This window comes from Rhinoderma darwinii, chromosome 3 (genome assembly GCF_050947455.1).
Source record: "Rhinoderma darwinii isolate aRhiDar2 chromosome 3, aRhiDar2.hap1, whole genome shotgun sequence".
Lineage (NCBI taxonomy): Eukaryota > Metazoa > Chordata > Amphibia > Anura > Rhinodermatidae > Rhinoderma > Rhinoderma darwinii.
Window position 1 is genome coordinate 177,852,900 of NC_134689.1, and position 72,089 is coordinate 177,924,988.

The 72,089-nt window shown below is 41.7% G+C and overlaps 1 protein-coding gene across 2 annotated transcripts; it reads left to right on the forward strand.

Annotated features, from left to right (window-relative positions):
• The first annotated feature begins 14,648 nt into the window (after positions 1-14,648).
• On the forward strand, positions 14,649-53,283 carry IFRD1 (interferon related developmental regulator 1). 2 transcript variants are annotated; one of them, XM_075857089.1, is made up of 12 exons: positions 14,649-14,957; positions 33,645-33,749; positions 33,825-33,909; positions 36,220-36,344; positions 36,449-36,606; positions 41,013-41,063; positions 41,169-41,332; positions 42,084-42,192; positions 43,614-43,748; positions 43,832-43,960; positions 50,463-50,558; positions 51,681-53,283. In XM_075857089.1, exons 1-12 carry the CDS (start codon positions 14,921-14,923, stop codon positions 51,768-51,770), a joined length of 1,284 nt encoding a protein of 427 aa, XP_075713204.1. In that variant the 5' UTR covers positions 14,649-14,920; the 3' UTR covers positions 51,771-53,283. The 2 variants fall into 2 exon arrangements, with proteins under 2 accessions (XP_075713204.1, XP_075713203.1); XM_075857088.1 differs by lacking the exon at positions 14,649-14,957 and adding an exon at positions 33,540-33,559.
• The last annotated feature ends 18,806 nt before the right edge of the window (positions 53,284-72,089 follow it).

The following is a 72,089-nucleotide window of genomic DNA, read 5'->3' on the forward strand; positions in this document are numbered from 1 at the left end:
CCTGCCTGTGGCATCTAGGGAGCACTGGTCACTAGTGAATTTCTTTCCTTGCCTTACAAAAAAGTTTCTATGTATGATAACAAAAGTAAAAAATAAAAAATCTATTATTGTTTCTCTATCCCTGACGACTCACTGAGGAAAATCTCCAGTGACTCTAATTTTTTCCTTCAAGTCATTTTGTGTTTTTTTTACCATTAACCCCTTCCTGACATTTGACATATACTTACGTCATAGATGAGAAGGGGAAGATTGAGCAGGCTCACGGGCTGAGCCTGCTTCATACTATGCAGTTGTTAGCTGTATGATACAGCCGACACCAGTGTAACGAGCAGGATCCTGCTCATTTACCCCTTAGTTACTGAGGTCAATAGCTATCTAAGCTATTGCAAAGAGGGGCTGCCTCTGACAGCCCATCTCCACGACACGATTGTGGAGCGCCGATGGTTGTCATGGCAGCCTGGGTGCCTAATGAAGGCCCCCAGGTTTGCCATCTTTGTGCTCCTTTTAAGGCTATATTCATACGACAGTAAAAAACAGTGATGTTGTGTGGGTGTATTCACATGGCCGTTTTTTTAACGGCCCGTATACACTGGCCATCAAAAAATAGAACATGTTCTACCTCGTTTTCAAAGACCGACGGCCCCCATATAAGTCCATAGATCATTTTTTAATGGCTGCTTTTCAGAAATCAATCTTTGTGACGGACGTTAAAAACTGATCCTGGCCCTCACAAGAGAACTTCCCAGGCACAACGCTATTTTAAGCGCTGAGCCCGGAAAAATCCCCTGATGGCACTTTATATATGGACAATGATGTCAGGGCTTTTAATTATGGAATCCCCGGCCTGAAGATCGCAAGGTCTCTGACCGGGGACTCATGTATTCGGAAAGCCCTTGATGTCACTATCCATGTATGGAGAGTGACGTTAGGTGCATTGTAGTACGAGAATCCCTGGTCAGAGCGGCGGCAATGCTCTGGCCGTGAATTCTGCTTCTTGTGGGAGCCCCTGACGTCACGATCTATATATGGACAGTGATGTCAGGGTCTCCTCCAGAAGCACATTCCTCCGACAGAGCATAAGCAGGCCAGAGATTCCGATCCTGGAGGGAGACCCTGATGTCACTGTCCACATATGGACAGTGACGTTAGGAGCTTTGAGATTACGGAATCCCCAGCAAGAGCATCGGCAACGCTCTGGCCATAAATTTCTGCTCCTGGGGGAACCTCTGACATTACTGTCCATATATAAACAGTGACACTAAGGGCTTTGAGATTACGGAATCCCCAGCAAGAGCATCGGCAACGCTTTGGCCATAGATTCTGCTCCTGTAGGGAGCCCCAGACATCACTGTTCATGTATGGACAGTGACGTCAGGGCTCTTACAGGAGCGGAATTTCAGTCAGTGGAGGGGAGTGTGCGGCGCTATCTACAAGAGGGGTGTGGCACTATCTACAGAGGACACTGTTAGGCTATCTACATGGGCAATGTGTGTGGCACTACCTGTAGATGCTAAACAGGAGAGGAGAAAAAACAACACAAAGCGCACATAGTGCATCAAATGATATAGTAAAAAAGCCACAGATAGTGTAAAGGATCTGCCAGACACAGCTTCTGTGTCAACGCCTATAGGTAATCAGTCTGCACCTGCTTCTATGTCTGTGAGACTGACTCCATCTTCCACCACTCAGGATGGCAGGCTTAGGAGTGGGAGAGCCTATCACAGCCTGGCCAGATGGAGCTAGCTCCTGCCCTCTGTCTATTTATACCTGCCTTTCCTGTTCCTCCTTTGCTTGTGATTCTTCTATGCTGGTTTCCTGGCCCTGCTGCAGCTTCTTGAACTACTACCCTCTGCTTGTTATTGACCTTGGCTTTACTGACCACTCCTCTGCTCTGCGTTTTTGTACCTCGCTCATCTCCTGGTTTGACTCGGCTCGTTCACCTTGCTTGTTGCTCACGGTGTTCCCGTGGGCAACTTCCCCATTTCCCCGGCTTCTTTGTACCCTTGTCTGTTTGTCTGTCGTGCACCTATTGAGTGTAGGGACCGTCGCCCAGTTGTACCCCGTCGCCTAGGGCGGGTCGTTGCAAGTAGGCAGGGACTGAGTGGCGGGTAGATTAGGGCTCACCTGTCTGTCTCCCTACCCCGACATTACAGATAGGTGATCAGTTCTGCTGACCTGGTTAGTTGTGCTAGGAGCACAACATCCTTGAAAGCATGTTTTAAAATATTGCTGCAGCCTGGGTTCCAATCCGGATCCAAAGGGACCAGTGGTAAATGATAATTTGAGAAAAAAAAAAACGGATTTTCCCTGGCGCTGCTAACTGGTTAAACCCTTATTGAGTAATGAGGATTTAAAACAAGCAAATGTATTATCAGATGTTGTTTTAATTCCTACGTGTTTCAAGGGCGGACCGGCCTCTACATCAGGTAAAATACAAATGCTATACATTCCCCTTGAAAAGGTGAAATATATAGCAAAGACAAAGTTTTAAAAAATGTGTGAAAAAGTGCCAAGTAACATGGATGAGTCATGCAGTGGTGTTTGGATGAGTCATGGATGAGTCATGCAGAGGTGTTTGGATGAGTCATGGATGAGACATGCAAATGTGTTTGGCAGGTTAAAGATTACTTGGTTTGAAAAGGTCATTGAAGTCTGATAAGACAGACTGTCAAAGTAAAAACAAACATCTGCAGTATAGATAAGAAAGGTAGGAGACACACCTATTTCACCTATCACAGTGGCATTTACGTGTTAAAGAGGCTCTGTCACCAGATTTTGAAACCCCTATCTGCTATTGCAGCAGATCGGCGCTGCAATGTAGATAACAGTAACGTGTTTTTTTTTTTCAAAAACTAGCATTTTTGGCCAAGTTATGACCATTTTTATATTTATGCAAACGAGCCTTTCTTAAAGAGGCTCTGTCACCAGATTTTGAAATCCCTATCTCCTATTGCAGCAGATCGGCGCTGCAATGTAGATAACAGTAACGTGTTTTTTTTTTTCAAAAACGAGCATTTTTGGCCAAGTTATGACCATTTTTATATTTATGCAAATGAGCCTTTCTTAAAGAGGCTCTGTCACCAGATTTTGCAGCCCCTATCTGCTATTGCAGCAGATAGGCGCTGCAATATAGATTACAGTAACGTTTTTATTTAAAAAAAACGAGCATTTTTGGCCAAGTTATGACCATTTTTGTATTTATGCAAATGAGGCTTGCAAAAGTACAACTGGGCGTGTTGAAAAGTAAAAGTACAACTGGGCGTGTATTATGTGCGTACATCGGGGCGTTTTTACTTCTTTTACTAGCTGGGCGTTCTGACGAGAAGTATCATCCACTTCTCTTCAGAACGCCCAGCTTCTGGCAGTGCAGACAGCGTGTTCTCGAGAGATCACGCTGTGACGTCACTCACAGGTCCTGCATCGTGTCAGACGAGCGAGGACACATCGGCACCAGAGGCTACAGTTGATTCTGCAGCACCATCAGCGTTTGCAGGTAAGTAGCTACATCGACTTACCTGCAAACGCCGATGCTGCTGCAGAATCATCTGTAGCCTCTGGTGCCGATGTGTCCTCGCTCGTCTGACACGATGCAGGACCTGTGAGTGACATCACAGCGTGATCTCTCGAGAACACGGCTGTGTCTGCACTGCCAGAAGCTGGGCGTTCTGAAGAGAAGTGGATGATACTTCTCGTCAGAACGCCCAGCTAGTAAAAGTAGTAAAAACGCCCCGATGTACGCACATAATACACGCCCAGTTGTGCTTTTACTTTTCAACACGCCCAGTTGTACTTTTGCAAGCCTCATTTGCATAAATACAAAAATGGTCATAACTTGGCCAAAAATGCTCGTTTTTTAAAAATAAAAACGTTACTGTAATCTACATTGCAGCGCCTATCTGCTGCAATAGCAGCTGGGGTTGCAAAATCTGGTGACAGAGCCTCTTTAAGTACAATTGGGCATGTTTAAAGTTAAGTCCAACTGGGCGTGTGTGGTGTGTGTACATCTGGGTGTGTTTACTTGCTTTACTAGCTGGGCGTTGTGAATGGAAGTGGATGATGCTGACGAATCAGCATCATCCACTTCTCTTCGTTAACACCCAGCTTCTGGTAGTGCACAGACACACAGCGTCCGACGCGATGAAGTTCCTGTGGGAGGAAGTGAGTGACGTCACAGCGTGATCTCGCGAGGACACGCTGTGTGTCTGTGCACTGCCAGAAGCTGGGTGGTAACGAAGAGAAGTGGATGATGCTGATTCGTCAGCATCATCCACTTCCATTCACAACGCCCAGCTAGTAAAGCAAGTAAACACACCCAGATGTACACACGCAATACACGCCCACTTGGACTTAACTTTAACCACGCCCAGTTGTACTTAAGAAAGGCTCATTTGCATAAATATAAAAATGGTCATAACTTGGCCAAAAATGCTCGTTTTTGAAAAAAAAAAAAACGTTACTGTTATCTACATTGCAGCGCCGATCTGCTGCAATAGGAGATAGGGGTTTGAAAATCTGGTGACAGAGCCTCTTTAAAGAGGCTCTGTCACCAGATTCTCAAATCCCTATCTCCTATTGCATGTGATCGGCGCTGCAATGTAGATAACAGTAACATTTTGTTTTTTAAAAAACGTTCATTTTTTGGCCAAGTTATGAGCAATTTTATATATATGCAAATGAGCTTTGAAATGGACAACTGGGCGTGTATTGTGTTTTTAACTGGGCATGTTTACGTGTATGACGCTGACCAATCAGTGACCAGTCAGCATCATACACTCCTCTCCATTCATTTACACAGCACATAGTGTTCTTACTAGAACGATGTGCAGCCACATACACAAGTGTCCTGATAATGAATACACATGACCTCCAGCCTGGACGTCATGTGTATTCAGAATCCTGACACTTCTGAATCTTTTCTGTGAGATTCCAGCAAGCCACGCGTAATCTCGCGAGATTACGAGGTAAACAAGATTTCGTTTTCCCTTGCTGGAAATCTCACAGAAAAGATTCAGAAGTGTCAGGATTCTGAATACACATGACGACCAGGCTGGAGCTCATGTGTATTCATTTTCAGGACACTTGTGTATGTGGCTGCACATCGTTCTAGTAAGAACACTGTGTGCTGTGTAAATGAATGGAGAGGAGTGTATGACGCTGACTGGTCACTGATTGGTCAGCGTCATACACGTAAACACGGGCAGTTAAAAACACAATACACGCCCATTTGGACATACGAAAAAAAAAACACGCCCAGTTGTCCATTTCAAAGCTCATTTGCATATATATAAAATAGCTCATAACTTGGCCAAAAAATGAACGTTTAAAAAAAACAAAAAACTTTACTGTTCTCTACATTGCAGCGCCGATCACATGCAATAGGAGATAGGGATTTGAGAATCTGGTGGCAGAGCCTCTTTAATAAAATTATTATATAGGCAGAGTCGATAACGGGCGCATTGTAGCACATTTTTTTTAAAATCATACCTGTGTATAAAATGAAGAAACTGGCCTGCTGCAGTCTGCATGATCGTGCCACTGGATATGGTAGTGGTCTGTAGCCCGGGAGTTGGAGGCTATGGTGGAGTTATGGAGGGTTAGTGAGTGCTCTATAAAGAGAGCTACTATAATGAAATGTAGTCCCATTTTGTAACTAAGGTAACCTGACGCTTGCTGAGACTGTGGAAGCTCAATGGAGTCAATAGGGAAAAACTAAGAAACAGAGGTAAGTTTATGTGGTGCTAATTGCTATTCATTCTGGGTGGGTAGCCGTTCTGTGGGGGAATTCAATGATAAACCTTAGATTGGTAAGTGCACCTATTGGGGTCACGGGGCCCAGATCAAGAAGGGAACTATTGTATGTGCTGCATATATATCAATGTGAGGCAGACATAAGAAAGGAGGGTAAGGGACCCGTTCATAGGGAAACTGCTGGATACGCTAGATGATAGTTTCAGTCAATTTGTTTAAACCATGGGGCACCAAGGTATCTAATTTTCAGATCCAATAGACCTCTCTTTTGCACAAAGAGTTAAAACTGTTGGGAAGGTGGGCATCTATTTGGTCAATTGGGGTTATTTTAAAACACCCAAAATCCCCTTTATGCTTAAGGGTATGTGCACACACACTAATTATGTCCGTAATTGACGGACGTATTTCGGCCGCAAGTACCGGACCGAACACAGTGCAGGGAGCCGGGCTCCTAGCATCATACTTATGTAAGATGCTAGGAGTCCCTGCCTCGCTGCCGGACAACTGTCCCGTACTGTAATCATGTTTACAGTACGGGACAGTTGTCCGGCAGCGAGGCAGGGACTCCTAGCATCGTACATAAGTATGATGCTAGGAGCCCGGCTCCCTGCACTGTGTTCGGTCCGGTACTTGCGGCCGAAATACGTCCGTCAATTACGGACGTAATTAGTGTGTGTGCACATACCCTAAATGTGCAATGTTTTGAGACACTGTGCATGAGGAATTTTTTGTTACAGTTTGGGTATGTGCACACGACAACGCCAAATACGTCTGAAATTACGGAGGTGTTTTCAGGAGAAAACAGCTCCAGAATGTCAGACGTTTTTACAAGTGCACGCGTTTTTCACGGCGTCTTTTACGGACGTAATTGGAGCTGGTTTTTATTGGAGTCAATGAAAAACGGCTCTTATTACGTCCCAAGAAGTGTCCTGCACTTCTTTGACACAGCCGTAATTTTACGCGCCGTCTTTTGATAGCGATGCGTAAAATGACAGCTCGTCTGCAGAGAACATCGTAAAACCCATTGCAGGCAATGGGCAAATGCTTGCCGACGTATTGGAGCCGTCTTTTCAGGCGTAATTCGAGGCGTAAAACGCCTTCATTACGTCTGAAAATAGGTCGTGTGCACATACCCTTAGACCTACAGTATGTTTATTAAGTCTACAGTGAAGGGGTTGAATAGTTCTCTACATGGGCATTGTGGTGTTTTCAGGGGTTTAGGACCAAAAAAAAACAGACGAATGAAATTCAGCCGTTTTTTTAACGCCCATAAAAAACAGATGACAAACGGCCATTAAAAATGGTCAGACAGCATGGAAATGGATGACATTTTAGAAACATATTGATACAAAATCGCCATGAAAAACTGACATTTGATCCAATTTTAACGGCCGTTTTTTCACTGTCGTGTGTAAATAGCCTGAGCCCTGCCACAAGGTTCAGTAAAAGCCTGTAAAAATTACTATATACTGCAATACATCATTAATACAGTATATCGTGCAAGTGATCCAAAAATAGCTGGTTCAAGCCCCTTGGGACTAATAAAAAGAAAGTAAAACAACAGTTAGATAAGGTTTTTTTTCTAGGTACAAAAAATATATTAAAAGTTAAAAAAAAAACGGAACAGAAAGTGATCCAAAAATCTCATGTACCCTAAAATTATCCTAATAAAAAACTACATCAAGCAAAAAATAAGCCCTCACATCACTCAATCGACAAAAAAATTAAAAAAAGTTATGGCTCTCAGAATATAGTGATACAAAATATATTTTTTTAACAATTAGTTTTTCCCTTGTAAAACTAGTAAAACATAAAAAAAAAATATATCAATTTGGTATCACCGTAATCGTATTGACCCACAGAATAAAGATAGAATATCGTTTTTATTGCATTCTGGTAGTTTAGTGGCTCCAAACCTACTGACAGGTTCCCTTTAACCTCTTCCCGCACCTTGGCGTACATGCACGTTCAGGTGAGCAGTAACTTCGATCACCTGGGTATGCAGTTACGTCCGCGCTTTAACAGTTAACCACGGCGCGGCGCTACACCGCAGCGGCGGTTAACTGTGCAGGGTGTCTGCCCTGCTCTCCCTATTGCCGATCAGCGGCCTGTCTCCGCTGAAATCAGCAATTAACCCCTTCGATGCGGTGGTCGATTGCGATCACCGCATTGAAGAGGTTTAGAGCAGATCGGCAGCCCCCCCACATGCATTTGCGGGGGGCTGGCGATCCTTATCACGGCAACCAGAGGCCAGAAAATGGCCTCCGTGCTGCCATGTATGGAAGCCTCTCACGTCACAATGACAGTTAGAACACATTGCACTACGTAGTGTAATGTGTTCTAGCAGCGATCAGAGCTGCAAGTCTAAGTGTCCCCTAGTGGGACAAGTAAAAAAAGTAAAAAAAAGATAATAAAAATGTTTTTAAAAACTGTTAAAATAAAAGTTATAAGTGACATAAACAAAAAATGCTTTTTTTCCTATAAGTCTTTTATTATAGGAAAAAAATTAACACGTTAAAAAAAGTACACATATTTGTTATCACTGCAACGACCCCATCGTAACGACCCCAACTATAAAACTGTAATATTATTTTTCCCGCATGGTGAACACCACGAAAAAAATAAACGAAAAAAAGTGCCTGAATCACAATTTTTTTGGTTACCACCCCTCCCAAAATATACAATAAAATGTGATTAAAAAGTCGCATGTACGCCAAAATGGTACCAATACAAACTACAACCCGTCCCGCAAAAAACAAGCCCTTACACTGCTTTTTTGACTGAAAAATAAAAACGTTATGGCTCTCAGAATATGGTGACACAAAAAATTATTTATTTTATAAATAAGTGATTTTATTGCACAAACGCTGCAAAACATAAAAAAAATTATATACATATGGTATCGCCGTAATCGTATCGACCTGCAGAATAAAGTAAAATGGTCATTTATAGCCCAGGGTGAACACCATAAAAAAAAGAATAAGAAACATTGGCAGATTTGATGATTTTTGGTCACCTTGCTTGCCAAAAAATTGAATAAAACGTGATCCAAAAAATTTCTGGTACCCCAAAATGGTACCAATGAAAACTAGAGATTGTCCCGCAAAGAATAAACCCTCACACAGCTCCGGTGGAGAAAAAATAAAAAAGTTCTGGCTCTCATAATATGACGATGCAAAATGTGCAGAGTGTCCAAAAACGGATAAGATTGGGCGCCATTTATCAGTGCGACACCGTCCACATATCTATGAATTATTATTTATTTACTGCATTATTATACCCTCTTATTATACCCTGATGTACTCTGCACAGATAACATATGCCCCCACATTATAAACTGAAACACCAGTAAAACCCCAAACAGAACTACTACCCAGCCACATCTGCGCCCCAAAAGCCAAATGGCGCTCCCTCCCTTCTGAGCCCTGCAGCATGCCTAAACACCAGTTTACGTCCACAGATATGGCATCGCCATACCCGGGAGAACCCGGTTAATGTTTTATGACGTATTTGTGGCACAAACTGGGCATAACATATAGTGCACTAAAATGGCATATGAGTGGAAAATTTTAATTTTCACTCTGCACCATCCGCTGCACATTAACCCCTTCACCCACCATGACGTAATAGCATGTCGTAGTGTGGGGGGCGATGTATGGAGCGTCTCACGTGAAAAATAAAAAATGTAAAAAGGCAAAATCGTTGTTTTTTGGTCACCTTGGCTCTACCAAAAAATGTAATAAAAAGTGCTCAAAAAGTTGTATGTACCAAAAAATGGTACCAATAAAAACGACCGCTCGTCCCTCAATAAATAAGCCCTCATATCGCTCTATTGACGGAAAAATAAAAAAGTTATGGCTCTTGGAAAGCGGGGAGGAAAAAACTAAAAAGGAAAATAAAAAAATGGATCAGTCCGGAAAGGGTTAATTACTTTCTAATGAAAAACCATTTATGACCACACGTGGGGTATAGCCGTACTCGGGAGAAATTGCTTTACAAATGTTGGGCGGCTTTTTCTCCTTTATCCTTTGTGAAATTGAAAAAAATTCAACATTTTAGTGGAAGAAATGTTGATATTCATTTTCACGGCCTAATTCTACTAAATCCTGCAAAAGACTTGTGGGGTCTAAATGCCCACTATATGCCTAGATAGATTCTTTAAGTGGTGTAATTTCCAAAATGGGGGTCACGTTTGGGGGGTTTCCACTGTATTGGCCTCTCAGGGGCTTTGCAAATGCGACATGGCACCCAAAAATCATTTCAGCTAAATTTGAGCTCCAAAAGCCAAATAGTGCTCCTTACTGTTAAGGATCTGCCAGGCACAGCTTCTGTATCCACGCCCATAGGTAATCAGTCTGCACCTGCTTCTATGTCTGTGAGACTGACTCCATCTACCACCACTCAGGATGGCAGGCTTAGGAGTGGGAGAGCCTATCACAGCCTGGCCAGACGGAGCTAGCTCCCGCCCTCTGTCTATTTATAGAGTGGCGGGTATAAATAGACAGAGGGCGGGAGCAAGCTCCGTCTGGCCAGGCTGTGATAGGCTCTCCCACTCCTAAGCCTGCCATCCTGAGTGGTGGAAGATGGAGTCAGTCTCACAGACATAGAAGCAGGTGCAGACCGATTACCTATGGGCGTGGATACAGAAGCTGTGCCTGGCAGATCCTTAACACTTACCTTCTAAGCCCTGCTGTGGGTCCAAACAGCAGTTTATTACCACATATGGCATATTTCCATAATCGGGAGAAATTGTTTTACAAATGTTGGGGTGCTTTTTCTCCTTTATTCCTTGTAAAAATAAAAAATGGCTACCTTTTTTCAGAAAAAAAGTAGATTTTTACCTTTACAGAATAATTCCAATGAATTCAGCAAAACAACTGTGGGGTCAAAATGCTAACTTTACCCCTAGAAAAATTCCTTGATGAGTGTAGTTTCCAAAATGGGGTCACTTTCCGGGGGCCTCCACTATTTTGTTCCCTCCAGTGCATTGCAAACGCGACACGGCACTGAAAACTATTCCAGCAAAATCAGAATTTCAAAATCCAAATGGTGCTCCTTCCCTTCTGAGTCCTGCTGTGGGACCAAACAGCAGTTTATTACCACATATGGGGTATTGCTATAATCGGGAGAAATTGCTTTACATATGTTGGGGTGTTTTTCTCTTTTATTCCTTGGAAAAATTAAAAATGTCTATGTTTTTTCAGAAAAAAAGTAGATTTTCATCTTCACATACTAATTCAAATAAATTTAGCAAAAAAACTGTAAGTTCAAAATGCTAACTATACCCCTAGATACATTCCCTGAGGGGTGTAGTTTCCAAAATGAGGTCACTTTTGGGGGTCTTTTTTGTTTTAGCCCCACAAGACCTCTTCAAACCTGACATGGTACCTAAAATATATGCTAAAAAAAAGGAGGCCCCAAAATCCACCAGGTCCTCCTTTGATTCTGAGGCCTGTATTTCAGTAAATTAGCGCACTGGAGCCACATGTGGGATATTTCTAAAAACTGCAGAATCTGGGCAATAAATAATAAGTTACATTTCTCGGGTAAAACTTTCTGTGGTATAGAAAAAAATGTATTACAAATGAATTTTGTAAAAAAATAATGAAATTTGTAAATTTCACCTCTACTTTGCTTTAATTCCTGTGAAACGCCTAAAGGGTTAAAACACTTTCTGAATGCTGTTTTGTATACTTTGAGGGGTGCAGTTTTCAAAATGGGATGATTTATGGGATGTTTCTAATATATAAGGCCCTCAAAGCCACTTCAGAACTGAACTGGTCCTTGTAAAAATCGACCTTTTGAAATTTTCTTGAAAATATAAGAAATCGCTGCTAAAGTTCTAAGCCTTGTAACGTCCTAGAAAAGTAAAATAATGTTCAAAAAATGATGCAAACATAAAGTAGACATATGGGATATGTTTACTAGTAACTATTTTGTGTGGTATTACCATCTCTTTTACAAGAAGATACATTTAAATTTAGAAAAATGCAAATTTTTGCACATTTTCTCCAAATCTTGTTTTTTTTTCTACAAATAAATATTGAATTTATCAACCAAATTTTTTCACTAACATAAAGTACAATATGTCACGAGAAAACAGTCTCAGAATCACTTGGATAGGTAAAAGCATTCCGGAGTTATTACCACATAAAGTGACATATGTCAGATTTGAAAAATCGGCTTCATCCTGAAGGCCAAAACAGGCTCAGTCCTGAAGGGGTTAAAGGCTATGTACACGTTTGAGGACTTTTTTTTCAATTAGTTTTTCTTTTGGAGATACAGCTGATCTGTATTCTCTATACACAGCAGCTGTATCGTTCGCTATTCACTCAATCCGTCACTCCCGCAGACCTGACGGGTTCAGTGTTGGTGGGTTCTGCGTGTCTCTGACACGCAGGATCCATCTGTAATCTATAACATCTAAGTTATGAACTGCAAGGCAGCTCCATTCAAGTGAATGAGAGAATAACTGAGAAGGGGACACAGGGCTAAATCAAATCACGAGAGCCATAACTTCCAGTCGATGTAACTGTATTATGGCTTTTTTTCCTGCAGAACCAGTTGTTGTATTGATTGACTCCATTTTAGGGCACATATAATTTATTGATTCAATTTTATTCTTTTTTTTTTGGGGGAGGACAGCCATTTAAGAATTGTTTTTGTTATATTATTATGTATTTTGGGAGGGATGCTATAAAAACCCTATTCCGCAACGCCCTGTGCACTATAAATAACAAATTAAATGTATTGCATGTGATGTTATAAGGTGGGCATGGGTGGGACAAGATAGTGGAGACGGATGGTGTCACGGAAAAACAGGAAATGAAGCAGGAAGTTAGAGTGCCAACATAACTTTGCATTTAAAAATATGTACAGTTCCTTTGCCGGCGCTAATGGTGCACGCGGCCATGAAAATTATATACATTCTTCCCACTCTATGAGACACTGGAAGTAATTACCATATATAGTATGTCCAGTCTACTTCCGGCTGAGAGACACTGATCAGGCAGGCAAGATGGCCTTCCTCTTCTAATGTGACCGGAAGCCACTCTTTTAACTGGTTCCCGACTGCTGACTGTATTTTTACGGCCAGCGGTCAGGGACGGGTCCTTAAAATCATAGACTTTTTACGGCTCGAGTTTTACCTTGCTGCCCGCGCAATCGGGCAGCTGAATGTCGGGTCTCCGGCTGTCAGTGACTGCCGGGGACCCTGAGGAGAAGATAGAAGCAGCTTTCGCTGCTTCTGCCTTCTCCGATGTCTTTTTACGCAGCGCTCAATGAACGCTGTGTATAGGAATAGAGACAACAGCAGCGGCGCTGCCTCCATTCCTCCCGGTGATCATGTGACTGGTCACATGATCGCCGGGTGCCGTTACTAACAGACTGCTGCTGGGTCTTACTAGACCCAGCACAGCCCTATTAGTGACAATCGTCACTATGAGAGGGCTGATTTCCCCTGTAACTGGGGCTGCTGTGCAGCTCCAGTTACAGTGGAAAAGATGGTGTAAAAGAAAGAAAAAAAATATATAAAGTTCCCCAAAGGTTTTTTTTGACCTTTGAGGGACAGACCATAGTAATAAAAAAATAATAAAGTCAAGTGCAAAAAAAAATGTAAATAATAAATACACATAAAATACCCACCCCAAAAAAAACGTTCCCCCCCGCCAATCATTGTTGTAACGCTAGCGCTGACCCAATTACCCTAATATAGACATGTAATATATTAAAATTTACGGTAGACAATGACGATCACAAATAAAAGGTCTATTTTAGGGTAAAACTATGTTATTACCCAAAAAAAATAGCTGAAACGTAAAAAAGCTTATTTTTTTACTATTATTTTCAAACTTTATGAATAAAAATTCTAAAATAGCAAAAAGGTGTGTAGAAAAACGATAAAAACTGAAACCTGCATTGTCTACGGAAAAAACGTCGCAAAAATCACGTCGTTAGCCCAACAAATAAAAAAGTTATAGCCATTTAACTAACACGTGCTAAAAATGGCTAAACGGTGTCTGGTCCTGAAGGCGCAAAATAGCCCGGTCCTGAACTGGTTAATAAGCAGCTCCCACTGCACTCACACTTTTGCCCAAGCAAATCAGTAATGTCCTTTTTCTCTTGCCCAAGCAAAGTTCGGGATAATTAGTAAGGTGGGTTAAAGGGTTTTTCTGACCTTTCGGAAAACTCGCGTATAAGCTGGGTATGGCTAAAAATAACAAATGACTACATTCTGCGGATCTGTGGTGACTTGCCTAGATGGTTACAGCACAAAAACACCATGTGTGCATAGAGCCTAATGCACATTGTACATGGGGACATGCAGCAGTACACAGACCCGCACATTTAACTATAAAAATGAAGAACACCACAATTGTTGATTTTTCTTCACCTCGCCTCCAACAAAAATGGATTAAAAAGTAATCAGTCTAATGTACCGCAAAATGGTACCAATAGAAATCACAGCTCGTCCCGCAAAAAACATGTCCTTACGGCGCTCAATTCTTGGAAAAGTAAAATTGTGATGGGTCTCAGAATATGGCGACAAACAATTTTTTGTTAACAATTATTTTTTTCTTCGTAAAAGTGGTCAATCTTCAGTATCGCCAGAATCATAATGACCACAGAATAAAATTAACATATTTTTACCACATGGAGAACGCTGTAAAAACAAAAGTAGAAAAATTCGACCTGACAGATTTTTTTTTTCGTTTCCCAATACATTATAATTCCCACACAGACTGCTTATCCTTTAGCAAAGCTAAAAGGGAGTCTTTCCCACACACAATATGGCGGCAGTGGTTGAATGCTGGAAAGCGTTTCCATGCCGCCGGATTGGTCAATAGTAAAGGTCAGCCTCTCCGACGTCACGGGCCGCACTTATAAAAGGCTGAGCAGCGGCGCGCAGAGCTCCATCCCGAGGTGTTCAGAGGTAAAATGTATCGTCTTCATTCACAGGCATTCACCGGAGTTTCATTCAATTCTTCTTTCAAACATTTCTCACATTTTCCGATAGAGGATTCAAATCTTATTCCTGAGAGACGTTTTAGTAAAAAGAGCTCTTCCATCGGCTGATTTTTACTTAATTCCACAACTCACACCGAGGAGCCGGAAGAAACGCACGACGCGGTGAGCTAAAGCGGGAACAAGGATTCGGAACCGCTCCAAAGACATGCCTAAATCTAAGAAGAGGAGCAGTCGGCCCGCAGGTAAGCCCAGGTTATTTGGGAGGCCTGGTGTTCGAGCTGAAGTGCGCTGTGCATGCCGGATGTTGTGGTCCGTAAAACAAGACTCCAGACTTCGTCACGTAGAGCATTCATTGGGCGTGGACTACAATCCCAGCCTACGTTGCGAATAGTGAAGCCGGTATCTACCGGGTTTAGTGGGCGCTCCCTGATCTGCTAAAACTGTGTTACGTGACCAGTTGACCTGCTTGCGTCAGTGGTTTCCAGTCATGGCGTGTACCCGGTCACTGCCCATATGTGGTATTGACGTCAGAGCTTTCAGCATGCGGCTCTCGTGGGCTATATAGCTCCGTGAACATGGCGGCTAAGGCCACGATTTTAATTCAATTCCCAAATGTAATGTATTAATGTTGATACATGTGGAAAATGTGGTGCGTACAAATACAGATGAGCTGCTCCTTCAGCTAGTAGTAGACGACTCTTCAACAGTCCTGTTCCAAGCAGCTGTATTGAGGTGGCCAGTATGCAACAAGTCAGCCACCGAAATGCTGCAGGTGGTGACTCTCTATCTCCAATCCAGAATTTGTTTAAACGTTTGCCCAATGCCACAAAAATAACTATTTGGAAGCTTATCAGGTCATCTGCTGCATGCCCATGAAGCCAGGGCAGTGCAGGCATATGTGCCAGAGGTCAGACTTGGGCTGGCCTCCACACGGTATAATGCCCCCATAGCTGGCCCCACGGCTGCCCTCCGCGCTGTAGAATGCTTCACGGCTGCCCTCCGCGCTGTAGAATGCCCTGCATAACCTGTAGAATGCCCTGCATAACTGCTCCTTTACAGCATAGTGCCCCATCATAGGTGCCCACACGCTGTATAATGTCCCACAGCTGCCTTGTGCCTACTAAAAAAAAAATGAAATACATACTCCTCTAACGCTGTTCCTACGACTAGTGGGGTAGATCTCTATGCTGCTCCGGTCTGTGTGGCTTGGCGCAGGTGCGATTACATCACTGCCTCGCGCCTGTCTGCTCCTAGCTATGAACGTCCGGCAATACATGGTGAATGGTAGAGTAGGGACCTCTCGGCCCGTGTTCTACCGTTGGATTCAACTATTATCTGAGCCTTGAATTTGGGTTTAGTCTTTTTTTTTTTTTGTTCGATTAGCTTCCCAGCCATAGGTCGGACGATGTATTTTCCAGCAGCGTATGTCCTCGTTCACATCACTGTGTTGGAAGCTCAGTTAGGGGCTTCGTCGTGGATCTGGCCCTGATTACTGGAGACAATTGTGCAGCATGCAGGTAAAAGCTCTGACGCACCGACTGAACTTATTAAAGTCAATGGGTTCTGTTGGCTGCCGGTGGTGTCTGTTGTGTAACGGAACCGTTATTTTCGTTCCCTTGTTCTCCATCTGAACACACTGACGCTTGTGTGATCACCTCAAAATACGCTTAGCATTTTTGAGGACTACTTTTAGCCAAGGAGAAGTATGTAATATACAGTAATTCAAATTAATGGTGCAGTGAAATAGTGACCAATCGGCATCATGCACTCCTCTCCATTCATTTACACAGCACATAGTGTTCTTACTAGAACGATGTTCAGCCAGATACACAAGTGTCCTGATAATGAATACACATGAAATCCAGTCTGGACGTCATGTGTATTCAGAATCCTGACACTTCTGAATATTTTCTGTGAGATTCCAGCAAGCCACGCGTAATCTCGCAAGATTACGAGGTAAACAAGATTTCGTTTCCCTTGCTGGAATCTCGCAGAAAAGAGTCAGTCAGAAGTGTCAGGATTCTGAATACACATGACGTCCAGGCTGGAGGTCATGTGTATTCATTATCAGGACACTTGTGTATGTGGCTGCACATCGTTCTAGTAAGAACACTGTGCTGTGTAACTGAATGGAGAGGAGTGCATGATGCTGATTGGTCACTGATTCGTCAGCATCATACACTTCTCTCCATAACGCCCAGTTAGTAAAACAAGTAAACACGCCCAGTTAAAAACACAATACACGCCCAGTTGGACGTACGAAAAAAAACACGCCCAGTTGTCCATTTAAAACATTTGTGTATATATATAAAATAGCTCATTACTTGGCCAAAAATTAACGGTTTTAAAAAAAAACAACCTTTACTGTTCTCTACATTGCAGCGCCGATCACATGCAATAGGAGATAGGGATTTGAGAATCTGGTGACAGAGCCTCTTTAAATGAATGTATTTAGTGTTATTCAACTTTCAAAATCACTTTCATTAAATCTTTAGTTTTTTACAGTTTTAAGATGGCTTCTACGTATCCTGAGCTTCCGTTTGCATCAATGGTGACGGAAAAATTGCTAATGGTTTCAGTTTGTCACTGTTCCGGCAGGTTTCCGGTTTTTCAACGGAATCCATAGCGCAGTCGACTGCACAGCCGAGGCCCCGCTCTAACGGCGGAAATCGGAGAAACCCCTTATCTCCGCTGCTATTCCCCTGAATGCTGCGATCAAAGCTGGGGGATGCTTTTTGGATCGCATCACAGGGAATTCCTGTGACACTATTGAGGGACATAGCATATATAGGCAGACAGCCCAAGGTCCATTGAAGGACCCCAGGGCTGTCTGACATATTTCCAGTTAAGGCATACTTGGGTATGTCCCAACACCTGCCTGTGTGCGATTAGTATAGAATAGTATTAGAATATAGATGTATGCCAGTACATTTTAGTTTAAAAGTAAAAAAATAAATGTTGGAAAAAGTGAAAATTTTTTTTTTTTTAAATAAGTCTTAAAATTAGTCTCAATACATAAAATATACACATTTGGTATCGTGACCGAAATAACACATTTAAAGCATCGTTTATGATGTTTACGCTGTTCTAAAATAAAAGCTGGTTATTTTCACTTATGTGAGATAGTATGGATTTTAAACCTCCATGTGCCAGATGTTAATGGTAATTAACCCCATCATGTACCTTACACATTAACCCAATGTTGTCCATTATGACTGAGGAACATGATGGGATTAATTACTATTGTGAGGCACATGGAGGTTCAAGATTCATCACATCATGTGCCTCACGTCAGAATGGAAGAACTGGTATCTAGTATTGCAATACTACCCGAAGTATCGACATCGAAGTCCAAATTCTGGTATCGTGACAACGTGTGTTTTTGACTTAGTGATGTTTTTCAGGCATTTTACAGCATTAAGGCTGTGTTCATATCAGTCTCTTTCCGCTGAGGGGTTCCATCTGAGGTTTCCGTCGGATTAACCCCTCGGCGGAAAGGCAAACGGAAACTTCAGTTTCGGAAACCTAGCTAATGGTTTCCGTCTATCACTGTCGTGACGGGGTTCTGTTCTTGAAGGAACCAATAGCTCCGTCGACTGAGCCCTATCACAGTAGTGATAGACTGAAACTGTTAGCTAGGTTTCGATTACCATTGAGTTCAATGGTGAGGGAAACGGAAGCTGAGGTTTCCGTTTGCCTTTCTGTTGAGGGGTTAAAGAGGCTCTGTCACCAGATTTTCAAACCCCTATCTCCTATTGCAGCAGATCGGCGCTGCAATGTAGATAACGGTACCGTTTTTTGTTTGTTTTCAAAAACGAGCATTTTTAGCCAAGTTATGACCATTTTTACATTTATGCAAATGAGCCTTTCTTATGTACAACTGGGCATGTTTAAAGTTATGTCCAACTGGGCGTGTATTGTGCGTACATCTGGGCATTTTTACTTCTTTTACTAGCTGGGCGTTAGGAATGGGAGTGTATGATGCTGACGAACCAGCATCATCCACTTCTCTTCGTTACCACCCAGCTTCTGGCAGTGCACAGACACACAGCGTGTCCTCGCGAGATCACGCTGTGACGTCACTCACTTCCTCCCACAGGAACTTCATCGCGTGTGTCTGTGAACTGCCAGAAGCTGGGTGGTAACGATGAGAAGTGGATGATGCTGATTCGTCAGCATCATACACTTCTATTCACAACGCCCAGCTAGTAAAACAAGTAAACACACCCAGATGTTACAAACACAATACACGCCCAGTTGGAATAACTTTAACCCCTTAAGGACGCAGCCTAGTTTGGGCCTTAAGGCTCAGAGCCCATTTTTCAAATCTGACATATTTCACTTTATGTGGTAATAACGTCGGAATGCTTAAACCTATCCAAGCGATTCTGAGATTGTTTTCTCGTGACACTTTGGGCTTCATGTTCGTGGTAAAATTTGGTCGATATATTCAGTCTTTATTTGTGAAAAATTGCAAAATTTAGAGAAAATTTACAAAAAATAGCATTTTTCAGAATTTAAATGCATCTGCTTGAAAAACAGACGGTTATACCACCCAAAATAGTTACTAGTTCACATTTCCCATATGTCTACTTTAGATTGGCATCGTTTTTTGAACATTCTTTTATTTTTCTTGGACGTTACAAGGCTTAGAACATAAACAGCAATTTCTCATATTCTTAAGAAAATTTCAAAAGCCTTTTTTTGAAGGTGCCAGTTCAGTTCTGAAGTGGATTTGAGGGGCCTATGTATTAGAAACCCCCATAAAACACCCCATTTTAAAAACTAGACCCCTCAAAGTATTCAAAACAGCATATAGAAAGTTTTTTAACCCTTCAGGCATTTCACAGGAATTAAAGCAAAGTGGAAATTAAATTTGCAAATTTCATTTTTTCTGCTGAATTTCAATTTTATTCAATTTTTTTTTAGTAACAGAGAAGGTTTTACCAGAGAAACACTACTAAATATGTATTGTCCAGATTCTGCAGTTTTTAGAAATGTCCCACATGTGGCCCTACTGCGCTCGTGGACTAAAACACAAGCCCTAGAAGCAAAGAAGCACCTAGTGCATTTTGAGGCCTCTTTTTTATTAGAATATATTTTAGGCAGCATGCCAGGTTTGAAGAGATTACACCCCTCAAGGAATTCATTTATGGTTTTTGTTATCATTTTGACCGCACAGTTTTTTCACAGCACCTATTTGAATTGGGCTGTGAAATGAAAAAAATGATATTTTTTCCAATAAAATGTCATTTTTGATCAAATTTTCTTATTTTCACAGGGAACAACATACCCCATTTTGTTGCCCAATTTGTCCTTAGTGCGGCAATACCCCATTTGTGGTGATAAACTGCCGTTTGGGCCCATGGGAGGGCTCAGAAGGAAAGGAGCGCTATGTGTTTGTTGGAGTCCAGATTTTGCTGGATTGGTTTTCGGGTGCCATGTCGCATTTGCAGAGCCCCAGAGGTATCAAAGCAATGGAAACCCACCAGAAGTGACCCCATTTTGGAAACTACACCCCTCAAGGAATTCATTTATGGTTTTTGTTATTATTTTGACCGCACAGGTTTTTCACAGCACCTATTTGAATTGGGCTGTGAAATGAAAAAAATTATATTTTTTCCAATAAGATGTCATTTTTGATCAAAATTTCTTATTTTCACAGGGAACAACATACCCCATTTTGTTGCCCAATTTGTCCTTAGTGCGGCAATACCCCATTTGTGGTGATAAACTGCCCTTTGGGCCCATGGGAGGGCTCAGAAGGAAAGGACCACCATTTGGCCTACTGGAGCTTTTCTGGTGCTAAGTCATGTGTGCAGAAGCCCCTGAGGTACCAGTACAGTTGAAACCCCCGAGAAGTGACCCCATTTTAAAAACTACACCCCTTAAGACATTCATCTAGAGGTGTAGTGAGCATTTTGACCCCACAGGTACTGTGTAAAAGATAATGCGCAGCAGATGGTGCAGTGTGAGATTTGCAATTTTATATATGTATATGCCATTTCAGTGTCCAATATAGTGTGCCCAGCATGCGCCACCGGAGATATACACCCCTTAAATTGTAATGTGGGTTCTCCTGGGTACGACAATACCCTACATGTGGGCTGTTATCAGCTGCCTGGGCATACGGCAGGGCTCAGAAGGGAAAGATGAGGGGGGTAAGCTGTGCGGAGTGCATCAGGGTAAATTGAAAATCAAGGGATGTATGATACATTTTAAAACAATCTTTTATACAGAGCCCTGGTTTTTCGGGACACGTGTCACATTGGTATATTGTGTTCTTCCTTATCCCCCTCTTATAGCAGACTCTGCACCTCTTTTGACTCTTTCCCTTTCCACCGGTTTGGGGACCTTCTCCTGGAAAGTGTTGCCCTGGTACGATGCGCCCCCCCTTCCTGGTCCCTAAAGATTAGATCTTGAAATTCCAGGAAAGTTCCCCTCTGGCCTGCACATCGACGTAGCACATACGCATTCTAGAAAGCCATCTGTATGATGTGCCCGGCCAGCTTCTTATACTACACCACATGGCGCTGTAGGGCTTCAGGACTTGATTTGACAAGTCCATCCCTCCCATGTACCTATTGTAGTCCAGGATGCAGTCTGGTTTGGGGGTGGCCTTTCCTTCATATATCCTAAACCTGTAGGTATACCCTGATGCACTCTCGCACAGCTTATACATCTTCACGCCATACCTTGCCCTCTTACCTGGCAGGTACTGGCGGAATTGAACCCTCCCTTTAAAATGTACCAGGGACTCATCAATAGAAAAACACTTCTCGGGGGTGTATGCTTGGGAAAACCGGGCACTGGAACGGTCTAATAGGGGTCTCCGTTTATACAAACGGTCAAAACTGGGGTCATCTCGGAGTGGGCACGGCTCATTATCAGTATAATGTAAGAAGCGAAGTATTGCCTCATTTATTTATTTTTTTAGGTTCCAGTTCATTTCTGAAGTTGCTTTGAGGGGCCCATATATTAGAAACCCCTATCAAACACCCCATTTTAGAAACTAGACCCCTCAAAGTATTCACAACAGCATTTAGAAAGTTTATGAACCCTTTAGGTGTTTCACAGAAATTTAGAGCAAAGTAGAGGTGAAATTTACTCTTTTTATACCATTTTTTTTATAACACAAAAGGATTTATCAGAGAAACGCAACTCAATACTTATTGCCCAGATTCTGCAGTTTAGAGAAATATCCCACATGTTGCCCTCGGGCGGTAATGGACTGAAGCACCGGCCTCCGAAGAAAAGGAGCACCTAGCGGATTTTGAGCCCTCTTTTTTATTAGGCACCATGTCCGGTTTGAAGAGGTCTTGTGGTGCCAAAACATTGGAAACCCCCCAAAAGTGACCCCAATTTGGAAACTAGACCCCTTGAGGAATCCATTGTAGTTTTCATGGGGTGCATGCGGCTTTTTGATCAGTTTTTATTCCATTTTTAGGTGGCGTGGTGACTAATAAACAGCAATTCTACTATTGTTTTTGTATACTTTTTTTTTTACAGCGTTCACCGTGCGCTATAAATGACATATTCACTTTATTCTGCGGGGCGATACGATCACGGCGATACCAGATGTTTATAGTTTTTTTTTATGTCTTATGGCGTTTGCACAATAAAATACGTTTTGTAAACAATCATTCACTTTTTGTGTTACCTTATTCTAAGAGCCAGAACGTTTTTATTTTTCAATCAATAAAGCCGTGCGAGGACTTATTTTTTGCGTAACGAACTGTAGTTTCCATCAGTACCATTTTTAGGTACATGCGACTTTTTGATCTCTTTTTATTCCATTTTTTGGGAGGTGAAGTGACCAAACAATTGTGATTGTGGTACGGTTTATTAATATTTTTTTTTACGGCGTTCACCGTGCGGGATAAATAACAAAATAATTTTGTAGTTCAGGCCGTTACGGACGCGGCGATACCAATTATGTATAGTTTATTTGTTTGTTTATATATTTTTATTAATAATAAAGGCCTGATAAGGGAAAAAGTGGGACTTTTACTTTTATTACTTTTAAAACTTTTATTTTCTTATTTTTACACATCTTTTTTTAACTTTTTTTTTACTTTATTACTTTGTCCCACTAGGGGACATGAGGGCAGGAGGCCCTGATCGCTATTCTAATACACTGCACTACATGCGTAGTGCAGGGTATTAGAACTGTCAGCTACTCACTGACAGCAAGCATAGTGGGTCCTGACGTTGTCAGGACCCACTAGGCTTCCGTCTATGGCATAGCCGGACGCCATTGTTTGGTGTCCGGTTGCCATAGTCACCATCGCCGGCCGCTATCGCGTAGCAGGCCGGCGATGGCAGCTTAACCCCTAAAAAGCCGCGATCTCTATAGAACGCGGCTTTTAAGGGGTTAATCAGCGGGGACACAGCGATCGGTCCCCGCTGTAGGAGCTGTGACAGCTGCTGAACAAGACAGCAGCGTCACAGCTCCTGTATGTGTCGGGAGGACGGCCGAAACGGCCGTTACTCCCGAGACGTACTATTACGGCATGGAGCGCGAACGATACAGCTGCCATGACGTAATAGTACGTCAAGGAGCGGGAAGGGGTTAAACATTCCCAGTTGTACATAAGAGGCTCATTTGCATAAATATAAAAATGGTCATAACTTGGCCAAAAATGCTCGTTTTTGGAAAAAAAAACACGTTACTGTTCTCTACATTGCAGCGCCGATCTGCTGCAATAGGAGATAGGGGTTTGAAAATCTGGTGACAGAGCCTCTTTAACCCGACGGAACCCCTCAACGGAAGGGCAACAGTGATGTGAACAGGCCCTTAGTATTATTCTCCTATAGACCTCCATATGAAGTCCCCTGCCACCCCCCCCCCCAAAAAATAATTGCATGTGGCACTTTTTAAGCTAGAATCTTTGCATCACATGATTTGCAGTATGAGATATGCCACATAAAAAAAACGCAGGTAGTATAGCTCACTGCGTGTATTTCTCCGAAAAATGTGTGAAGAAAGCATAAAGCACTTTTCAAATTTAAACAGTATTTTATAGTTTACATATAGATATAATCTACATAAAATATTCAGTAAATGTACGCTGCGTTAGGTTCTGTTTACACCCGTTGGGTCATAGTAGGCGAAATACGAAAGCGCTGTTTCAGTTGGCGTTTTGTCATGGTTTCCATCATTTTGCTGGACAAAATAGCTCTGCATGCTGTTATTCTGTCTGGCAAATCTGATGGAATCTGCAATGGAGATTCCAAACAGCCTCAGAATCAGATGTGAACAGAGCGTAACTTGTTTTAAGCGTCTAAAGTCTGTACCATAGCTCAGAGCTACATTCACAGTTGTGTTGGTTCCCATGGGAAACTGTCGCCAAAGCTTGCTGGCACACCCTTAACACGGTGACGACACGTGTAATGTACAGTTGGGAGTTGGTACTTGGTGCCTAGTGCCATACATTTAGGCAGTGTTTATTCACCTACCAGTGGAAGGGTGTGATTGACAAGCTGATCAATATAAAAGAGTATCCGGCACACCAATATAGAAAAAAAGGTATTTTTTATTTTGTTTCTAATGCCAGTGGCAGAGTGCGACGTTTCGGTCTAGGTGACCTTCATCAGGCACTGAGCCGTGCTGGGCAACTGAATTGACGAGCGCTAGTGGTGCTGATAGCGGCTGGTCAATTCAGTTGCCCAGCACGGCTCAGTGCCTGATGAAGGTCACCTAGACCGAAACGTCGCACTCTGCCACTGGCATTAGAAACAAAATAAAAAATACCTTTTTTTCTATATTGGTGTGCCGGATACTCTTTTATATTTATGTTTGGGTTGGGCCCCTATCCGTGCAAAACCTCACCCTTCCACGTATCTGGTGCTATCTGAACCTTTACACAAATTGACAAGCTGATCAGGTATTAAGAAATGCAGTGGCCACATACCTTTATTACATGTGTTGGTTCTTGCAAAACGGTAAAAAAAGGAAACCTTAATTCCGCATTGCGCCGTATGCTAATTAGTCCATGTACTGGATTTGCTCGAAGAGTGCAGTCACACATGGCAGATCTTTTTGCAGGTTTTCTGCAACAAAGTCTGTTCTTCATCTGAATGGAACTTGCAGAAATCTATGTACCTGCTGCAGAAACCAGTCAGATAAATTAAACTGATTTTCAGTCGCCGGAAACTTCTGCAACAAAATCTGTTGTGTGACTGCACCCAAACCCCACAGTTTCCTCCCCTCTAGACTTGTCTGACGTATCTATCAAGCTGCTGTCATCAACTGCTTCATACAAATCCTGCGCCATGCAGTCTGGATCCGGGCATGCGCAGTGTCTGTTTTGATCAAATTGTGTGATCCCACCTGCCGCGACAATGGGGCCTCTAAGGTGGGTCACTACACTGCTCATACACCCAGAACTTGGGACGGAGACTAGATATACCCCGGTATGGTAGGAACCAACATTAAACTAATTAAAATCACCCAGGGCAGATTGGGAGGAGTGCAAGATCAAAAATGGAGTGCGCACTGACTGCCTATCTGTCCCTGCTATGGAACGAAATTCGCGCATGTGCAGGAAGCCTATAAAGCAGATGCCCATAAGTAGGGACAGACTGCAAGCGCTGGATCCAAATTACACAGCACAGGCGCAGTACTGATAAAGCAGATTACGTAGCAGCTTGGCAGAGACTCTTAAAGGGAGTGTGTTCCGAATTAAACCTTTTTCTTTTTTTAAAGTAAGTTACTAAAGTAAGTCACCCGCCCCCCTCACCCCCCCCCTCCTACAAGCCAGGAAAAGGTGTCTTCAAATTGCTAAGCCCTGTCCGGCTGCCATTTTGGGTGTGATTCTGCAGCTGGCAGAAGTTATAGAATACACCAAAAGGCTAAGGGTATGTTCACACGCTTACTAAACAAAGGGAAAACCGCTCCTGATTTTCAGCCATTTTTTAATCAAACACTCAATTTTGGCGTTGTTTTTTACAGCCGTTTTTGGAGCTGTTTTTCTAGAGTGTCAATGAAAAACTGTATAAAAAAAAGGCTCAAGAAGTTATAATCCGTTTTTGGCGGGCGTCTTTTTACGTGCCGTTTTTGGAAAACGGCCGCGTGACAAACGCCCCGTCGGAACGGAATGCCGTATTTCCCATTGAAATCAATGGGCATATATTTTTAGGCGTTCTGCTTCAGATTTTTCAGCCACGGACTCACACACACTCTGCTCTACTACATATGAGTGTCAACACACACACACACGCACACGCACACACACACTCAGCACTGCTACATACACACACTCAGCTCTACTACATCTGACAGTCAGCACTGCTACATACAGACATTGGCAGGGATTTTGCAAGGAACACAAAGAATCAACGGCCCTTAGAAGATCAAAAGCACAATATGTTTTCAGCAGGAGCTGCACTGATAATAAACCGGCAGGTGATGACAGACTCCACGGCTGCACTGCAGGTATCTTCAGCATAATACAAGGGCTGTTTGTCAGCTTGTAGTCTGCAATGCATGGGTGGCCCGACGGGTCACGAGAGCGGGGGTCTGTGAGAGAGCGAGAGAGACAGACACACACCTTACCTGCAGTGCAGCTGGTCTTCATGATGGCGCCTGCTATCTCCCTAGAAACCGGCTTCTCTGCTGTGTGACTCTGACCTGCGTCTGCGCGGTACAGAGCCAGATAGCAGAAGCAATGAACGGCTCACGTTCGTTGTGCCCTATGCATTGTAGCTGCTGTATTCCATCTCTGTATGTGTCGTTAATCAACACATAGTGATGAAAAAAAAATGGCAGCCCTCATAGAGAAGTAAAAGTATGAATACATTAAAAAGTAGAAAGTGACAACACAAATAAATAAAATTTGTTTACATTATATTAAATGCAATATAATAAAAAAAAAAAAAATCATGACACCTTCCCTTTAAGGGAACATGGAGGTATTCGAGAGGAAACTATTGGACGCTTCCCGGGCTAGTGATCCCTTTGGGCCTGCTTAGCGTATGGGGTGCAGAGGAATAACATATTTTTTTTAGTTTTGTGAGAAATAACACGTGAAATAAAGGTATGTGGCCACTTTTTCTCAATACCTGAACAGTGTAGGTGACTTGTGGGCACATAAATTGGTGACTGACTCCATTTAAGATTCAGGTCAGCTATGATCTAGTTCACAGTAACTTCAAGTCTGTGTAGCTTAGTTGAAGTGTAATATTGTCAGAATAGATAACCTTTCTCAATTCAGAGACAGCAGGAAGTTTCTGCAAAATAGTAGTAACTGTTCCAGCACAGACTGAGACATGCAGAGTCAAAGCAACTCTGCCTTTCTGTGAAATTTGTTTCTCAGTGATACTTTGTACTGTACAAAGATCTCTTTTGGTGTAATTGCTCTGAAATCAGCCCTGGTGACCTGTCCTGGTGAGTGCAGCGTAGTCTATCTGTTAGTCGACTAGGGATGGAAGCGGGAACATAAAGCTGCAGTCTTGTATACAGCTTTATTTAGAGAGAGTGTGCAGCATGTGTGGTGGTCAGGAGCAGTAGGCTGTGGAACTTAAAGCTGCTACTGCAGATGACCTTCATAGGAGCTGCTATAAGTACACTTTCTTGTGACTGGAGGATCCCTTGTTAGGCTTCGTTCACCTCTGCGCCAGGGTCCCGTTCCGTCTGCGCTTTCTGTCGGAATGGGACCCCGACTGACACAAACGGAAATCAAAGGCTTCCGTTTCAATCACCATTGATTTCAATGGTGACTGATCCGGTGCCAATGGTCTCTGTTTGTTTCCCTTGTGCTTGGGTTCCGTAGTTTTGACAATCAATGGCGTAGTTGACTAGGTTATTGATTCCGTCAAAAGGACGGAACCCATGCACAACAGGGACAAACTTAAACCATTAGAAAAAATGGAAGTTTCAGAACTTTGTGATAATGTAATAAAAAGTAAATGTGTGATGAATAGGGGTCAGTGCTGTGAATAGTACATGGGGTGTCAGTACTATGTGTAATACGTGGAGGGATAATGTGCTGGTCGTCAGGCATAGCATATCTTGCCGAATCACAGCCTATTTGTAACGCCGTCACTGTTAGCTAAGGCGGGCTGCTCTGCATACCAAACACCAGCACATCATGCCCTCCCAGCATATAAGACCTTGCCGTGTCCTGAAAAAAAGTATACATAGTAAAGGGTATTAGTTATTTTGGCCAAAATACGCAAAGCTTGCAACCCAACGTCGGGGGTACCCAGTTGGGTTGTTTTTAAATTGAAACCATTGGGACTGGATATGTCACCATTGAAATCAATTTTTTTAATATGTTGAAGATGTTAGTGCTTTATTAAAAACGTTTGGATTAATTTGTGTGTTTGTGTGTTACTTTTTCTTATTTTTACACTTTTTCTTCCCTATGGGGGCTGCCATTTTTTTTTCCATTTCTGTATGTGTCGATTAACGACACATACAGACATGGAATACGGCAGCTCCAGTCCCATAGGGACTGTGAACGGGGCCCGTTCCATCCACTAACATGTACGCCGCTGTGTGGGAACGGCGCATGCGCCGCTCCCACACAGTTTAATTTGAAATACGCGCCGTCCGGCGCCATTTTCCTGTGGACCGGAAGTCGCGGCCGGACAGTAAGATTACTACTTCCGGTCGCGGCTTCCGGACTTGTGCACATGGAGCAGCGGCAGCAGACGGAGCGGATGGACCGGAGGGAGCGGCGGCGACTGGAGCAGGTAAGGGATTTCTATGTATGTTTGTGTTCAGTGTGTGTTTACTACTGTATGTAAACCTTCTACACTGTGTGTTAGCTCAAAAAATGGCGACACACAGTGTAGGAGGTTAGACCGTTCAAACCCCTCGTTTCTCCCGGCACTAGCCAGGATAAAGGAGGGGGGGGATTCTCAGAGCTCACTAGAGCGAGGGCTTTTTACCCAATTTTGCAGCATAAAGCAATGTGGTTGCTTTACCACATGCAATGCTGCAATTTTGGGAATGGCTCCATCTAGTGACCAGCAATGGGAAATATTATAAATTAGAATCCAATTGAATCCAATTTATAATATTTCCTGACTCGTGAAAATAAATAAAAAATTAGAACAATGTTTAATCACCTATACACTAATTGTTTAACTAAAAAAATAAAAATCATGTTTTGCTGGCAACACATTCCCTTTAAATCTTGCAAGTCACCACTCCTTGCACACTCATGCTCCTTGTAGACGTCTGCCTTGAACACCTTATCTTACAAACAGCTGATGGCTGACTTGCCCGTTTTTGGCATAAAGCCACTGTTGGGGAATCTGTTAATCATGCAAATTTTAGATGTTTTACAGAACAGCTGGAAGAATTTGTACAAGTCAAAAAATTAGGTAGTTGGTTATTTGGGAAGAAAAACTTTGTAAGTAAACTTTGTATCAACCTTCTCCAGGGCAGGGACTATAGATTTAGTGGTATTGGTGCTTGCTATAGCAGGGAAATGATGAATTGTATTTGGGCTCATGTTGGACAATGCAGAAGACATAGAACAGTAGTCCAAACTGACTTCTTCCTGATCTTAAATTATATACTTAACTTCCCAGCTAGATGTAAGTTATGTTAAAGTTTGTCTAAAGTTACCAACACAAAGTTGGTTGGAAAGTTACGAAGGCCAATGAGCTGGTTAGAGCCAACATATTCTTATACTTTAGATTTGCCCATATTCGCAACATTACTGTTAATACTAACTTAATTTGGCGATTCAGACATTGAACTCCAGACTTGTCAATCGCCTTTAATGTTTATCTAGCCTTTCAGGTGACTTTTCAGATTAAGCTGCTGGCATATCTGTGTACATGTGGAATAACACTATTTCTGGCCTTTATATGACTTGGGCTATGTTCACATCTGTCATGGTTCCGTTGGAGCTTCCTGTCAGACTGGGGCCCTGACTGATACAAACGGAAACCGTTGGATTTCAATGTTGACTGATCCGGTGCCAATGGTTTCAGGTTGTCCCAGTTGTGCAATGGGTTCCGTCGTTTTGACGGAATCAATACCGTAGTCTGAACGGGACCCTGCCGCAGATGTGAACGAAGCCTTAGCAGTTTTCTCGTTGTTTGGCTCTCTAATGAGCCGTGCATCTGATAAGCCAGCACTGGGGTGAGATGAAACACTTCGTACAAGCAGCAGTGTCTGTCACTCTGCTTCTTATATCTGCTTGTACTGGGGCTGGGCAATTATGACCTAAATAAAAATTACGATTATTGAATGATTATTTAGGCCCCATCCCTTTTGCATGCCACAACCTGTATTTGCATTCTACGCCATTTCATTAATATCCCCTGAGCCTGCTTCATTCTACTGCATATAATCTGCCCCCACACAGTATATTACCCCATAGTGCTCCCCACAGTAGAATACCCCTAGAGTTGCCCTCCACACAATATAATCCCCCAAAGCTGACCCCAAATAGTATAGTGTCCCCCCATAACAGTCCTCCACACTGTGTAATGACGAGTGGAGACGATCCCTCTGGTCTGGGCAGCTTGACGCAGACAGGCGGGTTGAATTCACTGCCTCGCGTCTAGTAATAGAGCAGGGACCTTACGGACTCCTGCTCCACCATTGGTTTCAACTGTATCTGCGTCCTGAAGAGGCAGTTAGTTTAAAACCGAAATTTGCAAGATGACGTAGATTAACGGCACTAGATTTCGATTTATTTTTAGATTAATTGCCCAACCCTGGCTTGTACTATTGATTTATGTGAAGTTTGTTGGAAAGTTATTGACCATTTAAATGTTTGTGCCATGAACAGTCTTGTTTGACTTGGTTCAGGTGTATGCACCCCTCAAGGTATTCACCTAGGGGTGTAGTGAGCATGTTAACCCTGCAGGTGTTTTGCAGAAATTGGTGTGCACTCGATGTTGCAGAGTGAAAGTGGGATTGTTTTCCATAGATATGCCAATATGTGGTGCCCAGCTTGTGCCACCATAACAAGACAGCTCATTATTATGCTGTGTCTCGGTTTTACAGTCAACCTACATGGGGCACTAGTCTTTTGCCTGGACATTCGACAGGGCTCAGGAGTGAGAGAGTACCATGCGAAGTTGAGGACTAATTTGGCGACTTACAAAATATTGGTTCACAATTGCAGGGCTCAGATGTGAAGTAATAAAAGAAACCCCTGAGAAGTGACCCCATGTTGGAAAATACACCCCTGATGACATTTATTAAGAGGTGTAGTGATCATTTTCACCCCACAGGTTTTTTTCCATAAATGATTGCACTGCGGATGATGCAAAGTAAAAATTTAAACTTTTCCCCAGATATGCCATTTCAGTGGCAAATATGTCGTGCCCAGCTTATGCCACTGGAGAGACACACCCCACAAATTGTTAAAAGGGTTCTCCCGGGTATGACTATGCCATATATGTGGAAGGAAACTGCTGTTTGTTCCTACTGAATAACAGCAAGCAGTGCTCTTGGAAACCATGAGGAATTAACTCAAAGTATATTGGAAAATGTTATATTTTATTTTTTTATTTTAATTTGACAAAAAAACGATTTGCTGAAACTGGACAGCCCTTTTAAAATCATAACCTAAAAATGCTCCAATATCTGCGTGGAGTAGAGCATATTGTGGCAGCTAATACTTAGGTTCAGCATTATAGTGTTTTGTCTGTTGGTACATAAGTTACACCAGGACAGGGTCAGGCTACGACTTTGTTTGTTTTTTTTTTTTTTTTAAATGTTCCTTGATTTTCGGTCATTCTGAAGGTAACAAGCATAACAAGAATTGAGTCTTCCACATCTGTGGATATTTATTTTTCCACTCTAAATTTTGTCTAATGTACTATGTAAATACTTGATAAATGTTTTATCAATTGCTGTAAACAAAGCTGTCATGTGACCTTGTTCTGTAATCCAGACCTGCTGACCTTGGTTCAGAAAGTATTTCACCTGCTGTCCTCTAATAGTTTGAAGCAACTCGTCATTTAAAATGTAAGTGAATGCAGATTAGTCACTACCGAAGGAACAAATTAGGATCATTCAATGATGCAACTTTCTATTTTTCTGCATTTTTAGTGTTTTTATTGCGGAGTTATTTTACAGCAGCAGCCAGATATTGGTGCACAAAGCTTTTTAGGTAATGTTCACATATGGACCACAGTACAATGCATGTGAAACTCCATTCAAACTTCGTGGTATTGTAAAAGTTTAAAACACAAGCTGTCTATTATTTACAATAATTTATTGAACCCCAAAAAAGGTATTCTCATGAAGGGCTTATTCACATTCGCATATCGCTTTCCGTTGATCGAATCCTTCAGATCTTTCCATCGGAGGAACCTATCAACGGAAAGGCAAACAAACCATAGCTTCCTTTTGAATTACCATTGATTTCAATAGTAATGCTTCTATTGCCAATGGATTCTGTTTGTCTACGTTTCGTAACTGTTCCGTTTTGACTGAATCAATAGCGCTGTCAACTGTCCAAACACCGGCACAGTACCGTTTTTACTCATTTTCGTTTTACCCTCCCCACCTTCCAAGGCATAATTTTTTATTTTATTTTTAAATCAATGGAGTGATTTAAATGCTTGTGTGGTGCAATTGGAATAAACTGCAATTCCTAGATTTTATTTAGAATTTTTTTTTTTGTCCTTCACGTGGAGTAAAATGGCAAATGTAACTTGATTCTGTTGGTTAATACAATTACGGTGTTACCAAATCTAAGTAGGTGTTTTTATTAATGTTTCAGTCCTTTCACAAAAATCTATTTGTTATAGGCAAATGGTTTTTTTCCATATTCTGAAAGTAATCACTTTTTTTTTTTTCTCCTCGATTGACTGGTGTGAGCTTATTTTTTGCGGCACGAGCAGTGCTTTTATTGGTACCATTTTTTTGGTATTTACAACTTTTTGATCACTTTTTTTATTACATGTTTTTTCACTGCTAAATTGACCAAAAAAACCCCTATTTTGGCGGTTTTATATTTTGCGGGATTCAGTGTGCGTTCAATAATGATATATTGTAATGGTTCCGACTTTTACGGACGTAGCGATTCCTTTTTCTATTTCACGTTACTTCAGAGGAAGAATGGGAAAAGGCTTTGGTTTTTAAATGTTACTTTTTTCACTATTTTATCTAAATATTTTTTATTTTTTTGACACATTTTTATTAGACAAGTTAGATCAATGGTACAAAACACTGCAATCCTAACGTATTGCAGTATATTGTCATTTTTACAGGCTTCTAATAACCGAGGCAGACTGAAGGCCTTCATTAGGCCCCTGGGCTGCCATGACAACCACCGACACCCCACAATCACATCGTGGGGGGATAATGAGCTGTCGGAGGGGGGCTTTTAATTTCTCAGATGCTGTGGTCGAGATTGCCGGCAGCATTTCAGGGATTTAACAACCAAGATGAGCATGATTGTTGTTCATGGAGATTAGTGCGCGTGCGCCCGCTCCATACTTCTCCCCCTGCACCATGATGTGCACTTATGTCATGGTGTGTGAAGGCATTGATCACTTTTAGTACAAGTTAATGCTGCAATATGGTTAGCGTCATTTCAGGGCTTTTTTGACGTGTAAACCGCATCTGAATTAGCACCAAAAAAAGGCCTCAATTGGAGGCAATGGCTTTTTCTTTCCGGGCGGCTTTTGGCCGCTTGCGGAAGGAAAAAAGCGACACTTTCTTCCCGCCTCTGACCTTCCATTTAATCAATGTTGGGCAGAAAGCTTCCAGCACTAGTTTTTGAGCCTTTCTATTTTTTGCCAGCAATCCTAGCATTTGCATTAATGAACGTGGGCAAGAAACACTGGAAAAAAGCGCAGGAAGTTAAATATCTGCCTCAGAATTCCTTCAGGAATTTTGTTCTGCCTGCAGCAAACGGTTTGTCTTCCCTTATCTTAACTTGTTAGTAAATCAAAGGTTTTTTTTAAATTTTACTTTTAAATGTTATAGCTTTGTTTTTCAGGTGGCCGTCAGAAAACCATCCAGCCATTTAGTGATGATGATTCCTCAGTTGAAACAATGAGTCACTGCAGTAGCTATAGTGATGCTGCCAGCTTTGCTGAGGATGGTAAGAATTTGGGCCACTTTCATATCCCTATTGTGCTTTATTCCAAAATTGTGAGTGTCGTTTATTTTCTTTCAGCCGGAACGGAAGTTGATGAAGAGGCAGCTCAGGAAGATTTTGAGTTCAAATTGAAGGGATTCATGGAACTTACAATGGACAAGAGGTAGGTGTACGATGTCAATTATGTTGGAGCTCTACTATTGGTTATTTGCTCGGTAAAATTCAACATCTGTAATACCTTTTCTGTTTCTATGTATGTTGTACTATGTAAATGAAACATGCTTGGTTCAGTAATACCGAACACGCAATGCAAACAAAAGTGTTGAGCAGCACTGTAAAGTAAGGCTGCTGCAAGCTTCTAAGGAGCGACCTCTCCCCGTGTACCATAGAACACCGTCCGGAAGCAGCACTCAAAAATCTGTGTTTATTCTGCCAAAGGTTTTCACAGCGACGTTTCACCTTCTCAATGAAGGCTTTCAAGGGAATAAACTCCCTTCTTTTTGAGTGCTGCTTCCCGACTGTTCTAAAATACACAATGCAGGTATTCATATAGTAGTCAGACGGGTAGGATGCTCATGTGTTGTGTTGATCTGCAGGGTGTATTTAGGAATGAGCCAAATAAAACCCTACTCATCAGTCAGTAGCAACTAGCATGCTTGTTGGCAATGCCCATGCAACAATAAAGCAAAAGGGTAATCTAGATGGCACGATAATGCTTTTTCATATTTGCTTATTTTATAGTGGCCAAAAGATCTAATTTAATGTGGACTGTTTGTTAAATAAGTAACATTAACACTTTGGTTTTCTTATCTGTACTAATTCACATTTTTTCCCCACGGAAACAATATCCTAGTCAACTACGCTATTGTTTCCATGAAAAAAACCTAGCGGAACGGAGGCATGCTGAAACCAACTGAAAGGAAAAAATACCATTTGAAATCAATGGTAATCCAAACGGAAGCGATAGTTTCCATTTGGATTTCCGTTCATCTCTTTCTCTGATGTAAATTTTGAACCGAAAACTCTAATGTGAATGGGACCTAAGCTGCATTTCTATAACCTTATTATTCCACATAGTATCCCATCAGTATTTTGAAATTCAGGACTCTGAAAGTTTGAATTTCCAAATCCTACCAATAGCTGTGAACGGTCATGCTTATGTGCACTTTTTGTTCTGGGTGATGGTAAATTGCGAAATCTGTCAAAACAAGGTGAATATTGTTTTAGCAACCAGGAAGATCATGTGATTCCATATAATGCATTTCCTGTATCCCCTGTGTGACATTCAAGTAGAGCTGAACACTGAGGTTTAGAGCGGGCTAGGTGGGTAGGAGTTTTCTCTGACAAGGTCCTCCCACTGAAGAGCTGGGTGATATGTCGTGGGGAGTAAATGTATTTATTTAAATACATGTCCGGGAAACGAAGTGCTGGAGGATCTTCTCTTGGAGCTCTCCACTCTGCCGTTCAAGTTATTCCTCCTGGAAATTTATGAATAAATTGACAACTGGGCGTTACCATTCACCTTCACAAAGGGGTTTGTTCCTACAGTCTGGCATAGATTGGACATTTGTCAGAATGGGCACCCCTACAACTGGTATGAATACACATACATTGGCTGAGCATGCGTGTATATCGGGAGTATAAGGGCAGCTTAATTGTCATTGGACTTCATCTCTGGAAAGCTGCTCAGGCTTATACTACAGGATGTAATTCAGTGCAAGATTGCATTTACAGTGTTACTCAACTTTTTATGTGCAAATCCAACATCTTCAAGCACTCCCAGAAGTTGTCTCTTGCAGTGTTTTATTTCCCCATGTTTTAGAACAGCCGCATTTCAGCCCTATTAGTGGGGCTTTTCACAGCTTTTTATGTAGATTAATCCTGTTATAATTGTTCAATTGTGATATTAAAAATGCTTCTCCTAAAGGAGACCTAGGAAAAGGTAGAAATGCCCCTTTTCCAATGTTAATTTCTACACGTTTGCATTTTGCCCGTACCCTTGAATTTAAAAATGAATTCTAAATCGAAAAACGAATCCTAGCTTAAAAGGGTTCGCATTCCAGTTTCAGCAAATAAATGTTCTCTGTATAATTCTATTTTCTAATATACTTTCTGCATAAATACTTCAGTTTTCAAGCTCTTTGCTTGCTTTCGCTCAGAGTTTTCATCATTTACTTCCTGTGAATAAAATCTGTCTGGGTCATGTGGTGGTCCTACTGATTGCATTACTGATTATTCATAGGACCTGTGTCATCACATGACCATGGACAGATTTTATTCCTGGGAGCAAACCATAAAAGCTCCTGCTAAATGACCAGCAGAGATTTTGAAACCTGATTAGTGCAGAAATTATATTAGAAAATTGTAGCTTTTCATTATACGAAGGACATTTGTCAAAACTGGAATAACCCTTCCATGTTTAACGTTTTAGTTAGAAGTTATCTGTTTTGAATTCTAACTGTTTGGTCTACAGTGCAAAGACAAGGCAAGCTGCTCTTGAAGGACTGAAGAATGGGTTGTCATCAAAAATACTATACGATTTCATTCTAGAAAGAAGGATAACACTCACAGATAGTATTGAACGTTGTTTGAAAAAGGGTAAGTAATAGTTAAGTTTTAGATTCTTGGAGTAATTTTCCAAAAGTAGTGTTTTTTTTTTTGTTTTTTTTTTGGTCAGTAAATTATTGCAAACATTTCTTTAGGTAAAGCTGAGGAGCAGCGTGTGGCTGCAGCTCTGGCCTGCCTCCTCTGCAGTCAGCTTGGCTCTGGATTGGAAAGCGAAGAAGTCTTCAAAACTTTAGCTCCGGTCTTAAAAAACATCATTTCTGACAGGAGTGCAAACATGCCAGCTCGTCAAGCTGTAAGTATTGCATTCTCAGTCTTCTAATTGGTTTAAAAACATTGTCGTCCTTTCTACCGTGTCTAAAAGTCAGCCTGACTTTATATGTAAGTGTCCGTGCACATGCTTAGGCCTCATTCCCACGACAGGGTTTCCCGGCCGGGTGCCGGCCGTTCATAAATCGGCCCGCACCCGGCTGCATTAGGAATAATAGACCCCTAATGGGGCTATTCACACGACCGATTTTTTGACGGCCTGGAAAACCGGCCGTCAAAAAATAGGACATGCTCTATCTTCGGCCGGGTGCCCAGCCGCCCGGCTCCCATAGAAGTCTATGGGGCCGGGTAATACACGGCCATCACCGGGATGTGTCCCGAGTGATGGCCGGGTTTTCTGGCGCTTGCGCTCTATCTCCTCCTCACAGCGCAGAGTTGATGCCATTCTGACGAATGGCTGTGCGCTGTACACTGTGTGGCAGGGCCGGGGTGTACAGCAGGTGGAAAGGAGCGCTGCGCTGGCTCCCTTCCCCTGCTTGTTTTAAAAGCGCCCTGGCCCAGCGACACCTTCGATGGCGCCGCTAGCGGCTGCTACTACTGCAGCGACGCCACTATAGCAGAGCGGGGAGGTATCTCCCCGCTCTGCTATGTGCTAGCCGCACTTTAGCTCCTTGAAGGAGCGGAATTCCCGTGTTTTCGGGGATTCCGCTCCTGGACAGAGCGCTTGATGTCTCTGTCCATATCTGGGCAGTGACATCAGGGGAAACTCCTGAAGCGGAATCCCCGAACACGTGTGGATTCCCCTTCAGGAGTTGCCGCTGATGTCACTGTCCAGATCTGCCCGGCACGGATGCAAAACTTTATGCAAACCGGCCGGGCAAAATGGCCGATTTTACCGGCCGGCACTCGGGCTCGGGAGGGACCCGGTCGTGTGAATCCCGACTTAAAGGTTTTCTGGCTTTGTTAAAGCATAATCGCTATAAATTAAATTCTACAACTTTCTAATATGCTTTGTATTTTAGTTCCGCACTATTTTTAAGATATTTGTCATTCAATAGGAACACTTGTTTACATTCAGAGGCTGTACTTGCCTAGAACTGCTCTCAGCTGAGAAGTGAATAAATACAATTATGTCCAGACTAGTCAATACTCTGAGCTAAATACATCTGCAGCAGAAGCACAGATGGATGTTTGCTGCAATGTATCGGACAGGAGTCCAGACGGTTTAGCTCATAGTGCATTGCTAAGACTAGATATAATTCTATCCATTTCCCTGCTGAGAGCAGGTCTTGTTAGTTTGATAGGAAACAAATATCTTGAAATGGTAAGGATTTAAAACTCTAATTATATTTGAAAACTACATATCCATGTATATTAACACTTTCATGACTAAGATTCATTGATGCACCAGTGTACAGGTAAAATTTTCAGTTTCGGATATGCTCTTTTTAAATGGTATATTTTTACAGGACTTATGAGGCTTTCATTTTCTAGATTAGTTTAATTCAACAGTTTTATTTTTATTACAAGCCGCCAAATCATAAAATGGGAAAAGAAAAAGCTTTTGTAAAAAAATACTTTATATTGTTGCTGCAGCTCTTCCCTCTCAATCAGCCTGAATCACTGTGGGGAGAGTGAAGGCTATGGTCACACGATATTTAAAAACAACCTGTTAAACTGATCAACTGGCAGCTTTGCATCAGTGTCTACAAATTTTCATCTATTTCCCGGCTGTCTGACCTTTTTGGCCATTAAAAAAAAAAAAACTAAAAAAATAAACTGTGAAACCACGTTTTCATTGTAGATAGTGCCGCAATGCCGTTGTAGATAGTGGCGCAATGCCCACTGTATATATGGGCCCACATATAAATTGCCAGTGCCCACATAGATGGCACCACAGTGTCGTCTGTAGATGTCGCCCTCTAGGAGCTGAGACCCCAGCCAGAGCGATGCTGACTCTCTGGCCTGGAATTCCGCTCTTAAAAAGAGCCCCTGACATCAGTGTCCTTCCATATAAGGATTGTTGTCAGGGGCCCCTAAAAACAAAATCCTCAGTCAAAGCGTCAGCAATGATCTGGCCGGGGATCAATGGCGTGATCTACAGAGGGGGTGTATTCTAGTATCTCAAAGCCCCTACTGTCAGTCCATATATGGACATTGACATAAATGGCCTTCCCAAGATTGGAGTTCCCGCTTGAGATGGCTTCATCTGGGGACTGGCACCTTAGACGTGTTAAAGATGGGTATTAGAGTCTATGTAAACTTTTTTTTTTTTTTTTTTTTGTGTATTGTGCTTTAAACTTTTACTTTTTGCATTGCGGCTCCTATGTATGCACTATACATAGAAGCTAAATAACAGTTTTAAGCCAAATAAATCAGTCCGCTGGACAGTGATCTTCGCTGACGGCGCTTCCTGTGTGTCTCTAACACACAGGTTAACATGTCTGTTTAATAAATAATTGTATTCCCCATGAAAATATTCTGGAGCATTTTTTTTTTTTTTTAGAACCTTTCACCTGCACAAATCCTGGGGAACTTTAAAAAAATGTTCTACCCTCCTCTGTTATTTAGATATCGGTGCTGTTATATTTGGTGCCCGATATTTAAATAACCCCCTGAACTGTTAATGGGGCGTGTAATGGCAAGGGTGCGTGTCACTGCTACAGACTGTAGAAGAGCTGGAGAGGAGAGTGCACATGTGCGCTTCTCCTCCAGCTCTTGCGAGAGATCAGTCTTGTACTTGTCTGCCATACTGGCAATTGGGCGTGTCACTGCTTTGGACAGCGTAAGAGCTGGAGACGAGAGCGCGCATGCATGCTCTTCAGCACTTGCCCTGTCCGTAGCAGAGACACGCCCCTTTGCCAGTTTGACAGACAAGTACAAGACTGATTTCTCGCAAGAGCCGGGTCTAGTTTCTAAAATGGGGTGTTTTTATGAGGGTTCTCATATAAAAGCCCCTCAAAGCCACTTTAGAGCTGAACTGGTACCTTAAAATTTGAAAAGCCTATTTTTTTACTTGAAAACAAGAGCAATTGTTGCTTATGTTCTAAGTAAGCCTTGTATCTTCCTAGAAAAATTCTCTAAATTTTGCTATTTTTCACAATTAAGAACTGAATATACCGACCAAATTTTACTACTAAAACAAGACCCAATGTCCACGAGAAACTCAGAATCGCTTGGATAGGTATAAGCATTCCGAAGTTATTGGCATAGAGTGAAATAAGTCCGATTAGAAAGATTGTCTGAGCCTTAAAGGGGTTTTCCCACGAGAGACATTTATGACATATATCCACAGGATGTCATAAATGTCAGATTCAGGTCCCATCCCTGGGACCTGCATCTATCTCCAGAACGGGGCCCCCTAAACCTCATTCAGCCACAACACAGTAGCTGAATGGGGTTTAGGGGGCCCCGTTCTGGAGATAGATGCAGGTCCCAGGGATGGGACCTGCATCTGTCTGACATTTATGACATCCTGTGGATATGACATAAATGTCTTTCGTGGGAAAACCCCTTTAAGGGTAATTTTAAGGTACCAGTTCAGTTCTAAAGTGGCTTTGAGGGGCTTTTAAGACCCCCCCCCCCCCATAAAACACCCCATTTTAGAAACTAGACCCATCAAAGTATTCAAAACCACATATAGAAAGTTTAGCCCTTTAGGTGTTTCACAGGAATTTAAAGCAAGGTAGAGATGAAGTTTACTCCGCCTCCAATTGAAATCAATGGGAGGCATTTTCGGCAGTTTTTTGGCGCATTTTCAGATGCGGTTTCTGCGTCAAAAAAGTGTCAAACTCCGTTTGAACAGGCCTTCAATTTTTCTTTTATTTTTACACTTTTTTTTATTTTTTACTTTTGTCTCACTAGGGGACTTTAAGGCAGGAGGCCGTGATCTCAATTCTAATACACTGCACTACATTCGTAGTGCAGTGTATTAGGGCTGTCAGCTACTTGCTGACAGCAAGCATAGTGGGTCCTGACTTTGTCAGGACCCACTAGGCTACTGTAGATGGCATAGCAGGAGGCCATTGTTAGGCCTCCAGTTGCCATAACAACCATCGCCGGGATCGCTATTGAATGTGGCTTCTAAGGGGTTAATCAAGCAATCGGTCCCCGCTGAAGGAGCTGCCACAACTGCTGTATGAGAGCAGTTGTCACAGCTCCTGTATGTGTCTGGAGGTTGGCCGATCCTCCCGTGACGTACTATTCCGTCATGGAGCGCGAACGATGTGCTTACCATGACAGAATAGTAAGTCAAGGAGCGGGAAGGGGTTAAAGTAAAGTTTGGGAGTTTTAACGCAGAAAATTCTCCCTTGATGCTTTGTGCAGTTTTATGCAAAATGTAATCTTGTAAATATGCATATTAAAACACAACTCGGTTTTTGTTAAGTAATGACCTATTATATAATGCGCTTTGTGATTGTTTGTTTTTAGTGTGCAACTTATTTGGGCCTCTGCTGCTTCATTGCTACGGATGACATTGAGGTAAGACTGCATTTGTAGATTTACCTGAAATTGTACACACCTATTGTTTTTTTTTAATGAGTTTGGTAGTACAACTTCTAAGTCCTAGTAAAATGAATCTTCCAGGATTTGTACATGACGATGGAGTGTATGGAAAATCTCTTTACCAAGCAGTATCTCTCAGAAGGTGGAACTGATAATGCCTCGGCACTTCACATCCAGGCTCTGCTGTCATGGGCTCTTTTGCTGACCATTTGTCATAGCAGTGAAGTGAAGAAAAAAATTGACATGTAAGTAATCTTTGCAACAACTTCCACTGGTACTTTTACATTCAGCCACCATCCCAATGTATTACATATGAGTGTTGATCAGCCAGGCTTACCTCATGTCGGAAGCCACAATAATGAATGACTGGCATTTAATAGAGCCCATCATGGAAACACACTTTTCTTCAGTGAATCCAACCTTAACTTGGTCCCTTAATACCCTGCCAACACCTTCACAACCACCTTTGACTGTGCTCAATCTATGGTCTGCTGGGTGCTAAAACCCAGTGATTCAATTGATGCATCTGAATTATGCCAGCCTCCATACCAGTTTACTTCAACCCACTACTATCCTCTGTTCTGTGCAGATCTCTCCTAAACTAATGTAGTTACATGTGTTAAGCTCACACTTCTGTGTCTTCTGCTTGAAAGACCACTAAACTGATAAATTAGTTTGAGGGGCAGGGAGATGCAGCTTTTAATTGAAGCTGCATGATATAACTCAATTAGGCTATGTTCACACTGCTTATAACAGAAGGCAAGATCTTAGACGGATCATGCACTGCAACAGATCCTCTGGTAGATGGACCCCCATTAAATTACAATAGGGTGTGTCACTGTTCCATCGTGGCTACTGTTTTGTCAAATTTGACAAGATTTGTGACGAAGCCTAAAATCGTAGCCTCTGAAGTAGATCTGTACAGAACTTTAGATAAGGTTATAACAAAGTGTGAAACTCTGGTATACTCCATAACAAACAATGTTTTCTTAATAGACACCTACATAAACTTCCGCAACTGCTGTCCTGTAGCGATGTGAACATGAGAATTGCAGCTGGGGAGACACTGGCTCTCTTGTTTGAACTAGCGCGAGAAGCAGATGCTGTAAGTACATAAATGTTACCTTGTGTTTCTACTCTATTTTCCTGCAATAATTCAGCACGGTTGTTGACAGATTAACACCGTAAAGTGTAATGTAACGGCTCATAACAATCTATGAAGAATAAACGTTAATTAAATGTTTCCTGATTTTAGATTATGGGAGAATCTTTTGCTGTCTTCAAATTTATACCGTAATTCCAGTTTTTCATGAGAACATGCTTTAAAAAAAAAAAAAAAATTTAGTCCTGTACAATTTGTGCTGTTTAAGGCCCCCCCCCCCTCCGTGCACAAGACCGCAGAATTCATCCGTAATTATGAACCCATTCACTTCTATTGCTTACGGACACCTTCCCATATATTTACCGGAAGGTGTCCGTGCCATAGGACATGTCCTATCTTTTGCAGATCCTTTCTGTTTTATGCTTTTTACGGACCGCGTTCCCATACTTCATATGGAAGCACGGCCCGCAAATGCAGCTGGCTGCCGTCGCCGGCTGTGTCCATAATACGCTATTCCGACAAAGATTGACAGCACCCGAGGGAGAATATGGTGTAGTGATATAACAAAATCCAAAGACCTCTGGTCATCCAGTGGTTTCTAGCAAGCTGTGAAAGAGGAATGGCATGGGCATAGAATATGGTGCTTTGCATCCAAGTACTGATTCTAATTACAGTGCTTAACATTTATCATTCAGTGGTTCAGATGTTTGTCTGAGGTCATTGTATTGTCAAGCACAATAGTACATTGGTGCTTAATATAGCAACTAGGTTATGAAATGGAAATACTGGTTTGATCTATTTCAATGGTTATACTTGAAACATGTACTTTTGAAAATACACTAGGGACAAAAGTATGTAGACACTTGAGCATTACACCTATATGAGCTGGTTGGACATGCCAAAACCATGGGTGTTCATATGGAGTTAGCCCCTTTTTAGTTGTATAAAAGTCCCTTTCCACAAGATATGGAGTGTCTGTGTGAATTTGAGGTCAGGGCTGTGTGCAGATCACAAAAGTTTCTTCAAATCAAACTTGTTGAACAATGTCTTTATGGACCTCACTTTATGCACTGGGCACAGTGATGCTGGAACAGAAAAGGGCCATCTCCAAACTGTTTCCACAAAGTTAAAAGCATACAATTGTTCAACATGTCTTTTCATGCTGTAGCAATAATATTATCCTTCACTGGAAATAAGGGGACTAGCACTAACCCCTAGAAAGACTGACTCCGTCTCCAGTCTGAATAGATCTCCCTCAATCTGTGGCTGAAATACCTAAACTCAATCATTGGGAGTGTTGTCCATATTTTTGGCTATATAATGTCTGTGTACTTTAAAAAGTAAATAAAGTAGCTTTGCAGATGCAAAAGGGCATACAATAAAATAGACACTACTAATATTCAAACTAACCCTTCTTACTTTAGGACTTTTATTATGAAGATCTTGAGCCTTTAACTGAAACTTTAAAAGCTTTGGCCACGGACAGCAACAAGCACAGAGCCAAAGTAGATCGGAGGAAACAGCGATCGGTTTTTCGAGATGTGCTTAGAGCTGTAGAGGTATGTAACCTCAGTAATGTCTTAAATTGACAGATGTTCCACTGTAGACTTGGTCAGCATATTTGTTATTTTATTGTACATAGGGTGTTGAATTCCAAGCGGAGGTGATTCGATTTGGGAGAGAACGCATGCACATTGACTGCTGGGTAAAGCGACTCACGTATGGGATATTCAAGGAACTGTTTGGTTCTGGGATGCAGTTTCATCTCATGGTGAGTTTGGAAGATATTTTATTTAATGGTGCCTCTAACCCTTCCGAATGTCTGACATACATGTATGATAGGTGGGTGGGTAAGGAGCGGGTGTATGTTGTATATTACAGCTTTAGGGTATGTTCACACACACTATTTACGGACGTAATTCGGGCATTTTACGCCTCGAATTATGTCCGAAAATGCGCCTCAATAGCGTTGGCAAACATCTGCCCATTGAAAGCAATGGGCTGACGTTTGTCTGTTCACACGAGGCGTATATTTACGCGTCGCTGTCAAAAGACAGCGCGTAAATAGACGCCCGCGCCAAAGAAGTGTCCTGTCACTTCTTGGGACGTAATTGGAGCCGTTGTTCATTGACTCAAATGAAAAGCAGCGCTAATTACGTCAGTAATGGACGCGGCGTTCAAGCGCCTGTACATACCGTTATGGCTGAAATGACAGGGCTGTTTTCTCCTGAAAACAGCCCCGTAATTTCGGCCGTTACGGACGCTGTAGTGTGAACATACCCTTAGAGAAATCCTACAAACTCTTTGGAGGATTTAGAGCTGCAAACTCAAGGGAAACACTAGGGACAGACTCAAAAATGGTCGAGTATTTTTGATTCGTAGCATGTTCAACCTCCCTTTCCAACTTGAGTATACGGATTAAAGGATCTGTCACTAGTAATGCCCAATCTCTTAGCTAATCTAATTGGCGCTGCCACACTGATAATGCTAGTGAAAATTGTGTCCCAAAACTTTTATTTTAAGTTATGAGCTTTTTTCTAAATAAGCAATTCTGAGGTGTAGCTACCTCAGCCTCTGACACGGTCCTATTGGCATGAAGCTGCTTCAAGCAGTGAGAGACGGAGGCTGGAGGAAAGGGGGATCACTTAAAATAGCTATATCTCAGGTTTAAAGAGGCTCTGTCACCAGATTATCAAATCCCTATCTCCTATTGCATATGATCGGCGCTGCAATGTAGAGAACAGCAACATTTTTATTTTTTAAACGATCATTTTTGGCCAAGTTATGAGCAATTTTATATTTATGCAAATGAGCCTTTCTAATGGACAACTGGGCGTGTTTTCTCTTATTTCCAACTGGGCGTGTATTGTGTTTGTAACATCTGGGCGTGTTTACTTGTTTTACTAGCTGGACGTTGTGAATAGAAGTGGATGATGCTGACAAATGATGCTGACAAACACTTCTATTCACAAGGCCCAGCTAGTAAAACAAGTAAACACGCCCAGATGTCACAAACACAAGACACGCCCAGTTGGAAATGAGAGAAAACACACTCCCAGTTGTCCATTAGAAAGGCTCATTTGCATAAATATAAAATTGCTCATAACTTGGCCAAAAATGATCGTTTAAAAAAAAATGTGTATTCATTATCAGGACACTTGTGTATGTGGCTGCACATCGTTCTAGTAAGAACTCTGTGCTGCTTGTAAATGAATGGAGAGGAGTGTATGACGCTGACTGGTCACTGATTGGTCCGTGTCATACACGTATACACGCCCAGTTAAAAACACAATAAACGCCCAGTTGTCCATTTCAAAGCTCATTTGCATATATATATATATATATATATATATATATATATATATATAAAATTGCTCATAACTTGGCCAAAAAATGAACGTTTTTAAAAAAACAACGTTACTGTACTCTACATTGCAGCGCCGATCACATGCAATAGGAGATAGAGATTTGATAATCTGGTGACAGAGCCTCTTTAAACCACCTAGAACAGTGGTTCTGTTGGCATATGAAAGATGAGATTCTAATATTTCGTGACGCAGTTCTAGCTGTGAAAGAGGTATCACCAGTTAGTCAGGAATAGGAACTGTATGTGCATATAGTATAGAGCTTCCATTTCTGGCTATTAACTGGTGCTATCACCAGTTGTTTCACAGCTAGTACAGTGATCCTGGTGGTATATGAGAGATTAGAATCTCATCTTTCATATGCCACCAGAACCACTGTTCTAGGTGGTCCACAGCCTGACATATGGCTATTTGAAGTGATCCCCCTTCCCTCCAGCCTCAGTCTCTCACACTGTGTGAAGCTGTTTCATGCTGATAGGACAGCGTCCGAGGCTGTGAGGTAGCTCCACCTCAGGAGAATCGCTGGTGTTGACACACACTTGTCAAGTATAGCCTCATTTGCATATTTAGAAAAAAAAAGCTTAACTTTTAAAATAAGCTTTTTGGGACACAATTTCCACTAGCATTATCAGTGTGACCGACCCTGTAACCACATGGGGTATACTCCGTGCTGCCCTGAACAACTCAGTTTGATTTTTGCACAGTGTTTTATGTGTAAGGGTATGTGCACACGCTAGCTGGCTTTTACGTCTGAAAAGACAGACTGTTTTCAGGAGAAAAGAGCTGCGTAAATCTTGAGCTGCTCTTCATTGACTTCAATGAAGAACGGCTCAAATTACGTTGGAAAGAAGTGTCCTGCACTTCTTTGCCGAGGCAGTCCATTTACGCATCGTCGTTTGACAGTTGTCAAAAATGACAGGTCGTCTGCACAGTACGTCGGCAAACACATTCAAATGAATGGGCAGATGTTTGCCGACGTATTGGAGCCCTATTTTCAGACTTAAAACGAGGCAGAATACGCCTCGTTTACGTCTGAAAATAGGTCATGTGAACCCAGCCTAAGTGTTTGTAATCTAGTTTTTCCCACAATAAATGTACCCATGAATCTGCACCCATTAGGTAGTGTTAATCAAGTGACTATTCCCCCCCCCCCATCATTTAACCCCTTAAAGGGAATGTGATGCTAGAAAAAAATTTTTTTTTTATTTTTTTTAGTTAAACAATTAGTGTGTAGGTGATTAAACATTGTTCTAATTTTTTACATTTTTTTCACGAGTCAGGAAATATTATAAATTAGATTCTAACTTATAATATTTCCCAGTGCTGGTCACTAGATGGAGCAAATCCCAAAATTGCAGCATTGCAAGTGGTAAAGCAACCACATTGCTTTATGCTGCAAAATTTGAGAAAACTCACTCGCTCTAGTGAGCTCTCAGAATCCCCCCTCCTTTATCCTGGCTAGTGCCGGGAGAAACGAGGGGATTGAACGGTCAAACCTCCTACACTGTCGCCATTTTTTGAGCTGACACACAGTGTAGTAGGTTAACATACAGTAGTAAACACACAGTAAAACCCTTACATACACAGAAATAACTTACCTGCTCCTGCCGCCGCCGCTCCCTCCGGTCCGTTCGCTCCGTCTGCTACCGCCGCTCCAAGTGCACAAGTCTGGAAGCCGCGACTGGAAGTAGTAATCTTACTGTCCGGCTGCGACTTCCGGTCTACAGGAAAATGGCGCCGGACGGCGCACAGTTCAACTTGGACTGTGTGGGAGCGGCGCATGCGCCGTTCCCACACAGAAGGCGTACAGCATAGTGGATGGAACAAGCCCCGTTCGCATTCACTATGGGACTGTAGCTGCCGTATTCCATGTCTGTATGTGTCGTTAATCGACACATACAGAAATGGAAAAAAAAAATGGCAGCCCCCATAGGGAAGAAAAATTTCAAAAATAAAAAAAAGTAAAACACAAACACACAAATAAATCGAAAAGTTTTTAATAAAACACTAAAATCAAACTGATGTAAAATTTTTTTTTTTCGTGGCACTGTTCCTTTAAGGACACAGCCTGTTTTCACCTAAAGAACCAGGCCATTTTTTTTTCAGTTCTGACGTGCCACTTTTTGTGATAACTTTCAAATGCTTTTATTTTTTTCAAGCAATTCTGAGATTGTTTTCTTGTGACACATTGTACTTTAAAGGAACAGTGTCACCCAAAATTTTTTTTTAATATGTTAAAGATGTTAGTGCTTTATTAAAAACATTTGGATTTATTTGTTACTTTTTTTTATTTTTACACTTTTTCTTCCCTATGGGGGCTGCCATTTTTTTTTCCATTTCTGTATGTGTTGATTAACGACACATACAGACATGGAATATGGCAGCTCCAGTCCCATAGGGACTGCGAACGGGGCCTGTTCCATCCACTTTCGTGTACGCCGCTGTGTGGGAACGGCGCATGCGCCGCTCCCACACAGTTCAATTTGAAATGCGCGCCGTCCGGCGCCATTTTCCTGTGGACCGGAAGTCGCGGCCGGACAGTAAGATTACTACTTCCGGTCGCGGCTTCCGGACTTGTGCACATGGAGCAGCGGCAGCAGACGGAGCGGATGGACCGGAGGGAGCGGCGGCGACTGGAGCAGGTAAGTTATTTCTATGTATGTTAGTGTTTGTAGTAGGTTTACATACAGTAGTAAACACACACTGTGTGTTAGCTCAAAAAATGGCGACACACAGTGTAGGAGGTTAGACCGTTCAATCCCCTCGTTTATCCCGGCACTAGCCAGGATAAAGGAGGGGGGGATGCTGAGAGCTCACTAGAGCGAGGGATTTTTACCCAATTTTGCAGCATAAAGCAATGTGGTTGCTTTACCACATGCAATGCTGCAATTTTGGGAATGGCTCCATCTAGTGACCAGTGCTGGGAAATATTATAAATTGAATCCAATTTATAATATTTCCTGACTCGTGAAAAAAATAAAATAAATTAGAACAATGTTTAATCACCTACACACTAACTGTTTAATTTAAAAAAAAAACATGTTTTGCTGGTAACACATTCCCTTTAAGTTAGTGATAAAATTTGGTCGATACATTCGGTGTTTGTGAAAAACCTAAAATTTTGAAAAAATAACTTTTTTTACATTCAAATTTATCTGCTTGTAAAAAAATAGTAATACCACACAAAATAGTTACTAGTTTACATTTCCTATATGTCTGCTTTATGTTGGCATTGTTTTTTTGAAGGTTTTATTTTTCCAGGACGTTGCAAGGCTTAGAACTTTAGCAGCAATTTCTCACGTTTTCAAGAAAATTTCAAAAGGCTATTTTTTTCAGGGACCAGTTCATTTATGAAGTGGCTTCGAGGGCCTTATCTATTAGAATCCCCCTATAAAACACCCCATTTTTAAAACTGCACCCCTCAAAGTATTCGGAACAGCATTTAGGAAGTTTCTGAACCATTTTGTCGTTTCGCAGGCATTAAAGCAAAGTGGAGGGGACGTTTACATATTTAGCAGCATTTGGCTTTTGGAGCGCAGAATTAGCTTGGTAGTAGTTCTGTTTGGGGTCTTGCTGGTATTTGTTTATAATATGGGGGCATATGTAATCTGTGCGGAGTAAATCAGGGCATAATAAGAGGGTAGAATAATGCGGTAAATAAAAAAAATTCATAGATGTGTGGCCAGTGTCGCACTGATAAATGGTGCCAGATTTTGGAACGATCTGCACATTTTGTGTGGTCATTCTGAGAGCCAGAACTTATTTTTTCTCCACTGGTGCTGTGTGAGGGCTTATTTGTTGCGGGACAATCTGTATTTTTCATTGGTCCAGTTTTGGGGTGCATGTGGTTTTTTGATCACTTTTTATTCCATTTTTGGGCTAGCACAGCCCTGCAATTGTGTACCATGGTGTGAAAATCACCAAAATAGACCTCAAATGCACATGGTGCTCTTCACTTCTGAGCCCTGTCATATGTCCAGGCAAATAATAAATGCCTTGTGGGGAGTAGTTCCTAAAATGGGGCAACTTCTTGGGGCATCCACTGTACTTTGGTACCTCTGGATATTGCTGTAATCGGGAGAAAATTGACGGAGCAGTCCTAGTCTTAGCTGATGCTAATTAGCAGCTCAGATTAGTGTCTTGAGACTCTTTGCCGGAGGGAAGGGGGAGAATCATCCAGGCACAGAGACCAGTGCACACAGTCTCTTCCATGCGCTCTGCTGCTAGAGAACTGTGTAGTGTATAGAGGCAGAGACCTTCCTGATGTCACGATGGGGGGTGCACATCTGGCGTCAGGATGGGGCCACCAACCACCCGTTCTCCTAGGCAGCAGAATCCATACACTGGTACAGTCAAATGGTGTATTGATTTCTGTGGTAGAAAAGTGTCAGTGGCCATTTAAAACACACATAACCCAAAAAGAAGCCCAAATTAATAAAGTATATTACAAAATATATTTATATTACACATGCTGCTAGAAAATAAAAAGTTGATTGAATGTTTAGTTATGCGCTGGTCCTGGCCATGCATCAGGTCCGCTGTAATATACACTTGACACCCGCTGCTAATGGAACTGTTGAGACCTTCCCATAATCCAGAACTACCACTGGGTAAACTGCAGTGTAAGAGCTTGTCCGAAAGTTAATGAATGCTTGAATGAAGCCTCGCATGTCATTGATTTAAATTAATGGCTGCCCATTGGATTTAGGGGAAATCAGGTCTCCCTCAAAGCACCCATTTACAAAAGGGTTGTCTGTGTGACCGATGTCACTGAAGGGATCTGTATAGAATTTTTCTGCTTCTGTGGACATTGCAGAAATTAGATGAATTTTACCTCATTACTACTCCAGGTTTTTTTGTTTTCTCTTTAAATTATTTACAATTAAAATATTTTTATTTTATTCTAAGCAAAATGGATTTCTTCGTAGTATTTTTGAACTTGGTCCACCATTGCTCTTGGATGCAGCAACTCTTAAAGCAATGAAAGTTTCCCGTGATGAAAGGGTAAGTTGAAGTAGTCTATTGTATTTATTAAAACTTTTTGCTTTCAGGGTTTATTCCAAACCACAGGTAACTTGTTAATAACATTGTGTTACAGCATTTACCATGACCTATATGTACCTAATGTACATATAGCTTGGGTAGAACAGATCAGGGAAGGGAACAGTGTTGGTTTTCAATATTTTAATTTTTTTTGCGTTTGCCTTGCCTTATGCACTTTTACGCAAACCTGCAAATGTAACATTCCTTAGGTCCCTTTCACATGTACACTACTTTTGAGGCATGTCTGGCAGGATTAGTAACGTGTAATGGCTGATTTATAGATAGCTGGTGATCTTGGTGTTAAAGAGAACCCTTCACCTGCCCATACCTGCCCACCATGTAATAGGCAGTGCTGCACAAACCATGTCTCACTTTACTGTTTTTTTTTTCCCCCCTAACCTCTGTTATTTAGACATCAGTGCCGTTATATTGGTGCCCGATATGTAAATAACCTCAAACAGTCAAGTGGGCGTGTTACTATCGCTATGACGCTGTCTAATCAGCAATGGAGTGACAGAGCTGCTTGTGCTGTGATCTCTCTCGTGAGATCCGTCACATCGTCCTTGTCTGCCGAGAGCTGAACAGTGCGTGCACGCACGCACAGCTCGATGCCGCTGTCGACCATACTCACTCTGCCATGCAACAGACGAAGAATTCACCACCTTCTGTTCTGTGGCAGCGGCAGAGCTTTGCGTGCGCTCGCACACTCTCCTCCATCTCTGGTCAGACCGTGAAGGAAACGCTGTTTGATCTCACAAGAGAGATCACACCACAAGCAGCTGTGTCTTTTTCCAATCGGCTACGGACAGTGTCACAGCGATAGTTACATGCCCCTTTGCCGTTTACACGCCACATTGAAAGTTCAGGGGGCTATTTACATATCGGGTGCCAAACCTAGCGGCACCAAAATCTAAATAATGGAGGTCGATAGGGAAAAAATTTCATGGAGACATGTATGGGAAGGTGAAAGATTCTCTTTAAATAAGCATCTGTAGTTTACATGATCTAATATGTAATAAGAGGTTTCATTTGTATTATGCAAATCGGCTTTAGTCTTGGACTGAACTTATGTTTCCACTTTAGCACATGAACAACTCTGCTGCATTCAAAGCTCGTACAAAGGCTAGGAGCAAATTGCGTGACAAGAGAGCAGATGTTGGAGAGTTCTTCTGAATATTCAGGATGGGATCCAACCTTTAAAATGTGAACGCTCAGCAAATGAAGAACAATTCCTTGCAGTCAGTTTGCTTGTGTTGTCGTCAGCTGAAAAAATACCATTTTATTTCAATGTTTGAAGTTCATTGCTTGAGGTTATAGTATTTTTATTTATAAGCTTTTGTATATTTGCTTGTCTAGTCTCAGTTTACTGCATATGTATGTTCTGTAGAAGTCAAAGGCTTTACTTTCTGAGCTTTGTATATTAATTTTGAGCATTTCCTGCACAACTATCCCCTAAGCCTATGGATCCATAAACAAAGCAGTCAATAATCCTGGCATAAGTCACCTATTGGTTTATATGTAAACCGCTGAATTAAAGTAGCTTTCCCACAAAAATAATTTATCACCTAGCGACCGGACAATCGCTGCAGGTCCGAACTCTGGGACCCAGACTGATCATGAGAACGAGGATCCTGTGTCGTCGCCCCCTCCCCCTCCATACCTTTTATGAATGGAGTGGTGCGCACTACCACTCCATTCTCTGCAGCGCAGCTTCTTGGTCCTTCTACTGGGGACTCGCCTGACAGAACTTTGTAATGCCTGGGCCTTCGATTTTAAGATAACTGTCATCTATGGCAATAAGTTTCCTAATCATAGTGGAGCTTTAAAATAAGCTAAAAAAAAATAGTCTTCTAGTTAAGCAATACAATTGACTGATTCAGGCAGTGCAAGGCTTTTGCAGCATATATTCCCTGCAATCAAAACTGCCTATACAGCTGTGCTTCACTAAAAACTAGGGCCTACATAACTCCCCATGCACACGACCGTAAAAAAATCTCAGTAATTGTGGACCGCAATTACGGACCCACCCGGTTCTGTTCGCTGCGGACACCTTTCCGTATCGCTACGTATAGGTGTCCGTGCTGTAGAACCGTGCCGGGAATTATGGAGCATGTCCTACTTTTTTATTTTTTACGGGCCGTGCTCCTATACTTTGTATGGGAGCATGGCATGAAAATGCTGCCCTACTTGCCCGCGGGCTTTAATTACAGGCACGATCGTGTGCATGAGGCCTAACTAGTGAGGCCCTACTCTGTTTTAGAAGCACTGCTCTATGATACTGATGGAGATAACAGAGCACTGTACTCTGCTATGTCTATCCCATTGAGAAGCGTGCGCACTACCACTCCATTCATTCTCTAACGCTGCATTCAAATGGGGCCCTAATTTTTGTGATTGCTGGGGGTCCCAGTGGTCCGACCCACAGAGATCATACATTTATCACCTATACTGTGAATAAGTGAAAATTAATATTTGTAGGACAACCACTTTAGATATAAACATTTTTATTTAATGTGTAAATTGTTTTTTTGAATGGAATCATGCAACTGATTGTAATATGGGAAGTGGGTGTAGTAAGTTTATGTAACGCCTAAGGTATGTGTACTATAACATTTTCTATTAAAATATTTTAATGTGCGCTCACTACTTAATTGTATTATCCCTTATTAAAGTTATTGGTTGGTAATGGTTCTTGGTCTATAATGCTTTTTGAATGTGTTTATTAAGTGTGCTCCCAGTATTACATCTAACAATAGAAAAACAATGTGCAGATGAGCACATACAGTTGGTCCAGAAATATTTGGGCAGTGACACAATTTTCTTCATTTAGCGTCTGTATGCAGGGCTCCATATGGCAACCAAAATTACCTGCAAATAAATGGTGCCAGTAATTTAGTCTTGTTGCAATTTGCGACTAGCTCATCCACCGCTCTTCTGCTTCTAACTTTTTAAGGAAAAAAAAATCCATACCCCCACTGCGTATAGCAAACGTGCCTCATGCTAGGCACATCTGCTTGATCTGCCTTTGATGCACACTGCATAAATGAAAGCCAGCTACTGCCCGCCAGATAAGAATATGAGTCCAAGAGAAGGAGCAGGTTAATTGCTATCCCAGCCACTGCGGCCTCCTTGATGGCGCCCTGTTTCTGTCTTTTGTCAGGTTCGCTCTATGGTAGTGGCTGCATGATACCGTTAAGCAGGGGTGCATTGCTGGTGTCCACGGTGGGTCAGAGGAAGATGGTGCAGGCTCAAAGGACGAGTTCAAAAAATAACTGAGTCCTCTTCTGGCGATGGCTAACGTGTGACATAATTAGAAACACGGTGATGTCATGTTTGGCTGGAAAGGTTTTGTGTAGTGCAGCAACTCCTGTTACCAGTTTCTTCACCCAATGAAATGAATAGAGGAAGAACAACTGACTGACAATCCTGATCATTCTCTAGTGTGCAAGGAATGGTGTCATTTGGCTTTGCAAGGTTCCTTTGATCTATCTCGGCACCAGGTACCTGTCATGACTGACCTGCCGGCCCAGGTGGGCCATCCGTGGATGTAGTAGGGAGAGCCCCTATACACGAGAATAAAGCTAATGCAATAATGCCCTCTAACTAGGCTATATCTACTGTAATGTTACCCCCGTTCACAAGGAGAGATGTGGAGCACTGTACACAGTAACCCTTTTTTTTTTTTTTTTTTTTTAAACCATTATATATTAGATTTTACCCCTCCGATAAGGGGATCTCCTGTGGAACTACAGGGTGAATAAAATCTGAGAGCACACAAGCAGTACTTGGAATTATCTATTTGCATACAGGCTGGGGAAACGTGTACCCTGCGAAAGTACTGTTTGACTGCCTACTGTATGACCGTCGGCTATAAAATCTATTTTTTCATATTTGCTTTGTGTTGAGGATTTCGCCTAACATTCTTACCTGCTCCAGTCGAATATATAAATCAGAAATGTATGTTAATCCCTGGCTCTTTACTCAATATATTATATGTATTTAAATTTGGCAACTAATGTTTTTAAAGGGCAACTAAATGTTTGACAAATTTCTGACGCGTCAGAAGTTTTGATTACTGAGGGTCTGAGCACTGACACCCCCACCAATCGCTAAAACCAAGTAGCAGAAGTGCTCTTGTGAGCTATGAGCCACTTTCTTTCTGTTGGGCTTTTCTTGGAAAGCCGAGCATTTGGTGTACAGGCACAATAGAAATTCTGAGCCTGTGCACCACTACATCGGCTTTCTGAGAAAAAGTTGAATAGAAGCTAAGCTGCTCAGCGCTCACACAAGCACTTCTGCTTCGTTTTAGCTATCAGTGGGGGTCTCCGTTCTCAGACCCCCCAGCAATCAAAACTTCTGAAATGTCAGTAGTTTGAATATTTAGTTATACTTTAAGGAGCTAATGGTGCCTAGAAAATCTTAAAGGGAATGTGTTGCCAGAAAAACATGTTTTTTTTTTTTTTTAATTAAACATTTAGTGTGTAGGTGATTAAACATTGTTCAAATTTTTTTTATTTTTTTCACGAGTCAGGAAATATTATAAATTAGATTCTAATTTATAATATTTCCCATTGCTGGTCACTAGATGGAGCTATTCCCAAAATTGCAGCATTGCAAAATTGGGTAAAAAGCCCTCGCTCTAGTGAGCTCTCAGCATCCCCCCCCTCCTTTATCCTGGCTAGTGCCGGGATAAACGAGGGGTTTGAACGGTCTATCCTCCTACACTGTGTGTTGCCATTTTTTGAGCTAACACACAGTGTAGTAGGTTTACATACAGTAGTAAACGTACACAAACACGAACATACATTGAAATCTCTTACCTGCTCCTGCCGCCGCGGCTCCCTCCGGCCCGTCCGCTCCGTCTGCTGCCGCTGGTCCAAGTGCACAAGTCCGGAAGCCGCGACCGGAAGTAGTAATCTTACTGTCCGGCCGCGACTTCCGGTCCACAGGAAAATGGCGCCGGACGGCGCCAATTTCAAATTGGACTGTGTGGGAGCGGCGCATGCGCAGTTCCCACACAGACGGCGTACACACAAGTGGATGGGACGGGAGCCGTTCGCAGTCCCTATGGGACTGTGGCTGCCGTATTCCATGTCTGTATGTGTCGTTAATCGACACATACAGAAATGGAACAAAAAATGGCAGCCCCCATAGGGAAGAAAAAGTGTAAAAATAAGAAAAAGTAAAACACAAACACACAAATAAATATAAACGTTTTTAATAAAGCACTAACATCTTTAACATATGAAAAAATAATTTGTGATGACCCTGTTCCTTTAAGACTGTTTTTCTTTTTTCCTTCCACCTGGAGCGCTGGCACTCTACACTATAATCACATTTTAAGTCAAGAGGTTTAATAAAAAAAAAAAAAGTACTTTGTTTTCTTTTAGTTGGCCTTCGGTTAAGTTTCTTTTCCCTAGTGCCTAGTGAAGACTTCAGGCTATATGCCGTCTCTCCTGCGGCTGAATAGCAGTCTCCGGTTCTCTCATTGGCTCCCTGTTGTGGGATATTTCCCTCTATCCTTCGCATGCGTTCCACGCACGCTTTACTATTCCGGTCGTGCGTGTGATGCGCTTCTGGTCCGTAAGACGCGCGCATGCGCAGATTGCATTTTATGTGGCTGTCCTCAGGACATGGCGTTGCTCTCTCCTCACTCTGGTGGTGGTTTAAATCTCCCTCTAATCCAGACTTCAGATGGATCTCCATTAGGGAAGACACTGCTGCTTATTACCATGATGAGACTTCAACCTCTAAACTATGTTCTGAGACTTGTGTGCCTCCAGCAAGTATTCTGGCTATGGTCGATTTTCCCTATACTCTGGGTCAGGGTCTCATTACCCATGTCTGGTTTTTGGTTTTTTTTGAATTTTTTTATTTAATATATAGAACACTCCTAGAGAGCTATCCTCTAAAGCCAAAAGGGAGAGTTACCTTATTTTTAGGGCTATGAGATGCAGTTTTTAGCAAGAATAAATCTTTCACTGCAGGCATCAGCTGGGTTTTACAGCTGACACGCTGGTCTAACGGCCATGAACAGCGATGGCGCTGTTCCTGGTAGTTTAACTAGTTAAATGCCACTGTCAATAGCAACTACGGCATCTAAGGGTCTTCCCATGAAGGACTTATGACATCCACAGGATATGTCATAAATGTTAGATTCGGGTCCCACCTATCTCTTGAACGGTGCCTCCTAAACCCCCGTTCTAGCTTACTTGGCTCTGCAGTCTCCCAGCCACTTCCTGTTTAGGTGTTTGGGAGTTACGGAAACAGCAGAGTGTTCGTGAGCTACGCTGTTTCCGTAACTCTCGGAAGTGAAGGAGTTACGGAAACAGCGTAGCACTGCGAGCTACGCTGTTCCTGGAACTCTAGCTCTGAAAACAGTGTACATGGTTGAGTTATGGAAACAGTGGAACTCGCTGAGATACCCTGTTTCCGTAACTACCATAGAACTGAAGATTATTTACGGAAACAGCGTAGTGTGTTACGCTACTTCTGTAACTGCCATTCACTACTATGGGAGTTATGGAAACAGCGTAGCCCAGAGTTCCGTGGTTTTCATAAGTCATCCATGTATTGTACCTGCGATCTCATCGCTGGTTCAAGTCCCCTAGGGGAACTAGTAAAATGTGTAAAAAAAAAAAATAATTGACCGCTAAAAGAGAACCTTTTCCCATTTTTTTTTCTTCCTCCCCCCAAGCAGTTTAAAAAATAAAAAAATATCGGTAGCGCTGTGTCCGTAAATGTCCAATCTATTACAATATAGCGTTATTTGACTCGCACGGTGAGTTGTGTAAAAGCAAAAAATTTAAAACCCCCAGAATCAGTTTTTTGGTCCCATAGCGCTAAAAAGAATTAAATAAAAAGCGATGAAAAAAATTGTATGTACCAATAAATGGTGCTAAGAAAAACTACAGAACTATAGCTCGTCCTGCAAAAAAATAAGTTTCCATACCACTTAATCAATGAAAAAAATATATAGGTTGTGGCTCTCAGGATGTGGTGAAACCGAACAAATTAAAAAAATTTTGAACCAATAGGTTTTTTCTTTTTTGTAAAAGCCGCAAAATAGTATTTACATATTTTTTTTTTTACAATTTCTATTGTATAAGTCAGGTTCGTCTTTTAGTCTGACAAATTTGGCAAATGTGCTATATGTTAGAAAGTGATCATCGACCCAAAAAACCTTTTTGCATTGCACGGAGAAGATCATAAGAGAAAAAAAAAAAACAGCCATTACTGAAATGAGAGGGAGTGTTAACAGGAAGCTCAAACCTCCTTCACATTGGTTTCCCAAACCTTTTTGCCCTCTGTACCATCACCTGCACCAAAAAAGAGCTTGCTGTAAAGATGGGTTCAAATGAAAATGGTTCCTATATCTAGCTAAAAAAATATTTAGAAGATATCAACCCCCCCCCCCAGATTGAGGATGTTTAAAAATACTATTTTCTGAACTTACTGATGAAATTAATATCTGCTAAGAGATTTGTGATAAATATCGAAGATGTTTAGGAGTCTCGCTCTATAGATGATGAAATGTTTTCAGGTCTTAGGCCCAGAAGAAGATTAGGAATTGACACACCTTGATAAAAGCCCATGTAGCAAGAGCAATGTATAGGTGGCTTAAAGAGATTTTCCAGCCGCTAAAAATTGATGGCCTATCCTCATGATAGGCAATCAATAGCTATTGGGTTAGGGTCTGACTTTCGGGACCCCTGCCAATCAGCTGTTTTGAAGGGTCTGCAGTGCTCGTACAAGCACTACTTCCCCTTAATTTCTTCTTGCTCACTGAGTTGTCAACACGCATTTAGCGGCGATTCTCAGGTATTGCAGCCTTTTCTCCCATCTAAGTGAATGGGAGAAAAGGCTGCAATACCTGTGAATCACCGCTAAATGTGTCTCGACAACTTACAGCGAGCAAGAAGAAATTAAGTGGAAGCAGTGCTAGTACCAGCACTGCGGTCCCATCAAAACAGTTGATCAGCGGGGGTCCCGAAAGTTGGATCCTGACCCATCAGCTATTGATGGTTTATCCTGAGGATAGGTCATCGATTTTATTTATTTTTTGTGTGGCTGGAAAACCCTTTTAACCAAATAAAAGACCATTTAAAAGAAGGTACCCCCAGAGAGGATATCATATCCTCCCTATCACTTCTCCAGAAAGCTACTGGGTTCCTAGCAGGTGCCTCAGCAGAATCAATTAGAATGCCTGTTCTGGCTGCCACGTTATCTAACACCACCAGATGTTCTCTGTGGCTTAAGATGTTCACTAGTGATCTGTTTTCCAAACAAAAATTGGGTGCCTTGCCCTTCCAAGGGGAATGTCTTTAGACACTATATTAGAAAAAGCTGCTGACAAAAAAAGAACCTTGCCAGAGCCTAAAATAGTAAAGTAAAAAAAAACAAATTTTTATCCCTTTTATAGCTAGTCACGACTATAGAAGATATTATCGCTGAAGTTATGCAAAGGGCGGGTAGAGGAAGAAAAATTTTCTTCAACCAAAATAGACGAGACAATGATGCCAGGACAGTGGGGAGCAGGTTGTCAAGATTCATTCCCCCAGTGGAAACCGATCACCAAAAATGAGTGGGTTACGAGATTGAGTTCTATTCGTAGCCCCCCAAAAAATTGGTGTACATTTCCCTCTAGCGCATTGCAACTAGTCCTCATAAAGGGAATCCAAAAATTACAAGAGGTCATGGAAGTAAAATCTCCGGTACCAGTGGAAGAAATAGGAGAAGGCTACTATTCCTGCACATTTCTTGTGAAAAAACCCAGTGGAAGCGTTAGAATTATAATAAACCTGAAACAATTGAATCAGTTTGGCTTAATCTTGAACCGATGATATATTACAATCAGATCATCCATTCCACTAATCGGTCCAAACAATGCCATGGCAACCATCTACCTATAGAACGCCTACTACCATATCCCAGTGCAGCCACAATATTGCAAATTCCTCAGATTTGCTGTCCTACAAGGTCACAACATACGACACTTCCAGTTCTATGCTCTTCCATTTGTACTATCCTGTCGTCGTCCCCGTATGTATTCATGAAAACAATGGTGGAGATGGTTCCTCAGAAAACAAGATATAAACGTAATACCTTATGCAGACGACCTGGTAGTGCTTTCTCCAACGTCGCCTCTTCTGTCAATACGCCTTTATAAAATTTCTCTGACACTTGGGTTTAGGATGGCTCATAAACCATGAGAAATCCGACTTAACTCCCTCCTGGAAGATCTTTCTGGGAATTCTTCTGGACTCACATCAACAGATGGCATTCCTACCTCTGGAGAAAAAAAAAAAATATATATATTCATTCTAATTGCAAAGATACTGCATTTCATAAAACAAATCACGGGTATATAAAACAAGCAATGTCCATACTGGGTTCCAAGACTTCGTGCATCCAGGCAATTCCATGGGCACACGCACACTCAAGGACTCTACAGGCATTAGTCCTTTAATAATGGGACAAATCCTCCTTATCTTTAGACAAGAAAATAAATTTGTCCAACGAAGTGAAACACACTAAATTGGTGCAGGCTCAACAAAAATTTGGATCAGGGAGTAGTTTGGCATTCTCTTCCTGTGACCGCCATCACCACAGATGTCAGCAGGAGAGGCTGGAGAGCAGTTGTCTCCCAAGTGTCCTTTCAGGGAGTTTGGCCTCAACACCTGGAAAATCACCCACCAAACTTTCTGGAACTAAGAGCGGTTGTGGAAGTGTTGAGATCATCAGGACACCTCACAAGCGTCTCAAACATAAAAATGTATTCAGACAACATAACCACTGTAGCCCACTTGAGTCATCATGGAGGAAAAACCTCCAACTATTGTCACCTCAGATCTTCACTTGGGCAAAACGACATGTCAAATCCATCTCTGCTCTTTAACTAAAAGGGTCCCTTTATCATACAGGCAGATTTTCTGAGTTGAAAGGATCTCAGTCCGCAAGAATGGTGTCTGAACAACAAAGCACTCTATAAGATCACACAGCTGTGGGCAGGCCATTAGATGGAGATATTTGCAATCAACAAATCTCAAGACTAGCAGTTTTTTCCTCTCTAAACCCAAGAGATTCCTGTTCGGGAGTAGATCACAACTGGCATTTCTCCCTAGCTTATGCCTTTCCTCCCATAGCTCTTCTACCAAGAGTCCTTCAAAAAATCTGCATGGAGAGGCTCATCGTGATCCTGGTAGGTTCTCTATGGCCCTGGAGGGCTTGGTACTGTCTGCTTCACAGCCTAAGGGGGGGATTCACACAAACGTGATTTTCTTCCGTGCAGCCCGCGTGGTTTTCACGCGGGTCGCACGGACCTATGCAAGTCTATGGGGCAGTGTAGACAGTCCGTGAGTTTTGCGCAGCGTGAGTCCGCTGCGTAAAACTCACGACATGTTCTATATTTAGGCGGTTTTCGCGCATCACGCACCCATTGAAGTCAATGGGTGCGTGAAAATCACGCATGCCCCACGGAAGCACTTCCGTGGGAGAAGCGTTATTCGCTCAACAGCAGTAAAAGAATGAATGTAAACAGAAAAGCACCACGTGCTTTTCTGTTTACAAACATCCAAACGGAGTGTCATAATGATGGCGTCTGCCCGAAAATCACACAGCCGCGCATCCATATGAACAGGACACACGGAGCTGACACGCTGCCGCGCGCGCAAATCGCAGCGTTTTGTGCGCGCGCTAAACGCTCACGTTCGTCTGAATCCGCCCTAAGTATATCAGAACCTTTGATCCTACCACCATTCCCAAATCTTCTGTACCAGGGACCCGTCTATCACGAGGACCCTCTTCTGAGAGCGCAGTCTTAAAAGCTAGAGGTCTGTCTGAGTCAGTGGTTAGAACTCTTTTGACAGTCAGGAAAGATGTTACCAACGCTATATATAGTAAGGTATGGAAAAGATTCTTGTCCTGGTGTAGAGATGATCTCCCGGATATATGTCATCCAAATATAGCTAAGATCTTAGATTTTCTGCAGGCAGGTCTAGAAAAAGGGCTAAGACCTACTACACTCAAAGTCCAGATTTCTGCACTTAGTTTGTATTTTGATCAAGATCTAGCCAATCATCGTTGGATTAAAAGATTTTTTTCAGGGGCTAATATGTTATCCCTTAGTAAACAGTTTTGTCATCCCCCTGGGATCTAAATATTGTCCTTTAACCCCTTAAAGGGAATGTGTTGCCAGAAAAACATGTTGTTTTTTTTTAAATTAAACATTTAGTGTGTGGGTGATTAAACATTGTTCAATTTTTTTTTATTTTTTTCACGAGTCAGGAAATATTATAAATTAATTCTAATTTATAATACTACCCATTTTTGGTCACTAGATGGAGCTATTCCCAAAATTGCAGCATTGCAACATTGGGTTAAAAGCCCTCGCTCTAGTGAGCTCTCAGCATCCCCCCCTCCTTTATCCTGGCTAGTGCCGGGATAAACGAGGGGTTTGAACGGTGTAACCTCCTACACTGTGTGTCGCCATTTTTTGAGCTAACACACAGTGTAGTAGGTTTACATACAGTAGTAAACACACACAAACACGAACATACATTGAAATCTCTTACCTGCTCCTGCCGCCGCGGCTCCCTCCGGCCCGTCCGCTCCGTTTGCTGCCGCTGGTCCAAGTGCACATATCCGGAAGCCGCGACCGGCAGTAGTAATATTACTGTCCGGCCGCGACTTCCGGTCCACAGGAAAATGGCGCCGGACGGCGCCAATTTCGAATTGGACTGTGTGGGAGCGGCGCATGCGCAGTTCCCACACAGACGCCGTACACTGAAGTCAATGGGACGGGAGCCGTTCGCAGTCCCTATGGGACTGTGGCTGCCGTATTCCATGTCTGTATGTGTCGTTAATCGACACAGACAGAAATGGAACAAAAAATGGCAGCCCCCATAGGGAAGAAAAAGTGTAAAAATAAGAAAAAGTAAAACACAAACACACAAATGAATATAAACGTTTTTAATAAAGCACTAACATCTTTAACATATAAAAAAATAATTTGTAATGACACGGTTCCTTTAAGGACGCAGCCACTTTTGGACCATATGACACAGCCTCATTTTTTAGATCTGACATGTATCATTTTATGTGGTAATAACTCCAGAATTCTGTTACCTATCCGAGCGATTCTGAGTTTGTTTTCTCGTGACATATTGTACTTTATGTTAGTGAAAAAATTTGGCCCATAAATTCAATATTTATTTGTGAAAAACACCAAAATTTTGAGAAAATTTGCAAATATTAGGATTTTCTAAATTTAAATGTATCTGCTTGTAAGACAGATCTTAATACCACACAAAATAGTGACTTGTTAACATTTCCCATATGTCTACTTTATGTTTGCATAATTTTTTTAACATCCTTTTATTTTTCTAGGACGTTACAAGGCTTATAAGTTTAGCAGCAATTTCTCATATTTTCAAGAAAATTTCAAAAGGCTATTTTGTCAAGGACCAGTTCAGTTCTGAAGTGGCTTTGAGGGCCTTATATATTAGGAACCCCCACAAATCACCACATTTTAAAAACGGCACCCCTTAAAGTATTCAAAACAGCATTTAAAACGTTTAACCCTTTATGCGTGTCACAGGAATTATAGCAAAGTGGAAGGGAAATTTGCTAATTTCATTTTTTTTGCAGAAATTCCATTTTAATCCATTTTTTCCAGTAATACTGAAGGTTTTTACAAGAGAAACACAACTGAATATTTATTGCCCTGATTCTGCAGTTTTTAGAAATATCCCACATGTGGCCCTCAGTGTGCTACGGGCCTGAAACAAAAGCCCCAGAAGCAAAGGAGCACCTAGTGGATTTTTCGGCCTTCCTTTTGTTAAATTATATTTCAGGCACCATGTCAGGTTAGAAGAGGTCTTGTGGTGCAAAAACAAAGGAAACCCCCCAAAAGTGACTCCATTTGGGAAACTACACCACTAGAGGAATTCATCTAGGGGTGTAGTGATTATATTGACCAACCAAGTATTTCATAGATTTCATTAGAATTGGGCAGTGAAAATGAGAAATTACATTATTTTCCAATAAGATGTAGATTTAGGTCAAAATGTTTCATTTTCTCATCAAATAAAGGAAAAAAAGCACTGTAACATTTGCAAAGCAACTTCTCCAGAGTACGTAAATACCCAAAATGTGGTAATAAACTACTGTATAAATACACATCAGGGCTCAGAAGGGAAGGAATGCCATTTAGCTTTTGGAGTACAGATTTTGCTGGATTAATTTCTCGGCACCATGTCTCATTTGTAAAGCTCCTAAAGTACCAGTACAGTGGTAATCCCCAAAAGTGACTCCATTTGGGAAATTACACCCCTAGAGGAATTCAACTAGGGGTGTAGTGAGCATTTTGACCCCCCAGGTGTTTCATAGATTTCATTAGAATTGTGCAGTAAAAATTACATTTTCTTCCACTAAGATGTAGATTTAGGTCAAAATGTTTAATTTTATCTTCGAATAAAGGAGAAAAAGTACCGTAACATTTGCAAAGCAACTTCTCCAGAGTACGGAAATACCCCATATGTGGTAACAAACCACTGTATGAATACACATCAGGGCTCAGAAGGGAAGGAGCGCCATTTGGCGAGCAGATTTTGCTGGATTGGTTTTTCTGCACCATGTCGCTTTTGCAAAGCCCCTTAGGTACCAGAACAGTGGAAACTCCCCAAAAGTGACTCCATTTGGCAAACTACACCCATTGAGGAATTCATCTAGGGCGGTAGTGAGCATTTTGACCCAACAGGTGTCTCATAGATTTTATTACAAATGGGCAGTGAAAATGAGAAATTACATTATTTTCCAATAAAACGTAGCATTAGTTCAAAATGTTTCATTTTCTCAACAAATAAAGGAGAAAAAGGACCGTAACATTTGTAAAGCAACTTCTCCAGAGCAGGGAAATACCCCACATGTGGTCATAAAACTGCTATTTGGACACACAGCAAGGCTCTAAAGGGAAGGAGCGCCATTTAGTATTTGGAGTGGAGATTTTACAAGATTCGTGTTTTGACACCATGTTGCATTGAGCTATAGTACCAGTACAGTGTTACCCCCAAAAAATTACCCCATTTTGGAAGCTAGATCCCTCAAAGCATTTATCTAGGGGTGTAGTGAGAATTTTGACCGCACAAGTGTTTTGCAAAAATGAGTAAACAATAGATGTTGCAGATTGAAATTGCTGTTTTCCACAGATATGCCATTTCAGTGCCCAATGTGTTGTACCCAGCTTGTACCACCGTAGACACACATCCCATAAATTGTTAAGCGGGTTCTCCAGATTACAGTAATACCCCATATGTGGTCATAAATTGCCGTTCGGGCACACTGCCAGGCTCAGTTGGACCACCATTTGGCTTTTGAAGCGCAGATTTTGCTTGGTGTTTTACTGGTATTTCAGCTTATAATGTGGGGGCATATGTAAGCTGGGCGGAGTACATCAGGGTATATGTAAGCTGGGCGGAGTACATCAGGGCATATGTAAGCTGGGCGGAGTGCAACAGGTCATAATAGGATGATGTAATAATGGGGTGAATGAATAATCCATGGATTGGTGTGGTATGCTTTGAACCAATCCTTTATGCACAGGCCGGGTTATTGGGTATTATACAAAATATCTGCTCTCCAGTATTGCCTTATATTTGACTTCTTCACTAGCCCTATAAGCCTCACAAGGCCCTAAAGTTTCCTCATCTCCGCTGCGTCTACAGGGTCCACCTGTTAGGTCCAGCAAATGATGATGTGGGGTATTTAGTGAAAATCTACTGGACCTAAAAAATTAATCTGGCCCGTCATTTAGCATCATTTTGCATCCTTGCGTTTTGAGAGTCATAACATGTTATTTTTCCGTTGACGGAGCTGTGTGAGGGTGCGTTACTTGCAACTTTTTGATCACTTTGTATTAAAATTTTTTTGAGACAAGATGACCAAAAAATAAAATGCTGTCATTATTTTTTATTAACATTTTTTACGGTGTTCACCGTGCGGTAAAAATAATGTGATATTTTTATAGATCAAGCCGTTCCGAACGTGGCGATACCTATTATGTATATATTTTTTTCATGTTTTCATTTTTTTTCTAATCATAAAGGAGTTGATCAGGGAAACAGGGAGATTATTGTTTTTATTAGTTAAAACTTTTATTTATTTATTTTTCTTTCACATTTTTTTTTTACTTTTTTCACTTTTTCTTTTACACTGACCTGGGGACTTGAAGATCTGGTCTTCTGATGCCCGGTACAATACACTGCACTACTTATGTAGTGCAGTGTATCGTAACTGTCATTCATCAACTGACAGTTAGCCTATTAGGTCCTGCCTCGGGCAGGACCTAATAGGCTTCTGTACCTGGGCAACCAGGAAGCCTAGTAACGGCTTCCTGGTTGCCATAGCAACAATCGCCACCCGCGATCCATCACGGGGGGGACGGGGGGTACAGAGGGAGCTCCCTCCCTCTGTGAACCACTTCAATGCGGCGGACGTCATTGACAGCCGCATTGAAGGAGTTAAATGGCTGCGATCGGCGGTAACAGCCATCGCAGCTATTGCAGCGGGATGTCAGCTGTGTATGACAGCTGACAGCCGCTGAAGATAAAGCGCGCTCAGCTCCTGTGCTCACTTTATCTACAGGGCCTGACTGTACGCCCGTGTGCGGGAAAGCACTTTGTATTTGGACGTACAGTCACGCCCGTGTGCGGGAAGGGGTTAAAGGTCTAACATTCACTCCTTTTGAACCCATATCAAAAATTGGAATGAAAAATCTTTCCTGGAAAGCGGACTTCCTTGTCGCTATCACGACTGCTAAAAAGATAAGGGAAATTCATACTCTCTCAACAAGTTTTGGATGATAGAATTGTCCTGCACCCTTTTTTACCGAAGCTGGTTTCACATTTTCACATGTCACAAGATATCATACTTCCATCCTTTTACCAAGAGCCCAAGAACAGAGAGGAAGAGTTTCCATACATTAGATGTTAGGAGAACCATACTTGAATACTTTGCAGCTACAAGACACTGGAGGATAGATCATAACTTATTTATCCAGTCTTTTGGAGCATATAAGGAAAAAAAGCCTCCAAAAGGACTCTTTCCAACTGGATAAAGAAAGCCATATGTGAAGCCTACTTACATCAAAATGTATCGCCTTCAGATAAACTGAAAGCTCATTCAACTACTAGAGAAATGTCAACATCTTGGGCTGAAAAAATCGAACTCCTCATTAGAACAGATTTGCAAAGCGGCCACGTGGTCCTCTATCCGTACCTTTGTGGGACATTATAGACTAGATCTGCCTCACAGCAGTGATCTTTCCTTTGGTTGGAAAGTCCTGAAAACTGTAGTCCCTCCCCAGTAATATTAATCTGGTACTCTCCTGTGTTGCTGTCACGGAGGGTGTAACAGAATATAGAATTAGTACTTACCGGTTAATTCGGTTTCTAGTAAACCCTCCGTGACAGTACCGTTATTACCCTTCCAATGTGTATATTCACCTTACCAATATGTTTATGAAGTAATAGATATGTTGGATACTATGCCATTTGGTTATTTGAAATACACTGAGGTGAGGAGGGACTATTTAACCTTTTGTGTGTTCCTGTACATGTTAGGGGTAGAGATTCAACCTCCCGTGCGCTATTATGGCGGGTTTACTAGGACCCGAATTACCGGTAAGTACTTATTCTATATTTATGACAAATTATTGCGTACCTGTTTCTGGTGACTTCATTATAAGCTGTCAGGTGTATGTGAGGAATAACACTACTTTTGGCTATTATCTGATTTGTATAGCTTTTTTTTCACAAGTTTCCCCCTTTGTATGCTCAATCTTTTAATTGTCCGTTTTAACTGAACTAGGGGCGGAGATTAGCTGCTATGATGTCCCCTATACAGTGCACATAGAGAAAAGAAAAGCTCCTGCTCTATCCATCTGTAGCACACCCTAAGGGTATGTGCACACACACTAATTACGTCCGTAATTTACGGACGTATTTCGGCCGCAAGTTCCGGACCGAACTCAGTGCAGGGAGCCGGGCTCCTAGCATCATAGTTATGTACGACGCTAGGAGTCCCTGCCTCGCTGCCGGACAAATGTCCCGTACTGTAATCATGTTTTCAGTATGTGACAGTTGTCCTGCAGCGAGGCAGGGACTCCTAGCATCGTACATAAGTATGATGCTTGGAGCCCGGCTCCCTGCACTGTGTTCGGTCCGGTACTTGCGGCCGAAATACGTCCGTATATTACGGACGTAATTAGTGTGTGTGCACATACCCTCATACATGTTAACAGAATGCAGATTATACTCCAGTGTAGCTGTGAATCCAGTGCTGGGGTGAGACAGAACATTTACTAGAAGCTGCAGCAGCGTCTATGTGTCTCTCCCTTTTTAGTGGCAATTTTTTTTTTTTTATTCAGTTTCATATTTTCTATAAGAATGAAAAATTACTCTGCCCCAAAAAATGAATGAAACCCATTTTTCATTAAAAAAAATTATATATTTATATATATATATATATATATATATATATATATATATATATATATATATATATATAATTTTTTTAATTATTTTTAATGGTTCACTTTAAAAGAAATACATATTAGGTACTGCTGCAATTGTGATGACCTGTAGAATGAAGAAAATGTATTTATACTGCAAGACGTATTAGGTGCTTTTTTTTTTGTTTTTGCACCCCCCCCAAAAAAAGTGTATAAATTAGATAAATTGTATAAATTAGATAAATTGTATAGGAAATGGGGATAAAACCAGCATGCAGCGTAAGTAACATGTTACCTTTTAGTTTTCTTAGTGTTGATAGAATTACGGCGATACCAAATATGTATACGTTTTTATGCTTGTACTACTTTTGCACAACACTTTTAAAAGCAAATTATTTGTTTTTGCATAGTCGCATTCCAAGACCCAAACCTTTTCCTACATCAGTGTAACCATATGTGGAATTATTTTTTGCGGGATCAGATGTAGTTTTCATTAGTACCATACATGGTACTTATTGATTAACCTTTATTACACTTTTTGGGGAAAGGATAGAGAAAAAAGGCAATTCAGTAGGTTTTTTGTTCTTATGCTTTTCTCCATGTAGTTTAACCCCCTCAGGAGTCAGCCTGTTTTTGCCCTGTGGGCGCATCCGATTTTTCAAATCTGACATGTCTCAATCTATGTGGTAATAACTTTGAAATGCTTTTACCTATGCAATCGATTCCGAGATTGTTTTCTCGTGACACATTGTACTTTGTTAGTGGAAAAATGTGGTCAATAAATTCAGTATTTATTTGTGAAAAACACCAAAATTTTGAGAAAATTCAAAAAAATTAGCATTTTTCGAAGTTTAAATGTATCTGCTTGTAACACAGATAGTAATACCACACAACATAGTTAGTAGTTAACATCCCCCACATGTCTACTTTAGATTGGCATTGTTTTTTGAACATCATTTTATTTTCCCAGGACGTTACAAGGCTTAGAACTTTAGCAGACATTTTGCACATTTTCAAGAAAATTTGCAAAACCTATAATTTTATTGTCCAATTTAGTTCTGAAGTGGCTTTGAGGACTTTATATATTAGAAACCCCCATAAGTTACCCAATTTTAAAAACTGCACTCAAAGTTTTCAAAATAGCATTTAGAAAGTTTATTAACCTTTTAGGTGTTTCACAGGAATTAAAGTAATGTGGAGGTGAAATTTATACATTTTATCTTATATTTTTTTTTAGAAAATCTAGGGTTTAACAGAGAAACGCTACTCAATATTTAACCCCTCAATACCGAAGGTGTTTTAAACCTTAGTGACCAGAGCAATTTTCGCAGTTTTGCTATTCACAGATGTAACGCAGTATAAGACCTCGTTTACACGAGCGTGATATACGTCCGTGCGACGCGCGTGCTTTTCACGCGTGTCGTACGGACCTATGTAAGTCTATGGGGGCATGCAGACAGTCCGTGAGTTTTGCTCAGCGTGAGTCCGCTGAAAAAAACTCACGACGTCCTATATTTGTGCGCTGTTCGCGCATCACGCACCCATTGAAGTCAATGGGTGCGTGAAAATCACGCAGGTCGCACGGAAGCACTTCCGTGCGAACAGCGTGATTCGCGCAACAGCTGTCAAACTCCGAATGTAAACAGAAAAGCACCACGTGCTTTTCTGTTTACAAACATCCAAACGGAGTGTCATAATGATGGCGGCTGCGCGAAAAAACGCTGATGACATACGGAGATGTTAAGTGCCTTTTGCGCACGCAAAACGCCGCGTTTTTTGCGTGCGCAAAACGCACACGCTCGTGTAAACCTGGCCTCACTCTGTATGTGTTTTATGTATCGATGTGAATTTTGCACTGTTTTCTTGGGACATGCAGTGCTTCCTTTTTGTGGTATATTTGTATAGGTAACATTTTTGTTACTTTTTTTATAGCCATGGAAAGACAGAAAAAAAAGAAACATTTTGATTTTTCATCATTTAAAATGTAACAGTTTGAAAATAAAAGTAATTGTATCATACAAATGTATTGAAATATATTTTTTCATTTATCCTGATCATAAGGACACCTGACTTGGAGGTGTAGTTTAATTTTTTTGACCAGAAATATAGTATAAAACACAAGTGCCCCTTTTTTGAATTGCGCACTAAAATGTCTTAATTTAGTTTTTTACACCATGGTATTAATGTATGGCTAATGGACTTGAAGTCCAATAAATAATGGTAAAAAAAACATTGTGTTCTACAAACTAGACACTCTAAAGTCTATTTCTAGCTGTTCAATTTCTGTTTTAACCCTTCACACATTTGACAGAATTTGTCCAAACTTGGGCCCAAAAAATGTAAATTGCATTATTTTTACAAAAGTGGCATTTTCTTAAGCCATTTCGAACCACCATATGACATACTGGTAAAAGTGACACTTTTCCACATTCTGCTACTTCTCCCGTATACGGCGATACCAAATATGTGTGTCGTTATCTATTATATGGACCCGTTATAGAGCATATCATAGAAGGAGTCCATTTTGGCTTTTGGAGGCCTTTTTACGCCACAGCTGATTTTAGGGAACCCCGCTATATCTGCCATGGTACTGCAGGTCATTTTGACAAGAATAAATGTCCTGCTAATATTCATCTAGGGGTATAGTGAGTATTTTTAATAGGTGAAAAGAAATAAAAATAGGTTTTTCCTGAAAATACAGTATTGCTGCATTTTTACAGTGAAACACTATCCAATAAGCAATCATCCCTTTTGGTTCTCCCTACAAAAACAGTGTGAAAGTAAATGAGTTAATAATGTGGGTAATATCACGGTCTTTGCCTTCATAAATTCTAAAAGTGGATGTGTAGCCTGTACCGCTCTCACAGAGCTTGTAGATTTTAACCCCATATTTTGTTCTCTTTGAGGGGATGTACTGGCGGAATGAGAGCCTGCCTTTGTAACTCATCAGCGATTCATTCACCGCTAGGTTTTTTTCGGGGTTGTACACCGGCATAAACGACTGACTTTTTATCAGGGGCTTTATTTTATACAGGCGGTCGCGGTCTGGATCACTACTGGGGGGGGGGGCCTTGTGATTGTCGTTAAAATGAAGGAAGCGCATTAGCACTTCATATCTGCTTCTGGTCATAACGGCTGGAAAAACAGGTGTGGCATGCAGAGGTGTAGCTAGGTTCTCCATCACCCGGGGCAAAGATTCAGTTTGGCGCCCCCCCCCCCCCCAACCTCTTTCCCGACATCTCCTTCCCCCTCTACATGTTTGTTTTCTCTACCAATCAATGACGTGTCATTTCTTTTCCACATTTCTTTTTATGTAACTCGAGCATAAAAACATTTGTACATTTTACAAGCAATATAGTTCTATACACAACACCAAAACCAAGCTCAGTACATAAATACAGCACCAGCACAAATACAGCTCTATGTAGTGCAACCCCTGCCGTATAGGTTTGCACTAAATTGTTTCCAGCTCCCAGCATGGCCCGAACAATGATAAGGATATGCTGGGAGTTGCTGTTTCACCAAAAAATAAATCACTGATTAGAGGCAGAATAACCATATACATTAAGTGACTCACCGGTGACGTCTCAGATTCTAGTTCTTTTTCTCCATCCGGTCCCGACCTCTATGATGACTTCTCCCGGTCACAGCCCATTTCTGCAGTTTGTCGCTCAGATGTCTTCAGCTTCTCACTTTTCCAACATTTCTACACCTATAAATAAAGATAAAGTTATCATTATACCACACACTACGCCCCTAAATATAATAGCACCATACACTGCACCTCTAATTATAATAGCACCATACACCATGTCCCACACACACACACACACACACACACACACACACACACACACACACACACACACACACACACACACACACACACACACACACAAACACACTGTGCCCCCTGTAGATAGTGCCCCCATAGAGCCCCCTGTAGATAGTGCCCCCATATAGCCCACCCCTGTATATAGTGT

Excerpts from the sequence above, each read along its gene's own strand:
- IFRD1 (XM_075857089.1), top strand. The coding sequence starts at position 14,921 with ATGCCTAAATCTAAGAAGAGGAGCAGTCGGCCCGCAG. Across the intron at positions 36,345-36,448 it reads TGAACGTTGTTTGAAAAAGG|GTAAAGCTGAGGAGCAGCGT; the intron begins GTAAGTAATAGT and ends ACATTTCTTTAG. Across the intron at positions 42,193-43,613 it reads TAGCGCGAGAAGCAGATGCT|GACTTTTATTATGAAGATCT; the intron begins GTAAGTACATAA and ends TTCTTACTTTAG.